The 55,583-nt window shown below is 47.8% G+C and overlaps 2 protein-coding genes across 2 annotated transcripts; one reads left to right on the top strand and one right to left on the bottom strand.

Moving 5' to 3' along the window:
• Window positions 1-2,908: 2,908 nt before the first annotated feature.
• On the bottom strand, window positions 2,909-14,874 carry LIN28A (lin-28 homolog A). Its single transcript, XM_035020210.1, has 4 exons — window positions 14,844-14,874; window positions 14,196-14,380; window positions 3,890-4,074; window positions 2,909-3,128 (listed from the first exon to the last, which is right to left on the bottom strand). The coding sequence occupies exons 1-4, from the start codon at window positions 14,872-14,874 to the stop codon at window positions 2,909-2,911; spliced, it is 621 nt and encodes a 206-aa protein (XP_034876101.1).
• Window positions 14,875-48,639: 33,765 nt separating this feature from the next.
• ZNF683 (zinc finger protein 683) lies at window positions 48,640-55,532 on the top strand. Its single transcript, XM_035020211.1, has 7 exons — window positions 48,640-48,663; window positions 49,303-49,362; window positions 49,550-49,674; window positions 50,313-50,517; window positions 51,933-52,585; window positions 54,099-54,227; window positions 55,252-55,532. The coding sequence occupies exons 2-7, from the start codon at window positions 49,305-49,307 to the stop codon at window positions 55,405-55,407; spliced, it is 1,326 nt and encodes a 441-aa protein (XP_034876102.1). The 5' UTR covers window positions 48,640-48,663; window positions 49,303-49,304; the 3' UTR covers window positions 55,408-55,532.
• The last annotated feature ends 51 nt before the right edge of the window (window positions 55,533-55,583 follow it).

Here is a 55,583-nt window from a genome sequence, read left to right on the forward strand (position 1 = left end):
ATGGCCCCATCCTTTCATCCCAGCCAGTGGCACAACCCCATTCTTATGCATGCCAAGCTCCTAATCCCCTCTTGAATGTGGCAGCTTCCAAGGAAGAGGACAAGAGGCCTTAACTAGAAACAAAAATCCACTGTAATGAGGTGGAAGGACTGAATTTTCAAGATTCATTTCTAACAAAATGGCTGAACAGGAAATGTAATGGTTCTTCTGTTACTTCTGAGTCCCAATCCAAGAAAGCGGGAATTATGGAAGAAAAAACACCCTGAAGATCCAACAAGAGGACAGTTTCAGTACCAATAACTTTTTATTTATTCATTGTATTTTTCCAGGGTAAAGAGAGAAGGGAAAAGGGTCAGCATGTGTGTTACAAAACAATAGCAAGTGGGAAAGGAAGTACCCGGCACAGCAAAACAACCATCAAATAAACACTCCCAGAGATGGAGTCACTAAAGCCCAAGGAGGCTCAGTCTCCTGCAGTTCAGAAATGATGGGAAGGGATCAGGGAAAGAACAGATAGGTACAGCTTTCCTACCACCGACCCCCCATAAATTCAAGATTTCACACAAAGCTTTGGTTTCTAGCAGTAAACATGGAGTTACATTCGTCCGTCTCCTATTAATCTTGTGGCCACTTTGACATAAGCTTCTTGCACCTGCATAAAAGTTCCTGAGTGATTTGGATATACATTCATCTTCCCTTCCTTGGTCTCCCGACCCTACTTTCTACGTGGAAAGCACCCCCCCCCCCCATTGCATTTGCTTCTCTCTACCGTAAGACTGGAGATTAAAGTAGGTTTGTTCCAACCAAATACAAGCATATCAATATGAATCACATCAAGGAATGGTCTTGGCACAGGAGACTGGGAACAAGGGAGGAAGTGTTCTTTGCTTCTTCCAGATGTAAATGTGTATGTGTGGGGGCTTTTTTGGGGAGGAGGGGTAGAGGAGGGGTCAAGTTTTTAGGACAGAAGATCTGGCCAAAAATAGGAAAAAGGGGAAGGGAACACAAAAGAAAGGATGGTTCAAGACCGCCACACTTCCAGAGGGGTCACCAAGCTATGTTCCAGATTCTTTTCCTGGTGCAGAACCTTTTGTCAAAGATGCTTTGGCTATTTTTCTCAATACAAAAAGAAGTTTGTAAACAATAAAACCCCAAAAGAACACGGAGAAGACCAACACATTATATTTACACCAACCAGACCACCTAGCAATCACCCAGTCCGCTATTCGTTAAGTCCTACGAAACCCAAACAAATACGAAAACTAGAGGGGGGCAGCGAGCGGGGGAGACAAGAACCCAGGATCAGACACACATCACCCAATGCGTTCTATTGCATTTGCCCCGTTTCAACAGTGAGGTAGGGTTGTGGTGATCCCATAGCATGGACATAAAACCTGTCCTCCTTTAGCTACCACGACACTTAACCACTGTGGCAGCAGGACAGGACACCGGATCTGGGCACCGCGAAGAAGCCATGGCTTATGGTCTCTCTGGAAGCCAACAAGAGAAGCCCAGAATTTATAAAGGTTAAGAAATTTAGCCTTCGCTGCATACACTCATCCCTGGGCAGCTCAAGATGGGTCCAGAGTTATTTTTCTTAAACCCATCCTTACCAATTCATTTTTAAAACTTGCACACGCGCGTGCGTGCACGCACGCACACACACACACCCTGTTGTGCATGGTAGGTCTAGCCCAATCCAGTGAAGGATGGATCTGGTATGTAAAGTGAGTCCTGTGCCCTGGGATTAGAAGTCTGGAACAGGAATCCTTTATTACACGTATAGACAACTCGCAACTAATCTTGGCTTCCCCATGGCCCCTTTCAGCTGGTGCGGCCTCTCCTGACGCTACTTCCTGGACCATCTTTTCCTGTTCAGACCAATTTCCAATCTTCCAGTAGGAGATCAAGTCATGGGGCAACTGAGTTAAAACCTAGTCTCCCATGGCTCACTGAAGGTATGGCAGAAAAGCCAGCTCTAATTGCCAAAAATGAGGTAGTTCAATAGGCTATGCACTCCAAATAGATGTTCTCCCTGGTGATCAAACAAAATATTCCTGCTGTGCAGTCCCGGACCTGCTGCCGACTTATCCCTGAGATCGCTAATGTACCTGAGAACACAGTGCAGGAATGAGGGCCTTAAGATTAAAATACACAAAAATACAAAACCAGAATATTTATATTACGAAAACAAAGTTAAAATGCACAAGATACGTCATTCGCACACAGCTAGTGCAGTTGGCATCCTGGAGAAAGTGGGGCCCAAGGTGCGGTGTCCACGGGAGCAAATAAATAAAATTCTATCGGCCCAGAATGGGGTGGGAGTCAGCTTCGGGGCAGCAGGTCTGCAGCTGTTCCCCCAACAATCCTGTGGCTACTGTCACAACCCACTGCTTGAGACAGTCCTCAGCACCCTATATCCCAACAGTAGGTTATGAGACAAGATGTGGAAAAACCCGCCTTACCCCTGAGAGACTCCCTCCCACAGAATATGGTGGCTCGTGGGTTGGGCCCATCCATCTGGTCTCATGCTTAAATCTCTACATTCTGGCATGGGAACAATTATTAACATCTCCTTCTTCGAAAGGAAAACAATTCCCCTCCCCAGGCCACTTTCAAAAGCTGGAGATCTGGGGGCAGAGACTCCTATAAAGCACACAGGGAGGGATTTTCTCCAGAACCCTCAGAGCATTTGGATAGAGCGCAGTTGGAGATCATTGGCCTCACCCCTTCCCCCCTACCCTGTGCCAAGAGGGAAGAGGGGGTGACGCTGTGGACCCCGGCCTGAGATGCATGGCAGAGCCAGCTGCCCCCCACCCACCCTGTCCCCACTTTCTCCACTCTGCCGATTGATGCCTGCTCCTCAAAACTTCCTGATCGCCAAAGAATTGCCCCCACCCGCTGCAGCTCAATTCTGGGCCTCTGGGAGCAGGGCAGGGCTATGGATCTCTTCTTCTTCTTCCTCCCGAAAGTAGGCTGGCTTTCCCTGTGAGCTGGGAGCCTGCTGGGCCTTCAGGGGACACGAGGCCACCATATGGCTGATGCTCTGGCAGAAGTGGCACTTCTTGGGCTGGGGTGGCAGCTTGCATTCCTTGGCATGGTGGTCTAGACCTCCACAGTTGTAGCACCTAGAACAGAGCAGGATAGTCAAGTTGAGAAACGAGTGAGAGCAGAAGCCTTCCTCTGAGTGAGGACACCTGGGCTCTGGTCAGTTACTATACTCACTCCCCTTCCTGGAAACTAATTTCCCCACTTAGAAAAGGAAGAATATGACCATAACTGCTACCTCTAAGTTCTTCCTAAATCTGTAATTGTCTAGATGGTATCTTCAGATTCAGGTTAACCTGAAAATACTGAAATATCAAGAATGGAAATCATGGACCCCAACTGGAAACTGCAATTTGGGAGATAGGTAAGATGCTACCGTGCCCTTAAGAAACGGTACCTGTCATTCACTAAAAATAAGGAAAATTAAAGGAATCAGACCATATGATCTGCTCCAGGACACAGTGAAGACAAAAAAAAACGAGCCACTTAGGAGACCTAGTGAAGAAGCAACAGGTACATACACCAGTTTGCCCTCATCACGTAGAGTTTCACATTCGTGGTCTCCTTTGCCTCTAAAATAATCATGTGAGGCTAGCATCACTACCCCTAACTAACAATGAAAGCAAGAGCTCACAGAGCAAAATTACTTGTCAAGTCAAAAAGCTAGGTCATCATGTGCCCCTCTCACATACAGCCCTTTCCCCATCTCCCACATCCTAAGGCAGAAACCCCGAATACCCAGGTGTTGCCAGGGACCACAGGCTTCATTTTGTCTTTGGCATCCTGGTCCCAGAAAGGGGCTAGATCGGGAGAGCTCTCCCTTCTCAAGCCACCTTCATACCTGTCTCCCTTTGATCTGCGCTTCTGCATGTTCTTCCCTTTGGGCCGCCTCTCACTCCCAATACAAAACACCCCACCAGGGCCGGTGACCCTGATAGACTCTAGGCCCTTAGCCGACTTCTTAAAGGTGAACTCCACTGCCTCACCCTCCTTCAGGCTCCGGAAGCCCTCCATGTGCAGCTTGCTCTGGAGAAGGAAACATGGGAGATTTTAATGTTAGTTCTCCATGCTTACACCAAAAGCCTGCATACATGCGTTCTTGTAAGTTGTGAAGAACAAGTGTGATAATACTGCCATGTTATCAGTAAAGAAACTGTCAACTCAAAGAGCCCCATAATTAAGAACAAGTGATCTAGGTTATATTAACAAAGAACAATCATTACATAATCAGATGCCATAACATTTTCGGTAGCTAGTCTCATTTAAACTAAAATAGAACAGATCAAAAAAAAAAATTTTTTTTTTTAAAGATTTTATTTATTTTTATTTGAGAGAGAGAGAATGAGAGAGAGGGAGCACATGAGAGGGGGGAGGGTCAGAGGGAGAAGCAGACTCCCCACTGAACAGGGAGCCCGATGCAGGACTCGATCCCGGGACTCCAGGATCATGACCTGAGCCGAAGGCAGTCGCTTAACCGACTGAGCCACCCAGGCGCCCCAGATAAAAAATTTTTAAACTTAGCATGCATAAGAAATCAACAAATAGAGGCGCGTGGCTGGCTCGGTTGGTGGAGCATGTGGCTCTTGATCTTGGGGTCATAAGTTCAAGCCCCCCATGATGGGTACAGAGATTACAGGAAGGAAGGAAGGAAGGAAAGAAGGAAGGAAGGAAAAGAGAGAGAAAGAAAAAGAAAGAAAGAAAAAAGGAAGGAAAGAAAGAAAAAGGGAGGGAGAAAGGAAGGGAAATCAACAAATATAAAACTGTAAAATGTAACAGCCTTGTACACTTTAAAAATGTTGAGGTCATGGGCGCCTGGGTGGCTCAGTCGTTAAGTGTCTACCTTCAGCTCAGGTCATGGTCCCAGGGTCCTGGGATTGAGCCCCGCATTGAGCTCCCTGCTCAGCGGGAAGCCTGCTTCTCCCTCTCCCACTCCCCCTGCTTGTGTTCCCTCTCTTGCTGTGTCTCTCTCTTCAAATAAAAATAAAATCTTAAAAAAAAAAAAAAAAGTTGAGGTCATGAAAAACAAAGTCTGAATAAGTACAGAAACTCAACAATTAAGTGTGATGCATGCTCCTGGATTGGGTCCTGGAACAGGGAAAAAAACCATTAGGACAACTCACAAAATTTACATATTGGAATACAGATATGTTCCCATATTAAATGCCCAGATTTTGATCTTTGTACTGAGACTGTGAAAGAGAGTGACCCTAGTTTCGAAAATACACACTGAAATATTTAGCAATAAAGGTGCTTGATGTCTGTAACTTATGATTAAGGAGACAAAAAAAGTTTATTTGTACAATGAAGAATGACCAGGCAATTGGGACAGAATTTTAAGAATTGCTGAATCTGGGTAAAGGTCCTATGGGAGTTTTGGGGTAAAGGTCATATGGGGAGTTTTTAGTATTATTCTTGCAACCTTCTTCCAGGTTTGGAATTCTATCAAAGTAATGTTACTACAAGGTCAAGGAACAAGACAGTATGACCCAAGCAGATGGATCAGTAAATTTATAAGGGAAAATCCACTAAGAGATCCAAGTACATATCGAGAAATTAATAGGTGAGGGAAACAGTTTAAAACGGTTGAGAAAATTAGCTGTCCATTTTGGATATCAAGCCAGACTTCTATACTTTCTATCACATGTATGCAAAATACATTCTAGAGGGTTTAAATATCAAAATGTTAAAAAAAAAGGGGGGGGGCGCCTGGGTGGCTCAGTCGTGAAGCGTCTGCCTTCAGCTCAGGTCATGATCCCAGAATCAAGATCATCTCAGGTCATGATCCCCCCATCGGGCTCTCTGCTCAGTGGGGCTCTCTGCTTGGCGGGAAGCCTGCTTCTCCCTCACCACTCCCCCTGCTTGTGTTCCCTCTCTCTCGCTGTCTCTCTGTCAAATAAATAAAAATCTTTAAAAAAAAAAAAAAGTTAAAATCCTGTAAAAAGACAGACTGATGAAACTACAAAAAGCAACTATAAATCAGTAAGAAAAAAAAAAAATCACAGAATATCATGCCTAACACATTTTTGAATGAACCAATGACCCAAGAGGTAAATCTGAATTATCTGACTTGGGAAGATGACCAAGTACTACTGGTGAAGGAGAAAAAGATCTAGAATGTTTGGAACAACCCCATTAAAACACATGTTTTTACCAAAATTTAAAAATATCAACACTTGCCCGGCAGCCTTCCCAAAAAATGGGAGTTATCACCTAGCTAGGTGAGCAGCTATAACAGGGTCATAAGAACCCAGGGTTTCTGATTTAAATAAAGCTCACAGCCTATTCCACCTTGCCGCTTAATACATCAACAGCAACACCTTAGTGCAGGTGAATGCCTCTCCCATAGCCTCCCCAGAATAGACTTCATTATAGCTTACCCCATTATAGTCAAACATCCAAAGAGTGTGTCAAATGTCAACAAAGTGTGGTCATAGAAAATAGGGTTCGGAGAAGCAAAAGGCATCACTGTGCACCCACTCTTGGCTTAAGGGAGCATGAATAAGTAACATTATTATATTATGCAGGTGGTGGTTGGTAGGAGGAATATTTCAAACTAGAACTTAGGTCTTAGGTGCAACATGCTCTTTAGCCGATGGGATCCCCAATTTCTCCATCATTTACATTGTTGTTTTAATTCAGATAGCATTGCTGAAGACAAAGATCCCATTGAGATCATTGGTTAAGAGCCTAAGCCTGAGTGCCAGACATGGTAGTTCATGGAATGTTGGTTCTACCAACTGTTGGCTGCATGACCTTAAGTCAATCATTCACCTCTGGCCCTCAGCTTCTTCAGAGGATGGGGTAACAGGTAAGTTACTCACCTAAGCCTCTAATGAAGATTATATGGGCATGGAAACATCAAGAATATGCTCAGCTAATATTTCATGTATTATTATCTGTACCTTTTGTCCACCAGTTCCATCATAGGAATAGCCTCTCCTGTCTTTTCCTACCCACAGGAACAGCCTAGGACAAGAAGACCACGCCCTTCCCCCAATGTTGATGTGAGGGAAGGGGCAGTGTTAAAGCAGGAAATAAAAACACTGCAGGGCTCTTTCCCCTTTCCTGTTGCACAGAAACCACCCTGATTTGAAGTTACATTTGACTTGTTTCTTATTCATCTGGGACAAGCCAGTCGGTCAGGAGGTACAATCCCAGGTCCTCCCATTTGCCTAGTGGGTTCCAAGGCTGGGACTCTCCTAGTTCCAGCTGTGATTGAGCAGATACGTGATTAAGAACAAGGGTTTGGAGTCTGAGGGCCTGTTGTTCCCTCCTTTCTGCGCTGACCTATAAAATGGAGCAAATATTAATTTTATGGAGGAGCTATGAGGTTTTATGCATGAAGAGTGGTTAACCCATAGCCAGCCACACATAAATCCTCAGTGAGTAGCAGTTATCAGCCCCTTCAGACTGGATCAGGGCAGGGTAACAGTGAGAACCAAGTGTCAAGAGCCTCAAAATTTTAACTCTGGTTTTTATAACTGTGGAAACTCAGAAAAAAATATCCATCTACACCTCCTAGGCTTACTGGGAGAACAAGAAAATACCAGTGTGGGCAACATGAAACTGGTCCTCTCAGGTCACCCACTCCATCACTGGAGGATCTGAGGTCTATTTAAGCCTCTCAAAAGTTTAAAAAAAATAACCCCGCAGGCACCTTACCATAGCCGGTCAAGATTTAGACTGGTGGTCTCCAGGGGTGGCTCCCTGCCCCCCACCCCGCCCCTTTCTACAGCACATAGTTTGAATTCCTCTCTTATCAGATAGGTAATCGCCGTGCAGCCCCACTGCGCTGGCCTCACAGGGCCTGCATCAGAAAGGAGCCTGAAATTCTTGCTACTACCCCCACCCCACCCCCAACCACACACAAAGCAGGGCCCCGCCCCTCTCCCCATCCCCTCCAAAAAAGAAAAGGCCTGGGGGGGAGGGGCAAGGCTTGAGCTCCCCCAATAGAGCCCAGCCCCAGGAAACAAAGAGTTGACACTGGTTGGTTCTGGTGGTCAGATTCCTGGAGTTCCAGAGGCTGCGGCTTCCCCCGACTCCCCCCCACCCCACATTCACCACATTCATCAGTTCCTTCCTCTCCATGTTGGGGTTATGGTCACGGAGAGAAATGGATAGAGACACCTTTCTTCCCCAGTCAAGCCTGCTGGGTCTGCCAAAGTCACCACCAGCAGCCATCCTTCCTTCTCCCTGACCTGCCATCCCAGCCTTCCACAGAGAGAACTACACAGGACCCCTGCCCACCCCCCAACTCTTGTTACCTTTGGTCAAATCCTTTATGCAGGAACCTGAACGAGGGTTATTTATTCCGATAAATTATGTGAAAGGTTAGTGGGGAGGCAGGCTTCCTTCCCATCTTCCTTACCTAGTTCGTTCAAGGCCAGAGGGTGGGCAGCCCACAGGGGGTCCACTGCACGGGGGCCGATGGCATTTCTTCTGTTGGATGGCAGGGAAGGGTTCAGGCCAGTTCTCTATTTAGACCCTCTGCTTCCTTCTTAATACCTCACCACTGTCTCCACTAACCTTCCCCTCATCAAATACTCCATCCCAGCATCAATCGGTGGCTTCAGCAGTTTCTATAATAAAAAGGAGCTTAGGGGTCACACAGAGAATGTGATGGAGTAAAAAGCACACAGGCACTTGAGTTTCCCCGGAAATTACTCTCTAAGGTCGGACACACGTGGGTTTTTTAATCTTCTGTAAAAGCAGGGCATCAGACTGCATGATAACCAGCTCCAACAAGGCCCATTTTTAGTCACATTGCTCCTTTCTACAGAAGTGGCAGGCAGAATTTCAGGAAAACTTGCTTCGGTCTCAGGGATCCAAGTCTGAGTTCCTGGTTTTTCTGCAACACTCAGGGCCATTCCAGCTCAAGACTGATTAGTGCATGTCTATCCCTTCAGGGCTAGACACCTAGCAATACACAAATCTTTGTGGCCTCAGCCAAGCTCTCCACTATCCTGAGTTGCTGATATGTATCCACGCTTAGTAAGGCTAAGGAGAGGCTAAGGAGAGCTCTAAGCACTTACCCTTTATACCAAGCCTGCCAAGTAGGCCTTATTATGACCCCATGTTACAGCTGAGGTCAGGGAGGCAGAGAAGGGAGGCACCTCGTCCAAATTCAGTGAGCTGCAGAGATGCTCTGATTGCAGCTAACCTGACCCTCCAGCCAGTGCTATGCAATAATGCAGATCACATACACATATTCTAGAACTTTCTGACAGCCGCATATAAGGAAAGGAAGCCGATGAAAGAAATGACTCAGTCCTGAGGTGTTGTCATAGTCCTACCTGAGCTTCATTCCTGAAGGTAGGATTTGGTAGGGGCTAGAAAACCAACCAGCTCTACCAGAAGCAGTTTGTTTGATGATGTGTCAGGGAAGGTTGAGGAAAGAGATCTGTCCAGAACCAGAGGCTGCCAGCAGACAGACAACCCCCAGAGAGCACCTCTGCTCGGACACAGCCAGGACCCCAGCAACTGCCTGGAGTCCTCCACCAGATGGTGCTGCTCAGCAGCTTGTCTGCATTAAAAGCCGCTCTCGGGTGACTGAAGGAGTTGCCAGGTTCGGAGCTGAAAACCAGAGCTTGATCTCCCCAGCTCCTCAGGGCAAGGAAGCTTCTGTCCTCAGGAAGGAGTTTCAAGGGGACCAAACTTTCAAGGATAGGAAGCTGACTTCTCACCAGGGCCCACACCCACCCAAGGGGTGCAGAAGAAAGGGTCCTGCAGTTTTAAGCCAGAAACCCAGTTGTTCTGGTGCTCTTGACCATTTACAAAAGCCACTTACTCTTCTTGGACTTTGAGTTCCTATGTGAATTAAATACTCCAAGCTGAGATCATTTGAAATGAGTCTGTACAAATGATTTACTATTCCTGAAAATTTTCTCCTCCCCCACACTGCCTGACCCCAGATTTCGGATAGGTAGTAATTGTTACTGCTGCCTGCAGGAAGAAGGGAGGGTGGAGGTTTTGCCTAGAGCAGTTTCCCCTCCAAAAACAGGCAATTCTAGTAGGGTGGTTTGATTAGGAATGTTCAAGAAACAATTTTGCCCTGGGGAAAGTCACTAAAAGACAGGCAGTTGTGTCACCAGCTGAATGAAGGTGACAAGTTTCTCATATTGAAAGCTCACTCAGGATGGTGGCACAGCCTTTACTTCAGACACTGTCCAGAAAGCATGTCTCTTCAGAAAGAGAAAGACCCGAGAAGATCCCATAACGCTCAAACTAACCTCTACCAACTTTCTGAAAATCAGGGTGATTCACTTACTTCTTAGAATCTGATTTGTCCTGTTAAGATGAAAAAATTAAGCAATGACCAAACCTGTGGCTTCCAGTTCCATAAGCAAAAAAACCAGAGGATCCCATCTGGGTCTCCAGTTGTGACAATCCTGCCACCAACTTTCATGGTGCATCTAAGAGCCCAGCCCTATTTTAGACATCGGTCCGGAAAAGCAGTTATCAGCTAACATTCCCTCCCCCTATCTCCAATCTTTTTCTCTGGAGGAAGACCTCTACTGACAAGGACCCCAAACTGTTCACGTCCTCCTGATTCGGGAGCTCCTTACTTCATATGCATTCCTTCAGCCCACCAAGTAAGGACTAGGAAACTAACCGGACAGCTAGTCCCGCCCTTAAGATCTTATAGGTTAGTTAGAGAAGGAGAGATAAGACAAGCACATCACTAACTAGATATGAGGTGAGTAATCAGAGGCACTAGTAAAGTTATAAACCAAGTGGGAAAGATCTCTTTACATTCTCCCCTCCCCGCCCCCAACACCCAAGAGTCCTAATTCAGACCCTGCCGGAGGTTGCTCTCCCACTCATCCGTCGCAGAAAAAGCAAGCCACGTGGCTTCAGTTGTTAACAGTTCCTCAGGATTGAAATATTTCCTCCTAACCCAAACTTGGTCCCTTAGTCAGATTTGGGCTCTTCTTTTGCCTCCAGGCCTTCCAATTCCGCTTTTTAGCTAGAAAGCCATCTTAAACTCGTATTTGGGTTCTGAGCAGCTGTAGAGTAAGCAAGGAGCCTTTTCTTGTTCTCAAATTTCCACAAATCTTGGGGGTTTGGGAGTTGAGCCACAGGAAACATGAGTTAAGCCAAAACTCTTAAAACGGCTATGAAGATTTCAAAATTCTTGGTGAATCTTAGGAAAACAATTTAGTGCTTTCTTGCCTGCTTTCCCTATATAACTATTTCTCAACTGAGGGGGAGTCTGCCTCCAAGGGGGGCATTTGGCAACGTCTGGAGACATTTTTGGTTGTCACAACCGAGGGATGCCCTGAACAAAGAGTTATCCTTTTCAAAATATGCCAATAGTGTTGAGGTTGAGAAACCTTGATTTAGGGCTGGCCATCTGCCAATATTATGATTCTTAAATTCTCCTAACTCCAGGGACAAGCAGAGAGTTCCAGATCTAAAGATCTGTGTCTGAATAAAACGGTTTAGAGAAATCTCTTTTGCAACCCCCCCCCCATTCTTAAGGGTAAGGGTAGGTTTTCTTTCCTACTCATCAACGGGGGGGGGGGGGCGCACGGCGGGGGGCATGAAGTGTTCTGAGAGGGAGCAAGGACAGTAGTGAATAGTGTTGGGAACCAAATAAGCCCAACCTTGGAAGGAAAAGAAAATGTTAAATTGCTTTCCCCCCTTTTTATCTTTTCTTATTAAAGGGCTTCCTGACCCTTCTTCCCTGGTAGATGTTTACCAGGACAATTACCCTTCTCACCACCTCAGGCTCCAGGATACCTACCAGCAGCAGCCAAAGGGGAGGTTTTCTTCTTAAAGAGAGCTGCCTTTACCCGAGCCCCCACCTCCCGCCACACACACACACACACACACACACACTCTCTCTCTCTCTCTCTCTAGCCTAGAACAATTTTTAGGGATCATCCTGCATCTACTCAATTCCTCTACATTCGATCCCCAAGAGATAGTTCAGATTTCTCAACTGCAGGGATTGTAATCACCAGTCTACTGCTACCATAGGGTTTGAGGATCAACCCAAGCCCCGGCAGCATGCTATCCTACCAGGTAAGGCTCAGGGAAATTCCAGTCATTGTCCTCTGTGACTGTTGGTGGAGGGCGTTTGGGAGACAAATTGCTGATTCCTTCTCCCTGCTCAACTCCCTCTTGATAACTTACTCAACCTCGGCATGTCCCCGGACATTCCAAGACCCAGATTATCTCCCAACTAACTCAATGAAGGAGCATGGTGCAGGCTCCACTCCCCAAATCTGAAGGTCCCTGCTTTCCTCTAGACCATCCAGTATTTTCCAAATGCTTTTGATCCCAATGTTAAGTGGCTTGAGGCACAGATTCATTTGTTCAGGAACACCTTCCTTGGTATTTGCATAGCACCAACGAACCCCAGATGATGAGGGGCTACATTCCTCCCAGCCCCTCTTTAGCAGCCTTTGGAAGGGAGGCAAGAAAATGTTGGGTCTCTTTTATTCCAAGCCTCCCAAAGTTGGGGAAGCTGTCCAGTCCGTCTCCAGACCAACAGAATTTAATCTCTTTGTGATCAGATAAATGGGCAAGTGGGAGAGCTGGCTACCCCGCTGAGGAGGGCCATTCAAAGCTGGTTCCTGTAATAAAGTGATTTAATAGATCTAAAGAGGCCAATTCCCTTCATTCTCCCACAATTACTTCCTGTGGGTTATCATTCACATATGTAAATGAGACGGGGGGGGGACAAAGCCAGAACTAGTTGTCGGGATGGTGGGAGGGCGGCTGAGGGTGGGAGGAGATACAGGACGAGGCTAGGAAGTGGCTAAGCATATGGCTGCACACCCTCCCAGGGTATGTTCGAGTAACCCAGTGACCCCCTCCCCAGTACCCAACATGAACTGGTTCCCTGCATCCCCTATCTCCCCACTCCGTGTCCTCGCTGAAGGCCATGCTCCGGAGACTTCCCTGCAGCCTCCCACCAGTCCACCCAGGATCTCCCTTCACCCCTCCCCCTCCAGAATACCATCCCTCAGGCTCCAACCCTTAATCCCCACATCCTCCTTTCCCCTCCCCCAAGGCTCCTAAAGCCAACCTCTCCGAAGTAACCCCTCCCTGCCCGGCCTGGGTGTCAACCTACTGGACCTGAGATGATCAATTTCTCCCTCCCAGGTCCCACACCAAACCTCCAAAGGTGCAAGGGAGCCAAGCAACTTCCTTTTCATGGTTGTTATGGGTGGCTGGTGTCTCAGGACCACCAGAACACTTCTAAGAGATTCAGGAGGGGGTGAGAGGAAGAGGAAGCCGGGGAGGAGGGAAACCTGAAGTCTCTGGCTCCTTGTTCGAGGCTGGAATGTTAGGACAGCAATCAATGGCTGTCTGGGGCCATAAATGCCAAGCAGAGAATAGGTCCAGAGGCTAGCCTCCCTCCACCCCCTGCCCTGCGACACTGAATTTCACCCCGACTGGGCTGCCTTGCTTTAACTGAGAACTTGGGGTTGTGACCTAACTCCCTCCCAACCTGGACTCAAAATCTAAGGCCTGGACTCCTTAGGTTTTCCTTCCTGGTAGAACTCCACAGCCAAAGCCCAGTGGGTTAATTCTGTGTCTGAGATGGGTACTCTGGAAGAGGTTTCAGGCCCCCAGATTCTTCAAGGATCTGCCAAACTCACTCCGGCCCCAGGGCTTGAGTTTTGGGTGACCACCTGGGTGAGGAGACCCGGCTGACTTCTCAGCTTTACCCGTTTGATCCCGGAGCGGTCTGCCTGCTTCTCTCCCGCCAGGGAGCTCCATTCACACGTTAGTGAAAGACGCTGGGCGCTCAGGGCCCTGCTCTGAAGGGGCATGTGCTTCCCTGGCCGGTCTGCTCGGCCCTCCCCCCACCGGCAAGCACAATACAACCTTAGTTTCTGCCACATGGGGTCACCTCCCTGCCCCCTGCCCCCTTCCCAGGGGAAAGAGGTAACAGACACGTGGTAAGCTAGAGGGGTTCCAGGAAAGGTTGGGGGTGCTGATAATAGATTCTGCACCCCCCCGTCCCGTTGGTGTTAATGCGGACTCAGAACTGGGGTGCCACGGCACAGACGAGAGCGCACAATGAGGGCCCCACCATCTCCCTCAATCCAACAGCCGAGTCCGGCCGCCCATCCTTGAATATGCGCGCCAACATCCCCTTGCCCCGGCGAAGTTCCCCGAATCGGTCTCACCTGATGCACAAAGACATCCACCGGGGGGTCAAGCGCGACCCCGGCGCGGGCGGTCATGGACAGGAAGCCGAAGCCCATGCGCACGTTGAACCACTTACAGATGCCGGCACCGTGCAGCAGCTGCGGCTCTTCTGCTGCCCGGGCGGCGTCGTCCGGCGTCTCCTCCGGCGCCTTGGCGCAGCCACCTGGAGGTTGGGAGGGCGCTCAACTGGGGGGCCACGGAATTGGAGGGTACTCTCAAGACCCCGCAGGGAGACCCCAATGTCCAGCCCCCGCGTGGGCACCCAGGTGGCTGCAGGTACCAAGCAGCTGGCGAGTAAAGACATGTCCTGGCCGCCTCCCGCGCTCCCCAAGCTCACGCTGAAGCCAGTGTTGCCCCAAAAGTTTTGCTCCTCTTCCCACAACACGTTGCCCGGGGATAGATGGCCCGACAGGCCCCTCCTCTTCTCTCCCCCCGCCCCCGTAGCCTCGGCGTGCACGCCACTGGGACACCAGGGTTCCTTGGTCCAGAAATGGCCCCTGAAGCAGGAGGCCGCACAGACTTAGGGTCCTTCGGCCAGTCTGGGGGACATTTCCCCACCTCCCTTTTATGTGGCTCCTGGGCGCCCCTGAAGCCTAAGGTGTCCCCAGTAAGTCCCGAGCTCGAACCTGCAAACTGCTGGTTTGACACAGAGCCCATGGTAGTCGGCTGAGCCCGCGGCCCCGGGCCCCTGGTCGGGTGGCTGCTGGCCCCAGAGAAGTCCGGAGGCAAAGGGGTGGCTCGGAGAAGAGGCTGCTACATCTTCCCCAGCACAATAGCGGTGGGAGGGCCCACGGCTTTTCAAAGGCTCCCAAATTCTAAAAGACAATGACCCAACCCCCCGCGGGCAGCCCCCTCCCCTCCCCTCCCTCTTCTTTCCCCTCCCTTTCCCTCTGGCTCCAGCTCCGGCCCTCCCCCATCGCTATGGTCTCTGACACCTCTGGGGTGTCCCTTCTCAGAATCTTGAGGTTTGACACCCCCTCCCCACACACACATCTGGAGATGGGGGCCGTCAGCCCTAGAAGTCTTGAGTACCCCGGAATTTGGGATCCTGTACTTTAACGACTTAGTGGGGGCTCCCCAAAGCAGCATACAGGTGGGGGGCTTGTGTGGGGGGCGTAGTTCTAAAACCATGTGACTGCTCCCACACACACTCACAGACCACCCCCACCCCCCGCGCAGATAATTATACATTCCAGAGAGTTGGGGGAGGGAGGTGTGAGCCTGGCAGCGCTGGCCAATCAGAGACTCAAACCACCTGTCAAGGGAGAAATGGATGAGCCCTCCCCCTCCCCCAGCTCTTGAGCGCCCCTCCCCCTCCCTTCCCCTTCAGGCCTCCGAGCTGACCCGGCTGCTTGGCGCTGACCCGCTCTCACCCCCCACCCCCGTGTGCTTAGATAGACCTGGAGTTCAGGACATTAGGAAGCCTGGGATGGGGAAGCAGGGGGGAGGCTGGAGACCCAGCAGGGCTGATCTCCAGTCCTGACCAAGGCGCTGCCTCTCAAGGGGCTGTCTCTGACTAACTGAATGTCTCCGCCTCCCTGAGTTTCGACCGTTTTTCTAGATCTCTCAAAGTGCTCCTAATTGACTCTGTGTAAAAAACAAATCCTTTCCTTCCAAATCTGTATCTAAAATTGACTACACGTGGTGCTTCCTGGGCGAGCAGGAAGAACCCAAAGAGTGTTCCTCCCTCCTCCAGCTGTCCTCATCCTGTCCCCATCCCAGTCGCGTCCCTATCTGTTGCTGGGAGAGGGACTAGGTGGGTACGTGGATGGAGGCATTTCTTCCAGTACTCCGGACACTCTTGGGTTCCCAGACCCTCCTCCTTTCAGAGTCCCATCCTAAAGTGCGCTTCCCTCCCCAAGGAGTGCGGTTGGTGGAAGAACTGGAGTAAAGGATCTCCTTACTTAAAGAGGTAGCCTCCCCTTCTAAGAGATAAAGAGGGTTGGTCAAGGGGTGGCTAGTGCCCTGGTCGGAGATGGACAATGGCCGGGGGCTCAGTGCACGGCCCTGGCCCTGCCCCTTCACTTCCGGTGCTCAGTTCAAACTGGACAATGCCAGCTCCGGCCAGTTCCCCTCCCCCACTGCTACAACCCATTTAAAGAGACAGAGCCTGCTTTCGGGGGCATCCGCTTGCTCTGAATTCAGTCTCCACCAAGTGTACAGAACCTCTCGCGCTTCTCACCCTGAGCCTCTGTGTGTCTCTCTGTGTGTGTGTGTGCGCGTGTGTGCGCGCGCGCGCCCACATGTGTATTTGAGAAAGAGAGAAAGGGAATGAGTGGGGGTAGGGAAGGGAAAAAGAGAAGAGCAAGGGGCTATGGAGAGATTATTTTTCTCTTTCTCCTATATGGAATCCTCTTCAAGAGACTAAAACTTGAGTGTAAGGGATGGCGGATAGGACTTTGGGTGATAAAGAGGACAATTGTGGCCCTTTGCTACTCAGCCTTAAAAATACATATCATTAACAAATACCGTTAACAGTGCCCCTGAGAACCTTAATTTAGTTCTTCCAAGTACATCAGCCAAAGCCATTTTTATTTATATAATCCTCCCCACCTCAGAGTCTTATCTCCCCTCGTTACTAGCGCCTTTAAAATATATGCACTCCCTGTATCTCTGTCCTTAAGATCCAAGAGCAGGTGACAGGTCTGGCTGAAAAGAGGGGAATGGGAGTTTAGCGGTTTGGTTTCGCTTGGTCCGCTCACGAATGAGAGCTGTTCCCTCGGCAAGCGTGACCAGCCTCTCTGTCCAGGGTCCTGAGAATGCCAGGAGCCCTGTCCACGGTGCTGAATAAGGCCAAGCTCTGCTGGCTCCCAGCTCCCAGCTTTGAGAATGCCTTCTTGACTTCCCACCTCCCAAGTCCTTCCCAGAAAACCTAATTCTTCTCAACCCTCCAGTGACCCTGACACACTTGAAACAAGTGAAGGGATTCTCTTGAATGCCAAAAAGAGGGAATTTCCAGCAGTATGATTCTATGAGAGCAGAGCAAGTATCTCAAGCTCCCTTTCAGAAAAATGGATTTAACTATTCATTTGGCCACAGAAGGTGAGGAAAGAGGAGATAATATTTTCTGATTCAAAGGAAACCAGAGTAGGGGCACCTGGCTGGCTCAGTTGGTAGAGCATCTGACTCTTGATCTCCAGGTTGTGGGTTCCAGCCCCATGTTGGGTGTAGAGATTACTTAAAAATAAAAGACCTTTAAAAAAATAAAATCTTTTTAAAAAAGGAAACTAGAGCAGAAGAAACAAAAGAAAACAAACAAACAAAAACAAAGGAAACCAGAGTAGAAGAGAGACTAATCTGTTTTCAAATTATTTTCTTAATTAATAGGAAAATAGGAGCACAGGTGTTGGAGTCAGCCTGCCCATGTTTGAATGTCGAGTCTACTTTCACAGCTCTGTGAAGTGGGGCAAATTCTTTAACCTCTCTATGCCTCAGTTTCCTCCTCTGTCCGATGGGGATAATGAGAATATTTAACTCTTACAGTTATTATGAGGATAAAGTTAGATCCTACACATAAAGCTTTTAAAATAATGTCTATGATGGTTTTTAATAATGTAATCTACAACTATTATTATAGCTATTGTGTGTATGATTGTCTCTATGAGCCAAAACCTGCTGGATCATTTGTTTCTTAGGACTAGGGCCATTCATGTGTTACTTCTTTCTGCATCTTCTCCCACATCCTTACCAGTACCTAGCACAGTACCTGGTACATAGAAGACTCTCAAGAAGAGTCTCCTGAATAGGCTTTAATTGACATAATAAACATCATTATAATAGTCCTAATATTTATTCTCCTGGGCTATCTCTTTTAAGTCTAAACAATGCAACAGAGGAGGCACTCAAGACCTCATAAATTTGCATATGTAGAGGCAGAGGATGCTTTAGGAAGGGACATGTGGCTCCCAACATAATTGGCTCCTCATCCGCAGTGGGTTGATTCTATGTGGGAGATGGGAATTCCTGACCAGACCCCTCTTCTCTTGTGTCCTTATCTCAGTGAAAACTTGTTAGGTACCTACTGTGATCCAGTCAATGTGTTAGCTCACAAGTTTGGCGGAAGAATCAGATAAGTAATATGCACTAAGTAATATGATGACCAAAATTGTACCCCCCAAAAGTAAAAAAGAAACATGCCTACAGCACCTGGCTGGCTCAGTTGGTAGAGCATGCAGCTCTTGAGCTTGGGGTCCTGAGTTCAAGCTCCACGTTGGGGATAGAGTTTACTTTAAAAGAAAGAAAGAAAGAAAGAAGAAAGAAAGAAAGAGAGAGAGAAAGAGAGAGAGGAAAGAAAGAAAGAAAGAAAGAAAGAAAGAAAGAAAGAAAGAAAGAAAGAAAGAAAGAAAGAAAGATTCCCTCTCTTCCAAGTTACAGTCTGGTTAGGAAGACAAGACCTCATATACTTAAGTATTGCAATTTTCTTGTGTATTTCTGGGAATGATAATATCTAGGTAGGAAGAAAAAGGGCTCTCTATTTTTTTTTAAGATTTTATTTATTTCGGGCGCCTGGGTGGCTCAGTCGGGTTAAGCGACTGCCTTCGGCTCAGGTCATGATCCTGGAGTCCCGGGATCGAGTCCCGCATCTGGCTCCCTGCTCAGCGGGGAGTCTGCTTCTCCCTCTGACCCTCCTCCCTCTCTTGCTCTCTCTCATTCTCTCTCGCAAATAAATAAATAAAATCTTAAAAAAAAAGATTTTATTTATTTATTTGAGAGAAAGAGAGCACAGAGGGAGAGTGAGAGGGAGAAGCAGACTCCCCACTGAGCTGAGAGCCCGATGCGGGGGCTGGATCCCAGGACCCTGGGATTGTGACCTGAACCAAAGGCAGATACTCAACCAACTGAGCCACCCAGGCACCCCAAAAGGGCTCTTTAGACAAAGGTATTGTATTAACACAAAGGACATCTATTCTTTAAAGTATTTTGCCAAGTTTCTCTTGTGTAGGTTCATATCTTCATAAAAGGAAGAGCTGAAAGAGGTCTTAGTAATAACTCATTCAACATTTAAAAAATATTTATTGAGCACTCCCATGTGGCAGGCATTGTTCTAAGTGTTGGGAATACATCAATAAACAATACAAACAAAAATGCCACCTTTGTGGAGCTTTTATTCTGACAGGCATTAATAACAACAATTATTTATCAAGAATACAGGCACATTTCTTTACCATATTGTACACCTGAAACTCACATAGCACTGTATGTTAACTAACTGGAATTAAAATAAAAACTTAAAAAGCCAAAAAAAATTATATAAAAAAAGAAGGCATATTTCTTATCTCATTCAAGCCTGTCAATAACTCTGAGTAATAGGTATTAATATACCCACTTTGTAGGAGAGGAAACTGAAGCTCAATGAATCAATATAACCTGCCTAATGTAGCTCAGCTAATATGGCAGAAGCAAATTTAAACTCACATGTTTGACTCCAAAGCTCATATTCTTTCCATAGTCCTAGTAAGTTGTGACTGGCGCTGTCCCCATTTTATCAATGAGAAACAAGATATGTACAAGCAAAAAGGCTGTGGAGCAAGACTATATATTCAGTATGATTAATAAGTATGGTCCAAGCTTGTGATTCCTCTTATCTGAGCCAGCTCATCTGTCATTTTTATTTATCACCCTCCCCAAAAATCCTTGGCTTTGTAAATCCAAGAGCTGGCCAGAGCCAAAGCAGGTCCTTTTTGGGGCAATCATCTACATCCAACTCCCATTTCTGAAGTGTTCTGAGAACTCTGTGGTAAGGTCCAGAGTGGTGGTTTGGAGTTAAAGCCCTGACCATCTGCTAACATGAATGGTGCATTTGCGAAAAGTATTTCCCACAATGTGTCCTTCAGGAAACTAGTTCCATGGGATGATTAATACATCTTACTATTTTTAAAAAGTTTCTATAGTGAAATATTTGGAAAATGGTATGTTAATTAGATTTCCTACGCAGGACTTTTCAAAGCCTTTAGTATACTCTGTGACTCATTAGAAAAGGAATACAATGTGTGCAGTGTTTCCGTTCATTCACTCAATCACCTAACAAATATTTATTGAGCATCTATTGTGTGTCAGGTGGCACTGTTTAAAGTGCTGATGATATGTCAGTGAATAAAACAGATGAAATTCCTACCCTCATTGAGCTTACGTTCTAAAAGAGAGGGACAGACAATAAACAAGTAATTAAGTAAAATGTATAGTGTATATAGTTCAAGCCTGTTAATTTGCTCTGTTATCTCAAGAAAGGCACCTAGTTTTACCCTTTAAGGGTAAGATGAGAGCTGAATTAGTTGTTAGACAAATGTTTCTTCCAGTTCTGACATTCTAAAGTGATATTTGCATGGTGTGTGTGTGAGAGAGAGAGAGAGAGACAGGGACAGAGAGATTGAGAGAGAGACCCCATTCCTAATTACAGGGAGAAGCAATCTGTTTCCACCCATACTGTCCTCTTCATCCCACTCCAGGGACTAGGGAGAGCTTCCTACATCAAGTGGGACTATGTACCTCTCACCTTCTAGGCCTGTTGAATTGGCAGAAGGAGGATGAGCCAAGGGAGTCCCCTTCCTTCTTTCAGCCCTGCTCCCCATGCGGGCCTTGCTTCACAGAGCAGGACGCCAGGCACTTGCTTTCACCAATAATGGCTTCATTACATTGAAAGGAGACGAGAGTGACCTCAGTGAAATAGACTTCCTGACCCCAGCTGACCTCTGACCCTCACCCTGACAGCCTCTAAATCTTTTCCTTCTGACACATCCCCCACAAGGTACAAGCAAGAGGAGGAAATGATGAGCCTGCTGTAGCCCATTGTCCAGTGACTGTAACTCACCAGATATCCTGTTGCATGGAACTTGCCATGCCCAACCATCATTTACTTCATGGCTGCTGATCCTTTCAGTGATCTTCACTGTGACTCTAGTCTGGCCCATGGGTCACAACTCATGCAACTATCACTCACCTGGTATCCATTTGTATGTGTCCAATGATTGTCATGTATCATGGAGGCAGGAGGCAGGGTGTCTAACCAAATGCTGTCATTTTCCCAATACTACTTCAGCCTCGGCCTTTAACCTACCCTTTCCTGACTCTGTAGGTACTGTTTATTGAGAGCTGATTATATGCCAGGCATGCACTAAGGGCTTTGTGTGTATTGTCTTTTTCTGTCCTCAGCCATCCTAATCTGACCCCCATTTCCCTGGAGAGGAAACTGAGATTTAGTGAGTAGAGTTAGGTGATTTGCCTTGACTCACAAATCACAAAGGGTGCATCCCAAATCTATCTCACTCCAATATTCTTCTTCTATACTTTTTTTTAAACGGTTAAAATAATTAATGCATGTGATTTAAAAAAATCAATTAGTATTGAAAGAATTATAATGAAAAACAATAGTTCCCAGACTACCCTACCTCTTCCGCTCCCATGAAGCAACCACTCTTTGAGTCCTTTTTCTCTGGAGGATATTTCCCATATCTCTAAATAATATGCATGCACTTCTATTCCCTGACTTATCAATTTTAGATATTATGGATTTCCTGTTATAGTAGATGAGGACTTACCTCTCTTACCTCTCTGCCTCCCCTTTTCCCTTCTTCCTGGTACAGTTAAATCACCACTTTCAACCAAACTGATAACCAATGTTTATATTGTTATGATTATGGAATTGTTCACCATATTGCCAAGTTGTATACTAAATAGGACAAAATTTCTTTTCTTTACCACGTTTTATTTTTCCTGGGCTCTCTAACTACCTTTCTTTCTTTCCTGCAGTATTTGTCACTGAAATATCCTCAATTATTTTCAAGGGATCCATCACATTATCTTTTCCACTTATTCCTCATTTTTCCCAGAGCCTCTTTCCTGAGGCCTTCCTTCCTGGTTGTTCTCTGGGCATGCTTCTCTGGACAGACTGTCACCCTGTCACCTTCACTACAGTGGTTAGAGCCACTGATTCCTGGACCCCATGTCAATCTCTTCATTGGTCACACTTAAGGAGCACATCCTCAAGTAACTGCCTAAGAAAGGGTCCATGGGAGGGAAGTTTTCTGGACTTCGCAAGTCTAAGTGTGTGGTTTTTTTTTCACCCTTACCTTTCTGATATTTACAAAGCCATACCCTTTACCACTCTGCTATGCTGACCCCTAGCAAAATGAAGAAAAACAGTTGGCTTGAGGTGATTAACATAACATAATAAAAAACAACAACAAAAAAAACCAAACCGTTGGCTTGCATTGAGGACATTGAAGTTGGAGATGACTTTTCTAGATGCTGAATTTGTGAACCCAGAGTTATCGTGGAATAAAAATGATGGTAGTTAATGCTTTTTGAAGGTTCACCACGTGGCAGACACTATGATGAGTGCTTTACATAAATTAACTCATTTAATCCTCACACCAAATTTATAAGATTGGCATGGTTATTGTTCCCATTCAAAGATGAAGCTGAGCACAGAAGGGTTAAAGTAACCTGGTGATGTTCATGGAGTAAGTGAGACTCAGGATTCAAACCCTGGTAGGTAGGTTGACTCTGGAATCCATGTTCAGATTCAGTAATTTACATTAGAAGAGGCTTAGAAATTAGTATCTTCAGACTTTGTCTTCCTCCCACCCATTTTGTAAATGTGGAGACAAGACCTAAAATCTAAGTGACTTGTTCAAGGTCCCATAGCTAGTTAATAACAAGAACTAGAAACGCAGGTTTCCCAGCATCACCTTCTCAATCAGGAAATGGGGGTTCAAATTCAGGATTCATTTCTGAAATTTGGTTTCCCTGTCTGTTTAGTGGGGAGGAAACTAGTGGAAAGGACAAATATAAAAGATTCGTGTCCCATCAGATTGTTGCTGGCACATATAATAGAAGCACGTATAATGCACTGTGGAAACAAAGAAAGCTAACTCATATGATATATGATGGAAGTCTCACAGGGAAGGTGGCATTGCCCCGGACCTTGTACAGGACTTTGAAAGCCAAGGAGGGCAGGGCATTCCAGAGGAAAAGCACAGCAGAAATGAAAGCCAGGACGATTGAAAGTGAACAGCAAAGTTTGGTTCCCACTTTGGCGAGTCCTCTATGTCCCTGTGAAGACATAGAGAGAGACCTGTCCTCCTTTCAATCAATCTTCAATCACACATTCGTTCAACATTTTGTCAGTAAGAGAGACAGAATAGTATGGTAAGAAAGTTCTGGGTTCTAGTCCTAGCTCTATCACTAATTCACTGAGTGACCTTGAGCAAATCTCTGGGCCTTAGTTTCCTCATATATCAAATAGGAAGAGTAGATTTATGATCTTTAAGATATCTTCTTGCATTTGTGATAATTGCAGAGTGAAAATAGGGCAAAAGATGTCTAAGTGTCATTGATTCCCTCCTTTAGAGTAAGGAGGAAAATAGCATTTGTTAACTTCTGCTAAGTGCTAGGCATAGCCCCCTCCAACCACTCTGTGAGAGAGGTGTTATCTCCCCATTTCACAGAAGAGAAGAATGGAGCTCAGACTGTTTGAATAACTTCCCCAAATTCTCCCAGCAAGTAACAACAAAAAATAAGAGCTAACATGTATGAGTGTTTACCATGTGCCAGACACTCTGTCAAGACCTACATTAGCTCATATAATCCCCCAACAACATCATGACATGGGAATTATCGTCTCCATTTTCAAGATGAGGAAACAGATTCAGAAATTAAACAATTTGGGCGCCTGGGTGGCTCAGTTGGTTAAGCGACTGCCTTCGGCTCAGGTCATGATCCCAGGGTCCTGGGATAGAGCCCCACATCGGGCTCCCTGCTCGGCAGGGAGCCTGCTTCTGCCTCTGACCCTCCCCCCTCTCATGTGCTCTCTCTTTCTCATTCTCTCTGTCTCAAATAAATAAATAAAATCTTTAAAAAAAAAAAAAGAAAGAAATTAAACAATTTGTTCAGGGGAACTCTAATAATAAGTGACCCACCTGGTTCGGCCTGATGCCACAATCTCTGCTTCTAATTACCAGGCTACACTGCATCCCAGTGATGACATTTGAGTCTGCACCACACTTCCTATAAGCCACTCCAACATCAAGGCTTCCAGATGACAAGGGACTGTCCCTTTCCTCTCCTCACCACTGGGCACCTGTGATTTGGCCATGGTGGAGGAAAGATGACAGAAGGACAGATGCATAGAAACTGTCCTTTCTCAGGCATCTGGCTGGTTCAGTTGGTAGAGCACGCAACTCTTGATCTCAGGGTTATGAGTTCAAGCCCCATTTTGGGTGTAGAGATTATTTAAAAATAAAATCTTAAAAAAAAAAAAAAAAGAAGCTGTCTTTATCCCCCTCTGGCCTCTTCTGAATGCAAGCAGCCTGTTGAGAAGAGATGCCCCCACTGCTGTTCTGTTAAAGGAGAGAGTATGGAAGGAAGAGAATGGAGACCCAGGATCCTTGATTCCAAGATTATCAGGCCAAAAGGGACCTGCAGATCGGCCAGTGCTCTCCCAGACCCCAAATATGACACTTTGACACCAGCCATTTTCTACACTCAGATTGCAAACCTCCAGCAACAGGGAGCTTATAGCTTCTGAAAACCTTGCCCATCCCCTGATAGTTGGGATTGTTAGAAAGTTCTTTCTTCCATGGAATTCAAGCTGATCTCTATAGCCTTTAACCACTTGTCTTTAGAACAAGTCCCCTCCCTCTTCTGCAAAGACTCTAGGATCAAGCTTTCTGTTCAAACCCCAGTACCACCCTCCCCCCGTTGTGTGACCTTGGACAAATTTGTTAGGGGCTCAATGCCTTAATTTTGGTAGATGTCCCACTGTTCCTCTGGAAGCTAGCCTAAAGCCAGATTTACCCAGCTTGATCCTCAACCTCTTTCCATTGTCTGTGCATTACTTTGTACAATGCTTTTGCAACCAGAAAGTGCTTTCCCATGACTCTGGAAAACAGGGTTGCTGCAAAAGGAGGGAGGCAAGATGGGTATGTGGTTATCTCAGTTTTGTAGACGGGGCCCGTCTCTACCCCCAGTTCCAGACTTACCTCCCAACTTACACTCCTGACTCCTGCCAGTGAGCCTTCTGGGGCCTCCATACCCTTGCTCTCCCTTTCTTTCTGGTGTTTTTCCATGTTTACCCCTCTGCCCAAAGCACCATTTCCCTTACTTCACTTTTCCTTTACTTATTCATTCTTTAGGCTCCAACATAGACATCATTCATTCAGGGATCTCTTTGCCTCTACCCACTCACTAACCTACCACCCCTCTCACTTGTTCTTATAGTACCCTATACTTCTTTTTAATTTTTTAAAAAGATTTTATTTATTTATTTGACAGAGAGAGAGAGCACAAGCGGTGGTGGGAGGGGAGCGGCAGGCAGAGGGAGAGGGAGAAGCAGGCTTCCCACTGAGCAGAGAGCCTGAGGACCACGTGGGGCTCAATCCCAGGACCCTGGGATCATGACGTGAGCCGAAGGCAGACGCTTAGCCTACTAAGCTCCCCAGGCGCCCCAATACCCCATACTTCTACAACAGAGTATCTTCCCCACTTTGTTATATTTGGCTATTTGTCTTTCTCTCCCATTGGCTACCGTAATGTAACACCATGAAGTCAGGGACTATGTCTTGTTCATTGTGTGCCCAGCACACAGCACAAAGCTTGGAAAAGAGTAATTGTACATTAAGTGTTTGTTGAATGAATAAATGAATGACTTGTTCAGGATTCCATGGCTAATGATGGCCAGGAGTAGAATCCAGGTTTCATTTCTTTTTTTTTTTTTTTTTAATTTGAGAGAGAGAGAAAGAGAGAGCACATGAGAGGGGGGAGGGTCAGAGGGAGAAGCAGACCCCCTGCTGAGCAAGGAGCCCGATGTGGGACTCAATCCCGGGACTCCAGGATCATGACCTGAGCCGAAGGCAGTTGCTTAACCGAGCCACCCAGGCGCCCCAGGTTTCATTTCTAAGTCCAGAATTCCTTTTACCATCTTCTGAATCTAACCTAATTCCTACCCTTAACCCCGACTGTCAGCCCCTGTCCCCACTTAATTCCTTAGAATCTTAGATTGTTTATTTGGAAGAAATGTTAGAGCTCATCTGATTCAACCTCTTCATTTTATATATAAGAAAACCATAAAAAAAAAAAAAAAAAAAGAAAACCATAGAGGTTAAGAAGTTTGCCCAAGGCCACATAGCAAATTGTGGCTGTCCTCCTGACCACCAGAGTGGTGTTTTCCCAGAGCTCACCAATGAGTTCATGGACTCCCAGGGCTTTGTCTTGGGGGTGGGAGTAGTTGCAAGTAATTCCGTCCGAGTCCCTGCTTTTATGCTCTCTCGCTGCTCAAAAGTCCAGATACCAGAGTTTTCTCTGAGACACCTCACAGGCGGAAGTTTCAAGCAAGACAGGATGGAGGGGGGACGTATGTGTTGTGGGGAGGAGTGGGTCATGAAGCCCAGGATGCAGACATGAAAACCAGGCTGTGCGGCACAGCCCTATGTTGTGGGGTCCCTCGAGGCCCCCACTGTGGCAACACCACTCCCTCTGCCCCTGATGCTGACCTTTGGGGCCAGAGATCAATAACCTGGGACTTTGGCTTCAACCTCCTTTAGCCCTCCAGTGACCACAGGCCTCTCAGAAGAGCTAGCAGGATTCAGGGTCATTAAGTAACTGTCACTCTTCCCCAGTCACTGCTGGGGGAGGGGCCAGGAATGGGAACCATTACGGAAAGACATAGGTATGGTTGGTTCTCCTCCCCACCAGAGAAGTGACTTCTATCTGTTCTTGACGGCTGCCCTTTCCCCAAGATTAACTCCTGCCCTCTCTGTCCTGCCCCCTACATCCTCAGCGCTGAGCCTCCACTCCCCTCACAGAACCCCCAACCTCTTCTCTGAGCCTCCATCCTGTTTGCTGAGCTCCATCCCTCTCTCACTGAAACCCCGTATTTCTCTTAGTCTAATCTCTTATGACTCCCCCACCACACACAGACTGTGCTGTATAATCTGGAGATGTTTCACACTTTCTCAGTCAAGGCAGTAGACAGGAATTCCTCATCCATCATTTTTTAAATATCTCATCCCAGGTATCTTCTCATCCCCCCGCTTCTCCCCAAGAGCAAATTCACTCTTCTGGCCCTAACATTAACAGGATCGAGTTTCAGAAACACACTCACCCACCCCGGCCCCATCCCCCCAACTTTCCATGATCCCTGCCCACCATTCCTTCCCCACATCCACCCCAATGCCCTAGCCAACCACTCCTGATTGATTGATTAAGGAGGAGGAGGAGGAAAGGGGATCTATGGAAGAATCTGGGACTATTCTTATTCAAAGCTAAAGGCCCAGGGTGGAGGGATATTAATTGTGGGGAGGATCAGAGATCGTCACTATGGAGCTGGGAGAAGGGTGAGGTGGTTGGCAGTCGTGGGGAGGATGGGTGCAGGGCTCAGATTATTCCCTGAAGGTTGGGAGCAGAGTTGGGGTGGAACTCACAGAAGTTAGAAGGCATAAACCTGTAGGAGTCATCAATGAGGTTAGAGTCCCCAGGACTACTCCTCTGGTGAGAAATTTACCACCCCATCATTCTTCCCCAGAGTCCTGGGTCCCTGATACGCTTGTGTCCAGCAGGGGGCGCTCTGCCTCCACATTTCCCCTTTATTCACCCACCAGAACCAAGTTCCTTTGTTCATTCATTCATTCAAAAATACTAAGCCCTCACCGTGTACCAGGCACTGTACAAGAGACGTTATGCCACTGGATTGCAAAAATGCAGGCACGAAGAGACAGACAAACAAGGTCCCAGACTTCGTGGTGCTAGCAGGATAGAATTACAGTGAATAATTACAGTGATTTAATTTAAGGGAAAGGTGAACAGGAAAGCTTTCCTGTGAAACTGACTTTTAAACTGAGATTTAACAGATGCCTAAATCTTGACCAGGTGACAATGTGGAAAAGAGGTTTAGATGGGGTGTGTAGGGGGTGCGTTTCAGGCAGAGAGAACAATGTGCAAAGACCCTGAGGCAGGAAAGATCAGGACCCCTTCAGAGGAAAGGAAAGAGGCCTGCATGGTGGCTGCATTCAGCTTTGGTCAGAGGTTTAACCCTTTGTATTGTGGAACACACAGGGCTGGAGCCCTCAGCTTTCCAAGGCTCAATTTTCTTGATAATTGTTTTGTTTTGTTTTGTTTTGAGAAAGGGAGGAAGGAGAACCAGCAGGTCTAGAGTAACTAAGTTGGAAGAGAGAATTCCTGTTCATCGCCTTCCTAAGCTCAAAACTTTTTGTCCAGAAGGAGTGGAACAGAAGTAGATTCAGTTTTAGTAGATTTAGAAGTAAATTGAAGCTCAGGGCCCCTCCCACAGCTTTGGGGGAGCCAAGTCATGTGCTCATGTATTTTTATAAAATGTGCACAAATGAGGGGCGCCTGGGTGGCTCAGTCTGTTAAGCATCTGCCTTCAGCGGGGGTCATGGTTCCAGGGTCCTGGGATGGAGCCCCACATCAGGCTCTCTGCTTGGCAGGGAGCCTGCTTCTCCCTCTCCCTCTGCTGCTCCCTCTGCTTGTGTTCCCTCTGTCTCTCTGTCAACTAACTAACTAAATAAAAATCTTTAAAAATAAAAGAAGTGCACAAATGAGATACTTTAATCACAGTTGGGAATCTGAAATGTGAAATACCAGCAGCTACTCTGTTAAAAAGTAGTATAAAGGTGTGCCAGACAGTTAAAATTAGTACAAATGTTTTATGGCATTTGTGGTATTTTTCAGCTTTTAAAAGATATGATTTATCATGACTTTTTTTCTCATTCTAAATAAATATTCACTAGGGGTATCTTGTTTTCCTTTGTTTAAAGAGGACCTCCTAAACTGAAAAAGCTCTCAGCCCAGTAGACCTGGATCTGCCTGAGTGGGACTCCAGAGCCCCGTCTTCTGGATCCTGATCTCAACTGGCCCCTGAACCCTTCCTCTCCCTTTGCTCAGTCTCTCCTAGCCCTGTGGTCTACACCTCCAGGATGGATGGCTCATGGGTAATGAGAATGCCAAGGGAATAGAGCAGCCCTTTGGTTCCTGGGCAGAAGCATGTTGAGGGCTACACAGTGTTGGACTGCCCCTCGCCCCTCCTGAACTGGCCCCCAGAAGAGAAGCCTTCTCCAACTATCCAAGGTTTTTAGGCTAACATGAGAGTCTGTAGGAGTGCTGCTATCTGTCCCTTCATTAGTTCCTTCCCTCATTCTGTTGACCCAGCCAGCAGCTTTAAGGGGCCTTGTTGGCTTTGATGTCTACTTCACAGGTGTATGTTAGTCCTGAGTCAGAGGCGGCTCAGATAGATCTATTTTCAGGTTGTGCTGCAGACAAAGGGGGCCCAGTCCACTCACTGGAGTTGCATAGGTATTTTGAGATGGGGAGGAGGGAGGTGAGAGTGGTTTGAATGATGTGATTTCTTAGGCTCTGAGTGAGGGGTGCATCCCCATCAGGGACTGGGTGATACTGATCCTTCAGACCCACATGGAAGAGCCCTGGACCTGAACCTTGGAGATCTGGGTTCAAATCCTGTTTCACCACAAACTTAACAGCCCGGGGAAGGACGCTCAGTTCTCTAAACCCTTATACCCACATTTGTAAAATAAGGATATGCTAAGACCTTCTTTTTCAACTTCTACATGAAGAGCCAATGAGATCACTGAGGGTCAAATGTTTTAACTTTTTATTTTGAGATCATTCCAGATTTATAGAAAAGTTGCAAGAAGAATAAAACAAGTCCTATCTCCCCTTTACCCAGATTCTCCAAGTATTAAAAATCTACTTCATTTGTTATTTGCTCTCCTCTTCCACTTCCTCTGCACTCAACTGTTTCAGAGTAAATTGCTGACCTCACGCACTTTATCCTAAATACTTCAGGGTGTGTTTCCTAAAAATGCAGGGACATTCACAGACATAATCATAATACAATTACCAAAGTCAAGGTGCTATAATGCAATCTACAGACCTTACTTGAGTTTTTTTTCAATTTTCCTATCAAGGTTCTAACAATGTCATTTCTTGCCAAAAGCAAACCAGAATTTAATTTCCATTAAATTCTCACACCTCTATCTCTTTAATCTGGGATAATTCTTTGTATTTTTTTGTTTCTTATGACCTGGCCTTTTAAAGTTTGTTTTTACACCCCAAGTGGGGCTCGAATTCACTGAGCCTGAGATCAAGAGTCGCAGGCTCCACCGACTGAGCCAGCCAGCTGTCCCTCATGACCTGACACTTTAAAAAATAATAAGCCAGTTCTTTTGTTGAATAAATATCCTTCAATCTGGGTTTGTCTGATGTCCCCTCATGATTAGATTCAAATTTTGCATTTCTGGCAGGCATACCACAGAAAAGATACTTCTCTCTCAGTACATCGTATCAGGAAGGAAATGATATTTATTTGAACCATTATGTGTTGAGTTTGAATTGCTTGGTTGAGGTGCCAGGTTTCCCTACTGCAAAGTGCTTATTTTTTCCCTACAATAATTGTATAGGGACATATGCCAAGATGACACAAATATCTTGTTTCTCACAAACTTTTACCCAGTAGTTTTAGCATTGGTTGGATGCTGAATAGGTTTTTTAAATTTTATTTTTATTTTTTTTGTGATGGTTACCAAATGGTGATTTTCTAATTACATAATCTCTGCATTAGAAGAGATTTGCGTTTTCCATTTGTTTACTCATTTATTTATATCAGAATGGACTCATGGATTCCCATTGTTTCAATAGACTATAATGCATTCCTATCATTTATTTTGATGCTTAAATTGTCCTCAGTTGGGCCAGTGGATGCTGGTGCTTAGTTCCTGTGTCCTCATCTTTCTTTGAGCACTTCCTTGCTTTCCGGCACTTCCAGCTGTTCCAGGCTTACCTACACTTTCCCAGCCCAGGGCTGAGATCAGCTATCTCTTCAAGGAACTGAGTGTTTTATAAACTAAAACTGATAGGCAGGAGCTGTAGTCCTATTCATTTAGGACATTAAGTTTATAGAACCCAATATCTCAAATTTCTGAAAAAGCCTTTGACCTTAGAAAAGAGCTGAGGTGGTTTGTTTTGTTTTGTTTTGTTTTAAGATTTTATTTGTCAGAGAGAGCACAAGCAGGGGGAGCGGCAGGCAGATGGAGAAGTAGGCTCCCCGCTGAGCAAGGAGCTCCCTGCTGAGCAAGGAGCTCCCTGCTGATCAGGGACCCAATGTGGGACTCCATCCCAGGACCCTGGAATCATGACCTGAGCCTAAGGCAGACGCTTCACTGACTGATCCCCCCAGGCGTCCCAGAAAAGAGCTGAGTTTGAACGTCAAGTTTGCTTACTGGCTTTATGATCCTAGGTAATATGAAATGGGAGCAATAATGCCTAGCCCCCAGAGTTGTTGTGAGGATGTCAACTCCAAGAGGCCAAGGATCATTGTCTGCTTTTGACTGCAGTGTCTCCAGCACCTAGCAAGGGCCCGTGCACACAAGGAGCTTGAAGGGATGAGCTGAGATGACAGGTGTAGAGTGTTAGCATCATGCCTGGTGCTCAGCCAGCCTGCAGGCAGGGGTGGCTACTTTGGTGTTTACTGGACATGGTCTGCTCTGTGGACTGTTTGTCCATGCCTGGAGTTAGAGCTGATTGTCAATGAGCAGAACTGAATTAGCCTAAGCGTGCTAGGAGGAAGGCTGAAAGACAGGCAGTGAAGTCCAGGGGGTGCTGCAGGTAGCAATTAGCCAGGAGCTCTGGAAGCACTGTCCAGGGCTGGACCCGTAGCAGAGGCCAGGGTGGAGGGCACTGAGAGAGGCAGACTTCTGGGAGATGGGAAGAAGCTTTGCACTAGGCTTGGGGAGATACGTGGACGAGGCTGCATTTTGGAGGCCCCATATTAAACTCCTGATTTAACCTAAGACACAGAGCCCACCCTGTGGGGCTCCTCATCTCAAAGGGAGACCAGGACATGACCATCTAAGAACTCCTAGTCAGATGGGGGAGACACAGACCCCACTCTTGGGGATCTCACACCCTGATCTTCTCACCGCTAACCTTACCCCCTCCTCCTCATTCTGTTCCCTGATGCCCCTCCAAATGTGATTGGACCTTCAGACTCTTGGCTCATCCCCCATCTGTCCAGGAGGCCTTGCAATCTTGCACCAGGCAACATTTCTTTTCTTTCTTTCTTTTTTTTTTTTTTTTAAGATTTTATTTATTTGACAGAGAGACAGCCAGAGAGGGAACACAAGCAGGGGGAGTGGGAGAGGGAGAAGCAGGCTTCCCGTGGAGCAGGGAGCCCGATGCGGGGCTCAATCCCAGGACCCTGGGATCATGACCTGAGCCAAAGGCAGACGCTTAACGACTGAGCCACCCAGGCGCCCCACCAGGCGACATTTCTTAAAAACAGCCTCCTTCACTCAGCCTCTGGGGGTTTCCTGGAAATAGGGTGGTGCTGAGTCTGCTTCAAAGTGGCCAGGGGTTATTTTGGAAGGTGACACCTTCCCCCTGTCTACCACAGCCGCCTTCCAAAGCCTCCACACCTTCCAGCACCCACAGCTGCTCTGACGGCTGACAGGGGGAACCACAAGCACAGAAGCTGAGTCTGTCTGCTCAGGAAGGCCACAGGCAGAGGGGGGGTGGGGAGCTAAGTCCCTGCTTGGCATGCCCAAGTGGGCAAAAGGTGGGAGTGCAGGACCAGCAGGCTCTGATGCCACAAAAGCAGTCACATGGCCATAGAGTCCCTGGCCAGGAGTCTGTCTCTGCGGGGCACTGAGCATCAGATCCCTGGAGACAGGCATGAGCCTCTCTGCACCCATTTTAAGGTATGGAAACTAAAGAAATGACTTGAAAAAGCTCCCAGAACAAGTCAGTGACAGAATTAGGCTAGCACCCAGATTTCCCACTCTGTCCTGTATCTTCTTTTCACAATCTCAGTGATCCTTGGTTAGGAATCCATGGAATACAGAATTTTCTAAAATGTTGTTTTGTTTTTTTTTTCTAAAATGTTTTTTGATACTTCATGTAGTATTCTAAAATATAATCAAGGCTAGTGATATTTTTTTCCCTTTTAAAATTTATTGGGAAAACATGTCCGTAATAAAAACGAAACACATTTCTATGATTGATCTTGCTGTGACATAATCCTTGCCTTTAATAAGTGGTACGCCACGCCCAAGCATTGTGCATTCCCCAACTGTAATGGCAGAAATCCCTCACCACACTCTCTCCAAGGCCCTGCTTCCCATGGCTTGGCCCCAGGCAGTGACTGAGCAGGCAAGGACTGAAAGCCAGGGCCATCTTGGGAGACGAGGGAGTCCTCTGATGGGCAACTTTGGATTGAGGACACCCACTTGACTCTGCTGAAACTTCCTTAGAATTGCACCACAGTCTAAGACTTCTCCTGCCCAACCTTCCTCGCTTCCTTCCTCTTTCCTCCATCCGGGTCTCACCGGTGCCATCTCCAGCCAGCTTCCTCCAGCTCCTTACCCGTTTTCTCCTGCAAGTCTTTCCCCCAATAAATCTATCCCACATTAAATCCCCTCTTGACATTTGTTTCCAGGAAGACCTGAACTAACACATCACTAACACGTCAAGAATTCCTACAAGCTTCATGAACTATTCCCCGATGCAGAAACACATTGTTTCATTTCTTTTTTTTTTAAAGATTTTATTTATTTATTTGAGAGAGAGAATGAGAGAGAGCACATGAGAGGGGGGAGGGTCAGAGGGAGAAGCAGACTCCCTGCCGAGCAGGGAGCCCGATGCGGGACTCGATCCCGGGACTCCAGGATCATGACCTGAGCCAAAGGCAGTCGCTTAACCAACTGAGCCACCCAGGCACCCCACAGTGTTTCATTTCAACAAATATTTCTTCACTTTCATCTTAATGCATTCTCCAGCCACATACTGAATTGCATTTAAGATATTTGGTCATTTTACTGTGTCTTGCAACCGGTCTTACAGTTTCAGTGACTGTGGTACTCCATGCTTACTGTCTATTCAAAATAGGGATGTTTTTTTTATCATTTTTTTTTAAGATTTTATTTATTTATATTAGAGAGAGAGAGAGAGAGAGAGCACGAGCACAGGGGAGGGGCAGAGGGAGAGGGAGAAGCAGAAGCAGACTCCCTGCTGAGCAGGGAGCCCTACTCTGGACTCCATCCCAGGACTGTGGGATCATGACCTGAGCCGATTAACCAACTGAGCCACCCAGGTGCCCCCATTTTTTATCATTTCTTGTAACAGTTAACTTTTGACACCTGTTGTTTTGTGAGAGACTGGGATATCTCCTTTAATCTGGAGGTCGTGACCTCCTGGTAGTGTTCTAATATATTACATTATGAGTGTTCTATGGGAAATGAGTTTGTGAAGAACTGGCCAAAACCCATCTGGAACATGTATACCTTCTCAGTTCCTGACACTGCTCAGGGCAATGGGCTTTAGCTTCTTCTGGCTGAGGGCAGGCAGAGTCCGGCATTGCCATAATCCCCAGGGAACAAGTCTTCCAGAATCTGTGCCTGCCCATCCTGTGCGGAAAAGAGGACCCTCAGTTTTGTCAGCTACCTCGGGTTGACCTCTTTGGTTTTCTTTGACGTGTTAAGAATGACCAAATCTAGGGGCACATGGGTGGCTCAGATGGTTAAGCGTCTGCCTTAGGCTCAGGTCATGATCCCAGGGTCCTCGGATTGAGCCCCACGTCCAGCTCCTGGCTCAGTGGGGAGCCTGCTTCTCCCTCTCCCTCTGCCTCTCCCCCTGCTCATGCTCTCTCTCTCTCTCTATCTCTATGTCTGAAATGAATAAATAAAATCTTTTAAAAATAAAAAATAAAATAAAATAAATAGAAATTAAAAAAAAATAATAATAAAAAAGAAAAGAATGACCAAATCTAGAGGTGATAATACCATTGGATGCCTTGGGGTTTTGATCAAGATAAGTTGCTTTTGGGGTTTTTTTTGTTGTTGTTTTGTTTTTTAAGTAGGCTCCACGCCCAGTGTGGGGCTTAAACTTATGACCCTGAGATCAAGAGTCACATGCTCTACTGACTGAGCCAGCCAGGCTCCGAGGAGAATATTTTTGAGTTAACTCAAAAGTTTCGTTTGCTTGCTTGTTTGTTCGTTTTTTAGAGAGACAGTTCGCACTGGAGCCGGGTAGGGGGAGGGACAGAGGGAGAGGGAGAGAGAATATCAAGCAGGCTCCATGCCCAGCGTAAGCCCGACATGGGGCTCAATCTCACAACCCTGAGATCATGACCTGAGCTGAAATCAAGAGTCAGACGCTTAACTGACTGAGCCACCCAGGTGCACCTCAAAAGATTTCTACTGTGAATGGTGTCTTTAAATTTCTCTCATATATTTTCCAAGGTGTTTTCACAAATTGCTCATTTAGTTCTTAAAGACTGTGATTCTGAGAGTATAGGCTATGGAGTTAGGCCTGGGTTCAAATTCTAGCTTATTATGTAAACTTGGGCCAATCATTTAAAATCTCTGAACCTTATTTGCTTTTCCAAGGAATAGAGATGCCATCTCCTCTGGCAGGATGAGGTGAGGTCATGTACATGAGTTGTGGGCGGGGCAGGGCTGCCTCAACAAGGCTTCACAGGCTAAACCAGGGGGTCTGGGAAGCCACCGAACATTGAGTCGTTAGTGACACAGAGAGCCTGGCCTTCTCTGACGTGGATGGGCAGAAGTAAAGCTCCCTGCTCTGTGCTCCCTCAACACTTTCTCTGTCTCATAAAGCTCTTCATTATTATCCCTTATTGTGGTCTTTTCTACCCAGATGGGGAGATTTGGGGCGGCCAGAAGGTGTGGAGTCTACTGAGGTTCAGACATAGTGGGCTGACATGAGTCCAGGAAGCCTTTGTGTACAAGGACTGCCCCCAGGATGAAATGGCCAAGACACTGAGCCACTGGGTCTGATAGGCCAGCAAGCCTACTTGTCAGAGCTGAAGGAGCTGCTACCATGAGGGGCTCTGATATATCAGAGAACAAGCGGTGCCGTGTTGGCTCCCCTTTGTTGACAGAGGGGCACCCAAGTATGAGAGGGATATTCTCCCCATTACTGAGAGCACAACATAGCTTTGGTATGGTAGGCATGAATTGTTGGCTCAGCGACTGGGGAGCCCCAGGAGACAGTGTCCTTGGCTTCCCATGGAGATAACTGGTGGCATCCCTCAGGTGGCATGTTTGGGAGCCCACACGGCCATCCCCAAAACTTCTCAGAAATAATCCCCCTAACAGTTTCCATTCATCCAGCCTTTTTTCTGGGCAAGGGGCTGGGCTAGGCACTTTCCATGCACAGCCTGCTACAACCTTCGTAACCACCCCAAGACTTGGATCTGTTACCAGTCCTGTTTTGTAGGTAACTAAAGCTAAGACATGCAGAGAACTTGCTCAAGGTGCAAGCTAATGTGGCAGACATGTGATTTGAACTCAGTCTGGTTGACTTGGCTTGGGCTATTGACCAAAATACTGAAATACCAAATAGCCTTGGGCTATTAACCAAAATACTGAATTACCTACCCTGAGGAGAAATAACTGAGGGAGGTTCCAAGGTTGGGTTGTGGTGCCTTGCTCACCTCGCTGGGCTATTGTGAGATTAACAGGCTACGACGGGGGCGTCTGGGTAGCTCAGTTGGTTAAGTGACTGCCTTCGGCTCAGGTCATGATCCTGGAGTCCCGGGATCGAGTCCCGCATCGGGCTCCCTGCTCAGCGGGGAGTCTGCTTCTCCCTCTGACCCTCCCCCCTCTCATGTGCTCTCTCTCATTCTCTCTCTCTCAAATAAATAAATAAAATCTTAAAAAAAAAAAACAAACAAACAGGCTACGACGGGCGTGAAAGCATTTGTAAGGGGTCAAGCCCTAGAAGAGATTATTGTGTCCCTTGAAAGAAGAGCAAGATATGAAGGAACCCAGAAGAGCTAAGCTCTCCTCCCTCCAGGCCTCTGCCTAGAACTCTTCCTCCTCTTTGACTGCTTCATTTATTCACTCAACATAAATTGATTGAGATTCACACCAGGGAAAAAAAAAAAAGCCTCAAATCTTGACCCTGGGCCCTGAGCAGACACTGTTGCAAAAATGGCTGACCTCTTCACTTTTATCTTCCAAATTTTGCCCAAACGTATGTAGAGCAGAACCATATTCACACATGCAGGGTCCTAGCTGCAAGGGAGTCTGGGAAATGTAGTTTTTTTTTTTCATGTTCTACCTGTGTCCACCTGTGCCGTACAGGAAGGCACGCTAGGAGGAAGCAAGGGCTTCGCCACCATTTCCACCACCATTTCTGCCAGTGCAGAGTTTGTGCACTGAATTATTTTGTCCAGGGCCTGCTCTTGCTCACATAGCCTTAGACTGATGGTGTGGGGATGCTGACATGCAGGTTTTAATGGAGACTCCATGGAGGACTCATTTCTTGCAGCTGCCATTCCCACAGGAGGCATTTATGAGAAACTCTGAGATGTCTCAATGTCAGGAAGACAAGAATATACTCATTTTTTCTCTTTTTCTTTTTTTTTTTTAATTTTTTATTTATTTATTTTAGAGAGAGAGTGAGAGAGAGAGAGCACAAGAGGGGGGAGCGGGAGAGGGAGAAGCAGACTCCCCGCTGAGCAGGGAGCCCGATGCGGGACTCAATCCCCGGACTCCAGGATCATGACCTGAGCCGAAGGCAGTCGCTTAACCAACTGAGCCACCCAGGCGCCCTTTCTCTTTTTCTTAACAGCTCTAAGATATAATACATTTTGCAATTCATCCATTTAAAGTGTGCAATTCAGGGGCGCCTGGGTGGCTCAGTTGGTTAAGCGACTGCCTTCGGCTCAGGTCATGATCCTGGAGTCCCGGGATCAAGTCCCGCATGGGGCTCCCTGCTCGGCAGGGAGTCTGCTTCTTCCTCTGACCCTCCTCCATCTCATGCTCTCTGTCTCTCATTCTCTCTCTCTCAAATAAATAAATAAAATCTTAAAAAAATAAAATAAAATAAAAAATAAAGTGTGCAATTCAGTGGTTTTTTTTTTTTTAAGATTGTATTTATTTATTTATTTGACAGAGAGACACAGCGAGAGAGGGAACACAAGCAGGGGGAGTGGGAGAGGGAGAAGCAGGCTTCCCGTGGAGCAGGGAGCCCGATGCAGGGCTCGATCCCTGGACCCTGAGATCATGACCTGAGCCGAAGGCAGACGCTTAATGACTGAGCCACCCAGGCACCCCCAATTCAGTGGTTTTTAGTATATCCACAGAGTTGTGCCACCACCACAATCTATTTTAGAATACCTTCATCACTGAAAGTAGACTCTCCCCATTTGCCCCCAAAGCTCCCTGCCCTAGGCAACCACTAATCTACTTTCTGTCTCCACAGATTTGCTTGTTCTAGACATTTCACATAGTGGAATTGTATGTCAGCTTTGTGACTGGCTTCTTTCTTTCATTTAACATAATGTTTTCAGTGTTCGTATTGTAGCATTTCCATGAAGGAAATAGTTAATTCCTTTTTATGGACGAAGAATATCCCGTTGTATGAATATACCACATTTTGTTTATCTGTTCATCAATTCATGGATGTTTGGGTTGTTTCTACTTCTTAGTTTTACAACTAATGCTGCTACGAAAATTTGTGTATAAGTTGTTGTATGGACATATGTTTTCAGTTCTCTTAGGTGTATATCTCTAAGTAGAAATGCTGGGTCATATGGTAACTGTTTAACTTTATGAAAAACACCAAACTGTTTTACACAGTGGCTGCACCATTTTGTATTCCCACCAGTAATGTATAAGGATTCTGATTTCTCCACATTGAGCCAACATTTGTCTTTTATTATATACTATATATCATATATTTTTAAATTTATTTTTTATTATTTTTTAAATTTTTAAATTAAAAAAACATTTTCTTTTCTTTCTTTCTTTTTTTTTTTTTTAAGATTTTATTTATTTATTTGACAGAGAGACACAGCGAGAGAGGGAGCACAAGCAGGGGGAGTGGGAGAGGGAGAAGCAGGCTTCCCGCTGAGCAGGGAGCCCGATGCGGGGCTCGATCCCAGGACCCTGGGATCATGACCTGAGCCGAAGGCAGACGCTTAATGACTGAGCCACCCAGGCACCCCTATTTTTTTATTATGTTATGTTAATCACCATACATTACATCATTAGTTTTTGATGTAGTGTTCCATGATTCATTGTTTGTGTATAACACCCTGTGCTCCATGCAGAACGTGCCCTCTTTATTACTCATGACCAGGCTAACCCATCCCCCAACCCCCTCCCCTCTAGAACCCTCAGTTTGTTTTTCAGAGTCCATAGTCTCTCATGGTTCGTCTCCCCCTCCGCTTTCTCCCCTTCATTCTTCCCCTCCTGCTATCTTCTTCTTCTTCTTCTTTTTTTTTAACATATAATGTATTATTTGTTTCAGAGGTACAGGTCTGTGATTCAACAGTCTTACACAATTCACAGCGCTCACCATAGCACATACCCTCCCCAATGTCTATCACCCAGCCACCCCATCCCTCCCACCCCCCACCACTCCAGCAACCCTCAGTTTGTTTCCTGAGATTAAGAATTCCTCATATCAGTGAGGTCATATGATACATGTCTTTCTCTGATTGACTTATTTCGCTCAGCATAACACTCTCCAGCTCCGTCCACGTCGTTGCAAATGGCAAGATTTCATTCCTTTTGACGGCTGCATAATATTCCATTGTATATATATACCACATGTTCTTTATCCATTCATCTGTCGATGGACATCTTGGCTCTTTCCACAGTTTGGCTATTGTGGACATTGCTGCTATAAACATCGGGGTCAGGCACCCCTATTTTTATTTTTTTAAGATTTATTTATTTTAAGATTTTATTTATTTATTCATGAGAGACAGAGAGAGAGGCAGAGGGAGAAGCAGGCTCCCTGCCGAGCAGGGAGCCCGATGCGGGACTCGATCCCAGGACGCTGGGATCATGACCTGAGACGAAGGCAGATGCTTAACCATCTGAGCCACCCAGGCGCCCTAAGATTTATTTATTTTAGAGAGAGAGCACAAGCAAGAGGGGCAGAGGGAGAGGGAGAGAGAATCTCAAGCAGACTTCCCACTGAGCACAGAACCTGATACAGGGTTTGATCTCATGACCCCCAGATCACAATATGAGCTACAACCGAGAGTCGGACGCTCACCTGACTGCACCACCAGGAGCCCCTATATATGTATATATTTTAAAGTAATCTCTATACCCAATGTGGGGCTTGAGCTCACAACCCCGAGATCAAGAGTCAGATGCTCTACTGACTGAGCCAGCCAGGGTCCCCTTATTATATATATATTTTTAAATTGCAACCATCCTGGGGCACCTGGGTGGCTCAGTCAGTTAAGCCTCTGACTCTTGATTTTGGCTCAGGTCATGATCCCAGGGTTGTGAGATCCTGCCCTGGCATCGGGCCCCCATGCTAGGTGTGGAGACTGCTTGGGATTCTCTCTCTCTTTCTCTCTGCCCCTCTCCCTCTTTAAAAAAAAAAAAAGGAGGGGGAGGCACCTGGGTGGGGCAGATAGTTAAGTGTTGGACACTTGGTTCTGGCTGGGGTTGTGGTCTCGGGGTCGTGAGATCAAGCCCTGGGTCGGGCTCCATGCTGAGTGCAGGGTTTACTTGAGAGTCTCTCTCCCTTGCCCTCTGCCCCTCCCGCTCGTGCTCTCTCTCTCTAAAATAAATAGATCTTTTTTTTAAAGATTTTATTCACTTATTTGACAAAGAGACACAGCGAGAGAGGGAACACAAGCGGGGGAGCAGGAGTGAGAGAAGCAGGCTTCCTGCCAAACAGGGAGCCCGATGCGGGGCTCGATCCCAGGATCCTGGGATCATGACCTGAGCAGAAGGCAGACGCTTAACGACTGAGCCACCCAGGCGCCCCTAAAGATTTTTTTTATTTATTTGACAGAGAGAAATATAGCGAGAGAGAGGGAACACAAGCAGCGGAGTGGGAGAGGGAGAAGCAGGCTTCCCGCTGAGCAGGGAGCCCGATGCGGGGCTCGATCCCTGGACACTGGGATCATGACACGAACCAAAGGCAGATGCTCAAGCAGCTGAACCACCAACCGCCTATTTTAGGCGCCCCTAAAATAAATAAATCTTTAAAAAAATTTACAATTTACAATCATCCTAGTGGGAGTGAAACAGTATTCATAGTGGTTTTGATTTGCTTTTCCCTAATGATGTATGATGTTGAACATTTCTTTACAGGCTTACTGGCCATTTGTATAACTTCTTTGGAGAAATGTCTGCATGAACATTTTTGCCCATTTTAGTTGGGTTATTTGTCCTTTCTTATTGAGTTATAAGAGTTATTGATGTATTCTGGATACAAATTCCTTATCAGATATATGATTTGAAAATATTTTTTCCCATTCTGTGGGTTGTCTTTTCACATATTTAAACACAATAAAATTCTGGGACACCTGGGTGGTTCAGTCGGTTAAACGTCTGCCTTCAACTCAGGCCATGAACCCAGGTCCCGGATTGAGTCCCGTATTGGGCTCCCTGCTCAGCGGGGAGCCTGCTTCTCCCTCTCCCTCTGCTGCTCCCCCTGCTTGTGCTCTCTCTCTCTCTCTCTCTCTGACAAATAAATAAATAAAATCTTTAAAAAATAAACACAAATAAAATTAACGTCACATAAAATTAGCCATTTAAAGTGAACAATTCACTGGCATTTAGCACATTCATAATGTGCAACCACCAATTGTATCTAGTTCCAAAACATTTCCATAACTCCAAAGTAAAATCTCTTACCCATTAGCAATTTCTCTCTATTCCCTCTTCCCCCTAGCCCCTGTCAATGACCAGTCAGCCATCTCTGTGGATTTATCTATTCTAGACATTCATATAAATGGAATCATAAAACATGTGACCTTTTGTGTCTGATTTCTTTCACCTAGCATAGTGTTTTGGAGATGTATTCACACTGTAGCATGTATCAGTACTTCATTCCTTTTAGTGCATGAATAATATTCCATGTATCAGTACTTCATTCCTTTTAGTGCATGAATAATATTCCATATACATACATATATGTATGTTCAACATCATACATATATACAACCATTTATTTATCCATTCATCTTTTTTTTTTAAGATTTTATTTATTTATTTGACAGAGAGAGACACAAAGACAGAGGGAACACAAGCAGGGGGAGTGGGAGAGGGAGAAGCAGGCTTCCTGCTAAGCAGGGAGCCCGATGCTGGGCTTGATCCCAGGACCCTGCGATCATGACCTGAGCTGAAGGCAGAAGCCCAACGACTGAGCCACCCAGGCACCCCTATCCATTCATCTGTTGATGGACATCTGAGCTCCTTTATTTTTTGCTACTATAAATAGTAGGTAAACTAGACTTTATAAAATTAAAAACTTTTGTGCTTCGAAGGATTCCACCAAGAAAGGAAAGAGTAGCTATAATAAAAAATAAAAGTAAAATAAGTGTTGGCAAAGTTGTTGAGAAATTGTAACACTCAGACATTGTCGGTGGGAATGCAAAATGGTGCAGCTGCTGTGGAAAACAGTTTGGTAGTTTCTCAAAAAGTTAAACAAATAATTACTATATGACCCAGAAGTTCCCCTTCTAGGCATATACCCCAAAGAACTGAAAACAGGTGTTCAAACAAGCACCTGTATATACATGTTCATAGGATCATCAGGATGGTTGTAATTTTTAAAAAATATATAATAAGGGGAACCTGGCTGGCTCAGTCCGTAGAGCATCTGTTTTCTCTACATTGTTGCCAACACTTGTCTTTCATTATATATATACATACATTTTTAAAAAGTAATCTCTATACCCAGTGTGGGGCTCAAACTCATGGACCTGAGATCAAGAATTGGATGGGGACATTAGTAATTCTTAACGTAAAAGATTTTTTTTTTTTTACCTTGAAAGATTTTGAGGAAGATTAAATGAGACGATTGTCAAGAGGCTTAGCACGTAGGAGTCACTCAGTAAATGTACCCCTTGCTTTTTTCTGGCTGCACAGTATTTTGTTGCATGGATGCACATAGTTCCTCTTATAGTGGACATACAGGTGGAATTCAGTTGTTCCATTTCCTGCAAGGGTGCAAAGGACATCCATGTGCACGGTAGGTAGCGTTGCGTAGTGGTTAAGAGTATATCAGCCCTAGTGGATTTGAATCCAGTGCGTGTGACCTTTTTTTTGCCTCCTATCCTCTTGGAATGGTTGAGATGAGAGGATGGGTGGGATGACCTCAGATGTCATTCAAAGACATCTCTTAATTTTGTCCTCAGGACTAGAAAGTCACAGGTAGGTGCAGGGGAAGATGCAAGAGATGCAAGAGTCTTGAGGCCCCTTCTGCAGATGTGAAAGCTGGTGCACCCTATCTCAGGATCTCCCCGCCCTAGGGTGTGAAGCCAAAATGAACTCATTGCATTTGACAGATGGTCCACGGAGATGAGATAAGTGGGTGTCAGGCAGGGGGAAGGAGGTGTCAACCGCAGAGCAGAGTGAGGTGAGAGCATGGAGCTCCCCACCCTTAACCCTGTCCAGAGTCATAGCCCACATTGCTGCTTAACCCTCTAAACCAATGACAGTCCCAGATCCCCTCCTGACCAGGATTCCTTACCTGCTGTCCTGAAGTATTCATGCAGCAGAGCTCCAGGACCCATGAACTGAGCCAGCCTGGAGCTCACCTGGCTGGCCTCAAGGTTGGAGGTGGCCATGGTTGTGGATTGAAGCTTTTGAGGTTTTTAAAGAGGAAGTAGGGCATTTCCTGTGGTTCCATTGTTTCTCCCTCTTACTGCCTGAGCCAGCCCTACACCCCTGGCTCTACTTTGCTTCCCAAAGTAGAGTGTGCCTGTTCTACTAATAATAAGTCCTGAGACTTGCATCCCACTTTCTATTTCAGCAGCATCCAACAAGCCCGTTGGTTTCCAAGGTCTAGGTCATATTCCCATGGGCTATAATCCCAGCGACTAGTCCAATGCCTAAGACATAGTTCTCATAGTCCTGAAGGGAATCCAGACTCTACTGTACCTCACTTGTGGCTCTTTTTACCTCTTCAAGGTGCCCTTCTAGCAATTCTTCCTTGAGCTCTCCTTCCTCTCTGGGACATGGCATTCCCAACCTGGGTCATGTGATCTTGAGTCAGTCACTTTCTTTCTCCGAGTTTCAGTTTTCTTGCCTGTAAAACAGGAATAAAAGCATTCATCTTGGAGGCTCATTGTGCTGATTGAGTTGAGCAAAACATGTCGAAATGCTTTGCAGGGTTCCTGGCACATGGTAAGTGCCCAAATGCCAAAAGCTATAATTACTGTGGTGTGAGGACTGGCGTGGGGGCAGGACAGCATTGGGTGAGTGCGGTGGTCTCCAACTAAGGGCTAAAGAATAAAACGGAATTTAGTTAATCTTTCCAAGTGTGGTGCTCAAATTCTGGTCTTCCAAAGTGAGCCAGGAACATTCATCACAACTTTAACACTATTAGGAAGCTGACTTGCAGATAATTGCCTAACTAAACAAAGATTGATGTACAATATTAATATTAACCCACATTTGTCAAGTGCTTGCTTTGGGCCAGGCACTGTTCTAAGAGCTTTACATGAATTAACTTGAGGAATTCTCAAAAGAACCCTGTGAAGCAAGTACTATTATTATCCTCATTTGACAGAAGAGGAAAGAGGCACAGAGAGGTTAAGTGACTTGCCATAAGGTCACAGAGCTGGGATTAAGTCCAGCAGAGCAAACATTCTTAATCACTCCGCATTATTACTTCCGTATGGAGGTCTTTTCCAGTCTTCCATGGAACAGGGAAAAATTGGGAGTCCACAATACAGGAATGCCACATAGTTTGCCCATCCCTGCAGAGGAATACTATGCAGTCAGGAAAAAGCAAGAGGCAGCTGTGTATGTTCTGCATGAAATGATGGCCACAATAGACTGTTGGATGGAGAGAGCTGCACAACAGCATTTGTATCATATAATCCTATTATATAAAAAGAAAATGGGGACGCCTGGGTGGCTCAGATGGTTAAGCGTCTGCCTTCAGCTCAGGTCATGATCCCAGGGTCCTGGGATCGAGTCCCGCGTTGGGCTCCCTGCTCCTTGGGAGCCTGCTTCTCCCTCTGCCTCTCTCTCTCTGTCTCTCATGAATAAATGAATAAAATTAAAAAAAAAAAAAGAAAATGAAAACGTTCACTTACTTGTTTGTAGGTTCATACGTAAATGTCTAGAAGGATAAACACCAAACTATTCACACTGGATACGGGGAAATTGTGAAAGAGGGGAGCTTCCATTTTTGTCTTTTTATTCTCTGCTGTTTGAAATGTTTACCATTAGTATGTTTTATTTTGTCATTAACAGAAAGAGGAAGAAAATAAGTGTGCATGAGTCGGGAGCCTGACGAACTCTGTCCCGCCCTCCAGCTCTTGTCAGAGTCCTCTCTGGTGTCTCCCACTGACCCTGGAATCATAGGCCCCAAATCCTATTTCCCCTCCACAAGCACTTCCCCAAACTCCCTCTGCTCCCTGAGGGCTTGGCTTGGCCTGGGTCTCTCATCTGGGTCCAGGCATCTACGCAGGCTCCCTGGCTAGGAGGCTGTCATCCTCTGCCTGTGCCACCCATCCCAGGGATGTCAGATGTGGTGACATCACAGTTGGGCTAATGACATCATAGTGGATCCGGAGGCTGACAGGACAGAAGACCTGGCAGGGCTCAGGAGATGGGAGCAAGGAAGGGATTGGCAGGTAGAGGCTGTTTAGGGCGGGAACTTGAGGGACTGTGTCCTCAGCCTGCCTCCCAGGACATTCCTAGCTGGGCCTTTCAGGGATTGGAGATCCAGAAATCTCCAAGACCACTTCCCTTTTTGTTTCTAATCAAGAGGTTGTCCAGACATTTTTGAGAGTTGGGAGCAGAGTGTGATGCCAGGAGGGGTTGGAGTTGGCAGGTGGGAGATGGAAGCCAACTGTGTGTGTGACTCCTCCTCGGGAGATGAGACTAGGGCCTTCTGTGGGTGCCCCCCTGTGATTCCAGCACGGCGGTAGGGGAGGCAGGCTTGTGGCCTTGGAGGCTGGGAGGGCTCCAGCTTTGGGCGCATGGAGTTTGGGTGGATCAAGACTGCAAGGGGTGCTGCAAGCTCTTCCATGAATCTGGGAAAGGCAGGAAGCTGTTTGTACATGTAACTAACCACTCAGATCCTTGGCTCTTCCAGCCTGAATCCTGTTGCTTCATCTTCTGTTCTGGGCATATATTATGCAGGATTCTTTGCTTAAGCTATAGAAACCCTTTCAGGAGGATTTAGGAAAAGTAAGTCCATTTCGGGGTACCTGGGTGGCTCAGTCATTAAGCGTCTGCCTTCGGCTCAGGTCATGATCCCAGAGTCCTGGGATCGAGCCCTGCATCGGGCTCCCTCCTCCGCGGGAAGCCTGTTTCTCCCTCTCCCACTCCCCCTGCTTGTGTTCCCTCTCTCGCTGTGTCTCTCTGTCAAATAAATAAAATCTTTAAAAAAAAAAAAAAAGAAAGAAAAGTAAGTCTGTTTAAGAATTATTGAGGAAACTCCCAGAATGTCTGGAAAGGCTGCAGAGGCAGGCCTGGAGAACAGGCTGGAACAGGGGGAGCTGGGAGCCCACCACACGCCTCAGGACCAGCCCCGAGAGGATTCTGCCACCTCCTCTGAACTGTTTGAAATGTTTACTTTCTCTCCTCTGCTGCCCTGGAAGCTGATGTGGCATCATGTGCAGAGTGGAGTCTCCACGGACCTGCCACTTCAGGGCCACTGACTTCTGATCCTGTCTGGATGGGGGTATCCAATTGGCCCAGTCGATGCCATATGTCTGCATCATGTGCTGGGAGAGGGAGGTCGGAATTAAGTGTGTGGCCATTGTGCCTTTTATTTTTATTATTTTTTTAAAGATTTTATTTTTTTTTGGCTTTTATAGTGGGAGGTGCCTTCTGCCTCCCTCTAGACTCATGTGGGGGGAAGCTCCACAAACTGGGCATCCAGAAAACCCAACAGATGTCTGCACAGGAAACAAAAATGAGTAGACAGGGGTCCCTGTCCTTGAGACACTCCCAGACATGCAGGAGTCAGTTAATGTGGGAAGATCATTATGATAGGAAGTGAAGGCGGCCACAGTGGAGGTGATCAGCAGCCAGCGGTGGGGCTGGCAGAGAAACACCGATAACATGGCCCTGGCCCATGTCGGAGAGTCCAAGATGTCCCTGTGTGCTCCAGGCCACCTAGATGGAATAGCTGGGTGGAGTCTGGTGACTAGTTGGGGCTGTCACACTGGGCCAGACACTGTGTGACACAGACACACACCGACTGGGCAGAATTCGAGTCTCCAGAAATGATGCACCTTTTCTTGCTCACAGAAGTAACGAAATTGCTTGGCCTAAAAAGCTGCTTCCTGGGGCGCCTGGGTGGCTCAGTCGTTAAGCGTCTGCCTTCGGCTCAGGTCATGATCCCGGAGTCCTGGGATCGAGCCCCGCATCAGGCTCCCCGCTCGGCGGGAGGCCTGCCTCTCCCCCCTCCACTCCCCCTGCCTGTGCTCCTCTCTCACTGTGTCTCTCTCTGTCAAATAAATAAATAAAATCTTAAAAAAAAAAAATTAAAAAAATAATAATAATAAATAAAAATAAGAGTACTTTGGGCGCCTGGGTGGCTCAGTCATTGAGCGTCTGCCTTCGGCTCAGGTCATGATCCCAGGGTCCTGGGATCGAGCCCCGCATCGGGCTCCCTGCTCGGCGGGAAGCCTGCTTCTCCCTCTCCCACTCCCCCTGCTTGTGTTCCCTCTCTCGCTGTGTCTCTCTCTGTCAAATAAATAAATAAATTCTTAAAAAAAAAAAAAAAGCTGCTTCCTGGCTAATGGAGCTTCTCTTTTGATATCTCGTCATGCCCTACAAGCATTTTGCAATGTCCTTGAAGTACCCCTTGTCCCTGCTGGGGTCTCAACGCTGTATCTGGATTAGAGAAAGGGATTCTCAGGATAGGCAGACCAGAGTTGGGACGAGAAAGAGGAAGGTGTATTTGCTGCCTCGTGGGCTTCTGCTCTGTGAGACCAGATTCTTACTCTCTTCTCTGCTTCACCCCATGTCCTTCTGTGTTGCCTGCTCTGTGTCTGTGCCCGTTCCTGTCCCCGCGTCACCATCACTGTCTTTGCTGTCATCATCCCTGCCTGTCTCTATCTCGGCTGCGCCCCCATCTCCAGAGGGACCCCAGCTCCAGCCTTTCAGCCCTGCTCTGTCCCTCTTGGACTCAGCCATCTGGGTTCTCTGAGAACCAGACACAGCAACCCCCATCCCACCCCACCTCCACACACTGACATTCCAGTAGCCCTGGTTCATGGTGGTCCAAAATCAGCACATTGTCCTGTGGAGTTGTCACAGGTGGGTTAGGGCTGGTGGGCGGCTCCCTCTCATCAGGCCTTGCAGGGCTCCCTGCCTGCCTGTCTATCCCCTTCTTCCTATTTGAAGTGGCAACTTCAAATGTAACACCTTCCTGTCATCTCTCACACTCACTGGGGCCCCAGCCACAGCGGCTGCCCGCCTGCCCACCTCTTTGCATCCTCCAGAGGTAAGCTGTGCAGAGCCCGGTGAAGAGCCTCATGCAGGCAGGTGAAGGGCCTCTGCTGGGCAGGGCTGGGAGGAGTCAGGGAAGAGAAAAAGGAGACCGGGTGTTGCAAGGCCAAGATGCTTGAGTGAATGTGCTAGGGCCCCAGGGGCGCTTGAGAAGGAGAGACGCATGGCTCCTGAGGAGAACAGGAACCTTGGGGCACTTGGTTGAGCTGAGGTGGTCCCTGTGTTGTGCGGCTTTCAGTGAAAGAAGGCGGAGAAGCGAGATGCTAACTGAGCAGACAGCAGAGGAATCAGGGCATCTTCCCGTCAGGCAAATCAGGGGACCCGGAGGGTTCTTGGCCTAGTCTCTCAGACTGTCCCTGGTGAGAGAGCTGAGCCTGGGCAGTCTGGGAGGCAGAACCCTAGGGCTTCCTCAGCTGCCCAGAAAAGCTGTGTGGATGATCGAGGGTGCAGGGGCACCCCTTGATGGGTGGGCTGTGGTTGGCAGAGTCAAGGAGGCAGAAGTCCCTCCCAGCATGGAAGGGAGCAGCTTCTCAATTCCTGGTGTCCTCCAGGAAATCTGGAATGTTCCTTCAGGTCTCTGAGTTCACTTAGAAGTAACCTCCATGAGAACCTTCCTCTCTCTCCTCTTCCCTAGGGATGACTCCATTCAATCCTCTTCTGCCACCTACCCAGAGAGCATCACTGGCCTCTAAATGTCAGTACTGAGTCCTTACACATCAGCCTGTCCAGCCCTCATGTTTTGCAGATAGGGTAACTGAGGCCAGGAGGGGCAGTGACTGGCTCAAGGTCACATGATGGTTTAGTGGAAGGGCCAGCTCTAGAAGCCAGGCTCCTATTTGGAGGTCCTTCACTGCTCACCGGTGACTGACCTGTCTTCCCAGGTAGTAGGGGCATGAAGGGGGAATCTGCTCCAGACTTGAATTGTTGCCACAAGGCTAAGGCTCTGAGGAGTACAGGGGGCTTCCTGTCCTGCAGCCTGGACTTCCAGCTCTGCCAAGGTGACCAGGTAAGGAGGGATCCCAGCCCCATCTTTGAGGTCAGCCCGATTATGGAAGGGAGAAGATGTCAGGATGAAGTGGGGGAAAATATTTAGGGACCAGATTCCCATTGTCCCTTGGTCCTGAGCATCCCTATCCCACCCAGCACTTTGTGGGGATGTGCCCTTGAGGTGCCAGAGACCCTCTCTCATGCCCCAGGGGTCAGAGTCCTCCTGTGGGGCATCAGAAGGGATAGGGCCTGTAGGACGCCTTGGCTCCATGACCATGGCCTGGGCCTTAGCGGGAGGGGAACCCAGGGCTATCTTGGGGGGCTTATAGTCTTTGATGAGGATTTTCTCCGAGTTCATCTTGGCTCCATTCAAAACACAGTTGATGGTCTGAGACCCAGTGGGACCAGGGCAGTCAGGAAGGGAGGGTGGGTGAGGGGTTCTGGAGGGTAGGAGGAGGGCAATCCTGGGATGGGCATGAAAGTTCCTGAGGAAAGAAATTTGTGGCTGAGGGATGGGGAAGCCATTTGAGTGGCAGACGTGGAGGGCAGCTCTTAGCTTCTCCTCTCCTTTTGGAAATCAAACTGGAGCTAGGACCAACCCAGGGACACAGGTGCCCCAGCCTCCCACCCCCAAGCCCCTTGCCTCCTGCCCTCCAGGTCTTCTCAGCTTGGACGCCACCCTCCGACACAGTGGACGCCCGTGGCTCATCCCGTCCCAGCTGGCTGCACCCCTTGCCCCTGGCACCAGCCAGGTCTGCCTCGCTGGCCTGTCCCCAGGGCCTCGGCCTATATCTGCGCACCCTGCAGCCGACACCCCTGAGCACAGCCCCGCAGAGTCTCAGATGCGATGTCTTGAGCACAAGTAAGCCCAGGGCAGAGGGCTGCACCTGGACGGAGGCCGGAGGCGGGAGAGGACTCTTAGGTTCCAGGACAGGAAAGGGAAGGGACCAGTGCCACCGGTGAGAACAGAGCCTCACATTTTGGCCTGGAGTCCGGGCCTTGGTCCGGGGTGGGTGGGTGGGTGGGGTTTCAGGGTGAGCCCTGAGCCACAGGAGGTGGACAGGGGCTTTCTCGGGCAGGGAGATCTGGAGTAGGTGTAGCCAAAGTCCCGGGCATTGAAGATGGTGCTTTGGCTGCCTAGAATGTGTGAGTTGGAGGGGTCCTTATAAGATAGGGGTGCTGACTGGGAGCCAGCGAGCGGAGGGCGGAGTCCTGGTTCTGCTCTTTCTGGCTCTGCGACTTCGGCCACATCACTGAGGCCCGTTTCTTCTTCCAGGTGAGTAGGATCTGTTCTAGATTTGTTGCTTTGTAATGCACCGTTTCCTTACACACTTGTGGCCTCCTGGAGGGCGGGAACTATGTGGCCATGTCAGCACGGAGCGCAGAGTGAAGCGGTTCAGTGAGGTTGGCGGAGTGAATAAATGAGGATTCAAGCAGACAGTCTACTTTGTGGCATTTTTTTCTTTTTAGTATCTCAGTTTACGTCCCTCCTGGCTTATCTCCCCCCTCCCTGGCTGTTGCATCTCCACCTCCCTTGCTAGCTCTTCTCTACTTACCTCCTAAATATCCCCACGCTCTGAACTCAGTCCAGAGCCTTCTTCCCTCCCCTCCCCTGCTTTGGTCTCCTCTCTCCTCTGCTTTCCCTCCTCTCCTCTCTTGTCCACTTCAGGGAGCGTGGGCACGGTCTGATAGAACTTCCTGCAATCAGGGTCACCATCCATGCTTGTGCTCTTTGCTGCCATACCTACCGAGTCTTTTGAATGTGGCTAGTGTGAGTGAGGAGCTGAATTTTTTATTGTACTTATTTTAATTAATTGAAATGGGATCACATGTGTCAAGTGACCACCAATTTTGGACACAGCAGATCTAGCTCACCCTTAGGTGGTCTCATCAGGCAGGGCTCCTGGCACCGAAACATATGTCTTCAGCTTGGACGTCTCCTTTAAACTCCAAACCAACCAACCAAACAACCAACCAACCAAACTCCAAACCAATTCATCCAGCTGCCTACTTGACTTTTCCACCTGGGTGTCTAAAAAGCTTCTCAAATCATTTTCTCTCTCTAAAACTGTTGAGCGCTGCATAAACTCTAGCTGCTTTTGTCGGCAAGTGCAGACCAGGGAGGCTCAGAGAGGGACAACGCCTGCCCGGGTCATCCAGCAGGCTTGCAGGCTAGAGCACTCCCCCACCCCGAGCTAGCTAGCGGCCCAGTTCGATGGGGAGCAGAACTTTCCCCCAGGCTGCAGGGCCCTGACCAGTATTTCTTTTCCTGCGCAGAGCACCAGTCACCAGGGCTGCAGGCCGGCTCCACTGATGAGAAACTCACGGCCAAGTACCCTGCGAGCAGGGACAAGAGGGGAAGCCATCAGGAAAGAGCCGGCGAGGGGGCCCTCTGCCCATCGTTCTCTCCTCACAGTGGCTCTTCCCCAACCCCCTGCTCCTGCCCGCTGCCCACTCCCATCTCCAAAGAACTCCCATTCTGCCTCCACTCCTTCTATCCTGAGTATCCACTTCTGCCTCCACCTCACCTGTTCACCTATGGGGCCCTACCTTCTGTCCAATATCCCCTCATCTTCATGCTGCCCCCAGACCCTTCCTACCCCAACAAGGCTATGCCCAGCTTGCTGATGAGTGTCAATGAACCTGGGCACCCTACTGCTCAGAGGGAGACACTGTGTCCTTACCCAGGGGCCCCCCAAGCCTCTGGCCAAAGCCAACCTTCCCAGGCCCGGAGTCAAGGTCCTGGAGCTGCCAGGACCCACTCCCCAGGGCCAAAGAGCGCGGGCAGGGCGGCTCCAGCAAGGCGGGCGCCCACGGGCTCCCGGCCAGGCACCAAAGCTCTGCCTTACCCACTGAAGAAAGAGAACGGCAAGGTCCTGTATAAGTGCAACGTGTGCAGCAAGAGCTTCGGACAGCTCTCCAACCTCAAGGTATCTGCCTCCCGGGCTCCGCTGCTCCCCTCAGCATCCTTCCATGACCCCCTCCTACCCTGCTTCCAGAATCAAGGACTTGAAAGCTGGAACAACTCCTGGGCAACCCCTAGGCTGTGATCTGGGATGGTTCACTTGGCCCCTCACTGTCATGTTTGCAGAGAGGAGATGCAGGACAAGATGGCCACCAAAGTCCTCTCCACCCTAAGAGACTGTCTCTGAGGGCATCTCATTTCAGTCAAAAATGGGGAAACTGAAGGAAAGGTTTGCCCGAGGTCACTTTGGTTTCATGGTGAAGTTAGGCCTTGATGGTAGCCTCTCCGTGTCGAGTGCAAAGCCCTTTCCCAAACAACCATCTTTCTAGATCCCCGGTTAAGCCTCCTCTTCCTTATTTGTTTGAAGGTCCAGTGGGGGAGCGGGTAGATTTTAGTGAGTCTCGGTCACAGACCTGACAACGAGCCTTTTTCACGTGGGATCCTACAAAGCAGCATGTTGCTCTTGGTGTCACCATCCACACTGCCCAGCAGGAGCACCCGGGCCCATTGCTCTGTGTCAGCAAAGATGGGGATCTATGCACGTGTTGGCAACACTGAAGTTGAGGAAAAGTTATGGTTGTTGAGGAACGGCCCTTCGGGGTCCTCCAGGGTGTGAGTTCTTAAGCTTTAATGAGATTCAAACCTGGAGAGCTAGGAAACATGCAGATTCCTAGGTCCCTGCCCCAGAGATTTTGATTCAGCTGGTCTGGGGCAGGGCCTGAGAATTTGCATTTTTCACTTGCTCCCAGGTGGTGCTGATGCTGCTGGTCTGTGGACCACACTTTTTTTTAAAGATTATTTATTTTAGGGGGCACCTGGGTGGCTCAGTTGGTTAAGCGTCTGCCTTCGGCTCAAGTCATGATCCTGGGGTCCTGGGACGAAGCCCGGCATTGGGGGGGGTGTCCCTCTTCAGCAGGGAGCCTGCTTCTCCATCTCCTTCTACCTCTTCCCTCTGCTCATGCTTGTTCTCTCTCAAATAAATAAATGTGCGTTTTTTTTAAGATTATTTATTTTAGAGACAGAGTGAGAGAGAGCAGGGGGAAGGGGCAGAGGGAGAGGGAGAGAGAGTCCACGCCAACTCCGAGCTAAGCATGGAGCCCGACATGGGGCTTGATCACAACCCTGAGATCACAACCTGAGCTGAAGCCAAGAGTTGGTCGCTTAACCGACTGAGCCACCCAGGCGCCCCTGTGGACCACACTTTGCGCTGCACTGCTCAGGATATATATATGTGGGCCATCCCTTACCTAGCCTTCTGACCACTGTCACCTCCCCTCCCACGGGGCACCAGAAAGAGTGAGGGTAACTTGGAGGATGGAAGAGAGGCTCTGAGGGCAGGGATAGGGTAGCAAGGGGATTGAGAATCCTTGATGAGAAACAGGGGTCCTGTGGGATTGTGGGGAGAGATTTGGACAGGATCCCAGGCCCTGCTGGAGGGTTCTGGGCAGGTGGCAGCCTTTCTCCCACACCTGGCTCAGGTCCATCTGCGTGTGCACAGTGGGGAGCGCCCATTCCAGTGTGCCCTGTGCCAGAAGAGCTTCACCCAGCTCGCCCACCTGCAGAAGCACCACTTAGTGCATACTGGGGAGCGGCCCCATGAATGCCTGGTGAGAGCCTACTTCCCCTCCCCCGTACTCCTGCAGGCTGGTGAGTAGTTCCAGGCACCTGGACAGATGGCCCCTGTAGCCTCCATTCACCAATGCTCCTGAGCAAGTGCAGACAGGACTGGAGGCAAGGGTGGAGGCGGGGAGGGAGGTGGAGGGAGGTAAAAATGACCTGTCAGCCTGGAAGGGCCAGAATGTGAAACTGGAGGTCCCTCCCTAGGCCTGGGGTGAGGAACAGAGATGTATGTCTACGGGAGGAGAATAATAAAGCTGGGGAGTCCTGGAGAGTGGATACCCGTAACCTGCTTCCCAGGGTTGCTGGAGAAGTAAAGGGCCTCGCGTGTGCAAAGTACGCAAACACTACAGATAACACAGCTCGATGTTAGCTCCTTCTCTCTTTGAGTCTTGCTACATCCCTTGGGAGGTCAGAACAGCAGGAATTCTTTCCCCAGTTTACAGAGGCAGACGTGAAAGAAGCATCGCGGTTCTAAATCTGGGCTACTTGGGTTCAAATCCCAGTTCTCCCTCCAACTTGAGTGATCTTTGGCTGGTGGCTCTCCTCCTCTGAGCCTCTGCTTTCTCACTGTAATAGAGGAATTATACTAGGACTTAGCCCTGCTTCTCCAGGGTCTCGGGGAAGACTCTGTGAGACCAATTCCTGGCATGCGGCAGCTCCCAGTAAATGTTAATTATGCCCACGAAAGCTGTAGGCCCATGCTTAAGGGTCCTATGTGATGATCTCATCCAGTCCGTCACACCTCTGAGGTTAGGTATTAATGGTCACATGTTACCAATAAGGAGAACGAGGCTCGGGCAGGAGATGGTACCTATGCAAGTCACACAGGGAGTAAGAACCGGGATAGTAACCCAGGTCTCCGAGTCCCAGGGAGAAATCATCAGGGGAAATCTTCCGGGCCAGTGTTACAGGCAGGTGGGGGGGGTGAGGGGTGCCCAGCGTCGGGGGGTGGAGCAGAGATCCTGAGCCAGCCAGGTGGGCGGAGCTGACACCAGTGCCCATTCCCACCAGATGTGCCACAGACGCTTCGGCAACTCCAGCAACCTCAAGACCCACCTGTGCCTGCACTCGGGGGCCCGGCCCTTCTGGTGCAGTGTCTGTCCCCGGCGCTTCGCCCAGCGTGTTCACCTGAAGCTGCACGACCGCCTGCACGGCCTTGTGGCCTAGCTCACAGCCACCTGCCCCTGGCGTCTCTTGACTGCCTTGCCCGATGGCACCAGGAAGCCCTAGATCTTGTGGCGCTGCCATCAGAGAGGCAGACGGGCTGGGGTTTGGAAAAGGTCAAGGTGTCCTTGGCATCTGGGGGAAAGTATGGGCAGCCAGCCTGAGCCCTGGTGCCAGGA

Source organism: Mirounga leonina, unplaced genomic scaffold (genome assembly GCF_011800145.1).
Source record: "Mirounga leonina isolate KUSES-001 unplaced genomic scaffold, KU_Mleo_1.0 Mir_173, whole genome shotgun sequence".
In the NCBI taxonomy this organism is placed as follows: Eukaryota; Metazoa; Chordata; class Mammalia; order Carnivora; family Phocidae; genus Mirounga; species Mirounga leonina.

What these genes read in the sequence shown, in the direction of transcription:
- LIN28A (XM_035020210.1), bottom strand. Translation starts at nt 14,874, where the DNA reads ATGGGCTCTGTGTCAAACCAGCAGTTTGCAG. An exon ending in TGGATGTCTTTGTGCATCAG is followed by an intron (nt 4,075 to 14,195) that starts GTGAGACCGATT and finishes TTCCTTCTCCAG; the next exon opens with AGCAAGCTGCACATGGAGGG. An exon ending in CGCAGATCAAAGGGAGACAG is followed by an intron (nt 3,129 to 3,889) that starts GTATGAAGGTGG and finishes GCTCTGTTCTAG; the next exon opens with GTGCTACAACTGTGGAGGTC.
- ZNF683 (XM_035020211.1), top strand. Translation starts at nt 49,305, where the DNA reads ATGACTCCATTCAATCCTCTTCTGCCACCTACCCAGAGAGCATCACTG. An exon ending in AGCATCACTGGCCTCTAAAT is followed by an intron (nt 49,363 to 49,549) that starts GTCAGTACTGAG and finishes CTGTCTTCCCAG; the next exon opens with GTAGTAGGGGCATGAAGGGG. An exon ending in AGCGGCCCCATGAATGCCTG is followed by an intron (nt 54,228 to 55,251) that starts GTGAGAGCCTAC and finishes CATTCCCACCAG; the next exon opens with ATGTGCCACAGACGCTTCGG.